At 49.5% G+C, this 70,763-nt stretch overlaps 3 protein-coding genes across 3 annotated transcripts; 1 reads left to right on the top strand and 2 right to left on the bottom strand.

The window, feature by feature from the left end:
- Positions 1-41,523: 41,523 nt before the first annotated feature.
- Positions 41,524-44,894, bottom strand: SOST (sclerostin; the record flags this gene model as incomplete). Its single annotated transcript, XM_081217968.1, has 2 exons — positions 44,663-44,894; positions 41,524-41,945 (listed from the first exon to the last, which is right to left on the bottom strand). Exons 1-2 carry the CDS (start codon positions 44,877-44,879, stop codon positions 41,524-41,526), a joined length of 639 nt encoding a protein of 212 aa, XP_081074094.1. The 5' UTR covers positions 44,880-44,894.
- A 7,410-nt stretch (positions 44,895-52,304) lies between these two features.
- DUSP3 (dual specificity phosphatase 3) lies at positions 52,305-66,021 on the bottom strand. The gene is made up of 4 exons (XM_081218283.1): positions 65,988-66,021; positions 64,782-64,944; positions 61,621-61,847; positions 52,305-56,026 (listed from the first exon to the last, which is right to left on the bottom strand). Exons 2-4 carry the CDS (start codon positions 64,904-64,906, stop codon positions 55,821-55,823), a joined length of 558 nt encoding a protein of 185 aa, XP_081074409.1. The 5' UTR covers positions 64,907-64,944; positions 65,988-66,021; the 3' UTR covers positions 52,305-55,820.
- A 457-nt stretch (positions 66,022-66,478) lies between these two features.
- Positions 66,479-69,136, top strand: CFAP97D1 (CFAP97 domain containing 1; the record flags this gene model as incomplete). Its single annotated transcript, XM_081219216.1, has 5 exons — positions 66,479-66,602; positions 67,090-67,160; positions 67,432-67,550; positions 68,475-68,598; positions 69,089-69,136. 5 exons carry the CDS (start codon positions 66,479-66,481, stop codon positions 69,134-69,136), a joined length of 486 nt encoding a protein of 161 aa, XP_081075342.1.
- Between the last annotated feature and the right edge of the window lie 1,627 nt (positions 69,137-70,763).

Here is a 70,763-nt window from a genome sequence, read left to right as displayed (position 1 = left end):
GTACCATGTTCTTGACATGGCTGATCCCATATAAACCCTTGCCAATGACCCTGTGACACAGTCTTGTTCTCAGTTTACAGGGGAGGGGATATTGCCTGGGAGAGGTGAAGCAGTTGTCTCAGGCTGCACAGCCAGTTGGTCCAGGGCCAGGATATGAAGCCAGGCCTCTTGAACTCCACTGCCTGAGCACTTTCTCCTCTGTGGTGACTTCCAGGTGATCCTGAGGACGCCTTCCAGCTGAGATTTCAGCACCTCGGGTTCTCGCGGCTTCTCCACCTTCTCTGTGGCCTTCGCTGCCTGACTACCTAGTTCCTTTCCACTGAGGGTGCTCCTCCCATCTCATCTTTCCCAAATTTGGGGGGGGGGGGATGTGCAAGCCACCCAAGGTTTCACCTTTGAGCCTCAGTTTCCTGATCTGTAAACTCAGCTTCCTAGGGAGGGTTGATAAACTCAGATGCCACCTCCTTAGCGAGGTCTTCCCTGACCACACTGCGTGAACCAAAGCCCATCATTCTTGCAGGGATCAGATTATTTTGCATCTTCATTTGCTAACCACCAGCTGTCTCCCCACTAGAATAGAAGTTACACAAAGGTGGGTGCTTGACCTGGTACTTTCACTGTTATATCCCCAGCACCTAAACCATGCGTGACACCTACAGGGCTCAGTATGTATTTGTCGAGTGGACAAATGAATGAATTGATAATAACAATACAGCTACCATGTCTGGAATGTTTACTATGTGACAGGCACCATGTCAATCTTCACAACAACCCCACGAGGAAGGTTAAGTATTATACCCATTTTACAGCTCAAGAGACTGAGTCATACACAGACTGAGTCATACACAGACTGAGTCATACAGAGGGTGAAGAACTTGCCCCACATCCTGTGGTCTGGCTTTAAACCTCTGCGTATGTGACTCTATTGCTCATCAGAATGCTTTGTCAACTCAAAAGTGCCCTAAAACTCAGTGGCTTATGTCAACAGAGCTTCTCTCAGCCTTGCTAAGACCTGGACCTTCGATATCAGTGGAGCCCTGTGTGCAGCTGGCCCTCTCCTAGGCCTCTTGCTCTTGCCAAAGGGAGAAGCACTGAGGCCCCACAGGAGCCCTGAGTACAGAGACCTGGATCCTTTCCCTCTCGTGGGCAATGGTCCGTAATTGAAAACAAATACTTTAAAATAAAAGCCATATTAAAAACCACCCCCAAATTTCTGCCTTAAAATATTGTGAGCCAGGGGCGCAATTAGCAATTATGCTGTATTTTATTATGAGAAGATGGAATTCTAATTGGACTGATTTGAATTCCACACACCTCCACAGATTGTTTTGGGAATTAAGGTATCAGCTGTATCGGTAATTATGGTTTACCATTAAATTACCCCTCCACAGAAAACTGTTAACTTGTCTGTGACAGTGCTTAAATTTAGCCCAGACCCATGTCCTATGAAGACTGCGCAAGTCAATACAAGCCACCCGGAAACCACTGGGTGCCCTGTGCCAGGCGGTAATTAGGCGTTGAGGTTTCCAAAGTTTTACCTGAGACACAGCAGGGACAAGCCCGGGGCTGCAGGACGCTCACGTGGAGGGCTTGGCCACCCCTCACGCGCCCCCAACGCAGAGCGATGTTCTAGGATCCTGCCCTGCTTTGAGAGGCCAATACCTGAGCTGCAGTAGGCATTCTGAAAGGCAATGTGGTTTCAGCTGATGGGTGACACTTCGGTGAGGTGTACCAGGGCAGAAGGAACCCCGGGGCAGTGGGGGACAGCGTATGGCCTAAGCCCTTGAATCATACAGCAGTAAAAACAGCTAATATTTCTCAAACACTTAGTAAATGCCAACCCTTATAGAGCACCCTGCACATTGATTATCTCCTTGAATCTTCACAATTGCCGTATAAGGCAAGCACTCGTTTTATCTTGAGGATTCAATGCCCTATGGACGTTGCAATCAGACGCTCTGGGATTGAGTCCCTGCTCTGCTCTGCCATTTAGGGAGGAAACTCGGGAGGGCCACTTCATCTCTTTGAGGCTCTGTTTCTTCATCTGTCAAATGGGTATACCCCCTGCTTCATGCATGGGTTATTGTGGGGATTAACTGAGAATATCATGGTGACAACAACGCTCCCTGATCCTCTTGTGATGCGCCAGCCATGTGCAGTCATCTTTTATCTCTATGACAAGCCTATGAGTTGGTTAGAAGTGCTGTACTGGAAGGGTCTTTGACTGCAAGCAATACACCTCAATTCCAGCGAACTTAAGCAAACTGGGAACTTATTGGAAGGGCAAGGGGGAGCTCAGAGAATGGAGAGGAAAGCTGGAAAAGAGGCTCCGAGCAGACAGGACCCAGTGAGTGCCGCAGGCCTCAGGAGCTGGAACTTCTCATCACATTTTCCTGGGTGACCCCGTGGAACCAGAAAGCTCCAGTCGCCTCTTGCATCCCAGGCTCCCACTCAAGACCCGGGCTGAGCTGTAGAGGCCCCTTGGCCCTACAAGGGGAGGCAGCAAGAAGAAGTTCCCAAAGGGCAGGCACCCGGGTTTCCTATTCCTCAAGAAGATACAAAGAGTAGTGAGGGCACATTAGGGTGCTGGGGAATTCTCACCATCCCCACTTTATAGACCAGGCAACCAAGGGCCAGAGCTGTTAAGCCACTTGCCTAAGTTCACACAAACGGTGAGTAACAGAGTTGGGACTTAGATCCATGGCTCTCCTAGAAAATAGCTTCCTTCCTTCAGCCCTCGATATGGACTTTTCCAGGTCAGGACCAGATGTCAGCATCCTTGTACTGTACTGTGAGGTCTCATGCAGATGTCTGGCTCTGGGGTGCCCAACCAGGGTGAAAAAGCCTCAGGATGGAGGGGCAGCTATGCTCGTCCAACTCACAGGACCAGCCTGTCAATGTGGGGAACTTCTCTCTGATCTTTCCATGCTCGAAACACATGGCTGTCAGGAAGCATCGAGAAGGAAGAGACTCAAGGTTGTCAGGTGTTCAGGGGTTGTTTTGATGAGTAAAAGGGCTCTGCTGTTTCCTCCACCAGGAATGATGTCTCCGCATCAAGGTTTTACAGTCTTACACGTTCTTGAAGTCTGGACCCAAATTCCACTTTATCAAAGAAGCTTTCCTGATTCCTCAACCAGGGCAGAGCTGTCCTTCCTCTGGCCCTTACAGGGTTTGCTCTCATGGCTCTGGCCATGCTCTGCACAGAGTTGGATCCAGGTGACAATCACTGGATGTGTGTTAAATGGTACAAAACTGCTTTTTTCCCCTTAATGAACTGCATTTTTTTTTAGTATTTACTACTAAAAATGCCAGATACTTTATAAACCATCTTCTCTAATCCTCCCAGCTCCTGTGAGGGGTTATTCTCTGTTTTATAAATGAGGAAACTGGGGCACAGAGGTTAGGTCCACTTGCCCACGGTCACACTACTATTAAATGAGGTGGCTGGGATTCAAACCCAAGCACGAAACCACCATGATAGATGCCCTCTGCATCTGTCCCTCTGTCTGGAAATGCCTTGAAAGGACCCAACCACAGCAGAAGGCTGTATTTTCTCATTTCAAGAATCCCCCCTCCCCACAAAAGATTCTGTGGGCAGTTCCTCTCCCCTGAATATAGAACCGAGAAATGGTAATAGGAAACTGGCTTTTTAATACCATGGTGCAAAGGAGCGAGTTCTGCTGGGGCCTCCTTGATGTGACCTGATAGAGCAAAGGGTAAGACAAGCCACACCCCATGAACTATGGAGGTCATTCTCCATGGCGGGAAGATGGAGGAGACAGGAAATCCCGCAAGAAGAAGCAATCCTTGGGGAGGATAAGGATCACAGGCAGGGCATGGCATGCTCCTTCTGGCACCACCTGTGGTTGACACATGAGCTTTGGTTCAAGTCCTGGCTCTACCAATTTACTAGCTGTGTGACCTTGAGCAAGTCACTTAACTTCTCTGATCCTCAGTTTCTTCATCCTCAAAATAAAGAGTACTTGCTTTATATGGCAATTGTGAGGATTCAAGGAGATAATAAATTTTCAGGGTGCCCTATAAGGGTTGGCATTTACTAAGTGTTTGAGAAATATTAGCTGTTTTTACTGTTGTATGATTCAAGGCTTCCTCACCTCTGACACAGACCTCCGCAATAGCTTCCAGCCCACCTGTGTGCCCTGTATTCCTACCATACCAAGCAGCCACGACAGCCTGAGCACCCTCTGACTTCGTCGTGCCTCCATGCTTTTACACATGCTGTTCCTTCCGCCTGGAATGCCTTTCCCTTTTTTCTACCCCCTTGAGTCCATCTACTGTCTTGCAGATCCAGCTACACGGTAGCTTCTCTGTGATGCTGTCCTAGCAACTTGGCCGGCTTGCTGCTCCCTTGACCCTTGGCGCCTTTAGTTCAGCTCTGAACACGGTGAGGATTAAGTGGGATGATGTCTGAGAAAGCCTGTGGACAGTGCCAGGCATGGACTGGGTGCCCATAAATGACAAACAGAACTGGGATCGCTGTCCCACCAGCCTCCCTGCCTGGCTGGTGCCTGCCTTCCTCACATCCATATTCTAGCACCAGGGTAACACCTGGCAAATTCTCAGTATAACTGTTAGACATTTGTCATTTGGGGGGCTGCTCAGCACCCCACATTGGAGTGTGGAATCTCCCATGGAGTAGGCCTGGTGGGGGGAAGTCAGGGATCCCACCAGAGAAGCTGGGGAGGCCACATCCTCCTACTTCTGCCTGGGGTTGGACATGTGACCCAGGCTTGGCCAATCCAATGCCCCCCCCACCCCCCGCCATCTTGCCCAGAATTCATACTTGGCAGTGATTTCCATAGTGGTGACAGGAGTGGCCAGTAGGGGTGGTACCTTGGCGGTATCTTCCTAACCCAAGTTCCTGAGGTGTGATGCTGGCTTGTTTCCTGACACCCGGCCTCCCTTGCCCCGTCCATCGTGGTGCTCAGCCTTCCTGTGGACTCCTGTGCTCACTAATATCCTCGCAATCCACTCCTTTGCTGCTTCTTAGCCTAGTGTCAGTTTCTATCCCTTGCAACCAAGAGGCTGGTCAGATGCAGAAGGAGTTGGATGCGCAACTGAAATTGATTGACATGCGTTTCTGTGCATGCTCTGAGTGGCAGGCCCTGGGCTGGGGACCACCATGTTCAAGTGATGCATAAGACATGGGCAGTGCCCCCAAGGGTCCTGACGTCCTGGGGAGACATTGAACAAGACAGTGTGTGAGACCACGAACAAGACAATGAAGTGAAGTTGGGTTTCAGTGGGCCTTGCGGACACTTGGAGGAGATGACGTTGAGTCCTCATTGGGTGGTGCCATCCCAAAGTACAAAATGAATTAGACCGTGAGAACTGGAGGCACTGGGACAATATTCCACATGAGGGACTTGAGCTGAAGGGGCTGAAAACGGCTGAGTCGGGTGGAAGGGAAGGGATGCGTGCGAGCAGGCAGTGCTTGTGGGAAAACACAGCCCAGAGCAGGAAAGGACCAACCTAAGAGTGAGCAGTCAGATCCTGCAATTTACACCCATTTTTGCCCAGCGGGGGTTAAGGTTTCGCCCATTACCAGTCTATGGAGTGCCCCTGTCTGTGGACTTCTGCTTTGCTGAGGATCGTCAGAGAAGGAGCTGCGGTAGGATCTCATGAGGTGCCAACACCCTGATCTCCAGACAGCTGGAGTGACAATGGCTTCCCTCTGTCCTCTCAGGCAGGGCAGCCAATGACCATAAACTTCACCTGAGGAGTTGGAGAGTCGGAGGCACAGCTGGATCCTGGCACCCTAGTTGAGAGCTGGGGTGAAGGAGTGATTCTGAATGTGACACCCTCCAGGATAGCATGGTGGCTTTCCAGAGGTCCCTCCTGAAGCAGGCTCTGAAGACAGGAGCTGTAGACCTGAGGGGTCAGAGCAAAGCACAGTGTTACCTGGGTCTGGGCTCTCCTTGGCAGGTAACAGCGTATCCCAGGAGTTTTCTGACTCTCTGTCCTGCCCTCTCCCTCCCCTGTCAGATGTTCAGATCTGTGTCACCCCCAAGCCTCCGCCTCACTGTGTACCTCTCAGAGTCCCTCCTGCCAGGGCCATCTTCTGTCCACTTTTCCATGGTGAACAGCCATGGGAGGAAGACATGGGAGCATGAACAATACTTTGCCAAGGGCTTTTGGGTCTTAGGGACAGCAATGATGTGGCCGACCCATCCAGAACTTGGTCTTGTCAGCAAAGTTGGGACCCACATTCTCTGAGTGGCTTATCCCGAGAACACATGGGTTACTACAGAGGAGAAGAAATCAAGTCTGATTTCCCTTTGCCCGATTGTCCCCTACAAGTGCTTTCTTCTTACAGTGTTGCCAGGAAAGTAACAAAACAGACCAGGATGTCAGCTGGGGTGATACCAAAAACGACTGTGGGAGAAATGACTTCAGCAAATCGGAAAGTTGGGGTGCAGACAGCAGATGCTTTGTCTTCATCTCCCAGTCTTGGTCTTTGTAAATACAGAAGATTCCACCATCACCAAACCTGGCAAGGACCTGGATGGACTGTGAGGTAGATGACTTCTCCAACTGGCAAACTCCAGCGCCCCTCCCTTGCCTGTCATTGAGGGGTTAGCTCTGCAGCACAGAAAACGAAAGATGACAAGAAGCCAAAGGTGTGAATAGCTCCTGTATCATAATAAAGCTGGCTCAGCCAATCGTGCTACTTCAGGGTCTAGGCTGGGCCAGTTCCCAGGTGGCCCTGGCAGGAGGAACCCTGAGCGTGGACACTGAGGTGGAGGCTTGGGAGTGACAGGTCTGAACATCTGACAGAGGGAACAGAAAGGCAGGAGAGGAGGTCCAAAATCCAGGAAGCCTGGCCTTCCAGAAATTACCAACACCGGGGTGAGGACTCTCCCAGCACCCACCCATCCGGGTCCCTTTTCACCTGTACGTCTACCCCACCCCCACCTGGAGCTGCCCCCAGGGACCTGCTCACTGACCCCCAACGTCATGCCCTTTGTGCGTGGATAGGAAAGCTCAGGGTACACATGTGGTGAGCTCCTCCTTTTGAGACTGTAAGTCATCAGACACAACCCTTTTGGAAATCAATTTGGCAATGATACCAAGTGACATAAAAACGTTCATAGCCTTTGGCCCAATCATCTTCCTCCTGGGAATTAAGCCTAAGGAAATAATTCATCCGGAAGAGAGAACAATTCTCTATCTATAGAGACATTTACTGCAATGTTATTTATGATAGAGAAAATTGGAGCCAACATAGGGGGATGGTCCTGTACGTGATGGCACATCCATCCAATGAAATACTCGGCTACTAGTAAGGATGGTAAATTGGAAAATTGTGTAACAACAAGAAACGGTATTTAGAAACTAAAAGCATGTGGGAAAAGGAACACAAACTTATATACATGCCATGATTATTACAACGCTGACGAGTGTATGTGTAGGGGTGAAGATTTACCCCAAGCTAGAGAAATTAAAATAGCTGTTGTGTTGCATACAGTGGATGGGGAAGGTAGGTGTAACGGTACCTCAGTTGTCCTCTTCCGTGGATGCAGAGTCCTACTGAGAAATCATTTTTGTAAAATCGTAATTTGTCACCGGGCTTGCTTTATTGCCTCGAGGGAGGTGGCCGAAGAAGCCCATCTCAGACCAAGTCTTGGTCCCCCGCCCTGCTTTCTTCACCCCCACCCCTACCCCTGCCCCCAAAGGAAAGTCCCCATCGCAGAGTCTCCCACTTTACTGTGAGCTTTCCATGGCAGACAGAGTCTCGGGCCACTTGTTCATGATCATAATTCAAATTACCTGTTTAAGTCGGTCAAATGAAAAAATAGCCGCTCCGCCTGCACGGGGGCCGGCGGGGGCGCGGGAGCGCCGGGGCGGCTGCAGCGCGCTCTCCGCGGCGGCCCGGCCCTGAGCTCATTTCCTGGGGCGCGCGCGCCGGGCTATTTCAGCCTGGCGCTGTGCAAACAGGACAATTTACTGCGGCCAAAAGGGGCCCAAATTACAATCGTATCACAGACAAATATCCGCCACGCCAGGCCTCCAGAGGGATGGGCTTCTCTCCCAGCGCGGGGGCTGGGATTGGGGGCGGCGCGGGGTCACGGGGGTCAGCGGGGCTCAGCCCGGCCGGGACCTCTGTCCCTGCTGCGCCCCTGTAGCATTTGCCAGCGAGGCTGTTCCCAATCTCTGGCAGCAGGAAAGGACACCCCGGGAGATGGTTCTTGTCTGGGCCCCAGTGCAGAAAACCTTGCCTCTTCGGGGAGGGGGGTGGGGGGGGGTTCTCCATAATTTAGGGCCGCCTTTTATTTGGCTGCTTCTCTGCACTTAGGATGAAAGCATCCCTCCATCCAGCCACCCCAGGGTTCAAAATCGTATCTCCTTGCTCAGTACCTCTCTATCAACCTTAGAGAAAAGTCCCGAATCCCTAGCCTGATGGTCAAAGGGCACCCCTGTCCTGGCCCAGTTCACCTGTGTAATAAACTCCCCGCCCCCCAACCACACCAGTCTTTTTCACAATTCCATGCCTTGTCATTTTGCCTTTTTCACTCTGCTTGTTTCCTGTTTTCTCTGTCTGGTGAATTCTTGCACATTCTTCAAGATCCAACTCATATGTCACCTCCTCCAGGAAGCTTTCCTTGCCCTCCAGGCAGAGTCAGCCCCTTTCCCTTGCTAGCACTCTACAGAAGTATATGCTACTTCTCCCAGCCTGTAATTATTTGCTTGCTGGCCTGGGCTCCACTGTCCGTTGTTCACAGGTATTCCGTCCTCCTCCCTGGAGAAGGAAACTACTTCCCTGACTCACTGGCCTCACTCAGGCTTGGCCACGTGACTTGCACTGGCCTGTTAAGTGGGACTCATGAGTCAGTGAGGACCAGAAGCTTCCAAAGCCAAGTATGGTTCACCGTGCTCTCTTTTCCCTCTGCTGCAAAGGATTGGCAATGCCCCAGCCAGAAACCATGCTGCCAGCCTGGCACTGGAGTAAAGTGTCCAGGAAGCCGGGAACTGACTCATGACACGCATGAAGTATGAGAGAGAAATGAACTTGACCGTGATGCTTGAGGCCTCTGGGACCTTGGAATCATGTGTGACTGCAGCATAAACCAGCTGATCTTGACCTCTCCAACCTCTGCCTCTCTTCCCCAGCTTTACCAGCGCAAAATCAAGAATCTCATCTTACTCATATTACAGGGCAGACCCTCAGCTCATGTTCTTTGAATGGCTAATAATATGAATAGGTAAGGTTTGCTGAGCACTGATCGTGTGCTCGCCACTGTGCTGTCCCCTTGCCAGGTGTCACCCCATTTCATCCTTTCAACAGCAATGTATGGTGGAAACTACTCTTATCAATATATAGAATTTGCAGAAGAGAAAAGGGGCACAGTGGAGTCTAGGGGCTTGCTGGAAAACTTAAAGTCGAGAGAGGTAGAGCTGGTTCTTGAGCTCAAATCCCTCTGACGCCAGAGACCTTGAACTTTCTGCCATTCCTCCAAATCTTCCTGAGGAGGACCGTGGAGTTTGGAAAACAATGCGCAGGTTATAACTATTGTTTCCTCCTGTCTCTTCCACTGGGCTATGTCTGCTTGACGACAGGGGAGATCATAATCATCTCTGAGAATTCATTCGACAGGGGTTTATTGAGTGCCTACTATGTGCCAGCCACCATCTTATGTGCTAGGGACACGGAAATAAACAAAACAGATTAAAAATCTCTGCTATTAAGCTAACCTCTAGTGACAAAAGGCAGATCAGTGGTTTCCTGGGGCAGCAGTGGGGTGGGAAATGGGGGGATGATTGGAACTTTTGAGGGAGATAAAAAATATTTAGTGTCTCGGTAGTGATGGTGGTTTCACAAGTATAGACATCCAACAAGGCTCAGAATTGTACACTTGAAATGGACGCCATTTATTACATGTAAATGATACCTCAATTAAGTTGATTTTTAAAAAATCCTTGCTCTTATGGAGAAACACTCTACTAGGGGAAGTAGACAATAAACACAAAGATAAAACATAGGTCAGAAGGAGGTAAGTGGTGCTGAGAAAAATAAGGCAGGGCAGGGGGATCAGGAATGCTGGGGGTCGCAATTTAAAATAAGGGGTCCAGGACTTCCCCGGCGGCACAGTGGTTAAGAATCCACCTGCCAATGCAGGGGACACTGGTTCGATCCCTGGTCCGGGAAGATCCCACATGCCACGGAGCAACTAAGCCCGTGCACCACAACTACTGAGCCTGCACTACAGAGCCCACGAGCCACAACTACTGAGCCCACGTGCCACAACTACTGAAGCCCGCACACCTAGAGTCCGTGCTCCGCAACAAGAGAAGCCACCACAATGAGAGGCACGTGTACCGCAACGAAGAGTAGCTCCCACTTGCCGCAACTAGAGAAAGCCCGTGCGCAGCAACAAAGACCCAACATGGCCAAAAATAAAATAAATAAATAAATAAATAAATAAAATAAAATAAAATAAGGGGTCCAGGGAGGCCACCCTGAGAAGGACGTGTAAGCTATGGCCTGCCACGGTGTTCTCCCACACACAGCAGACTACACCCCCAGCTTAAAGCCTTTCTGAGACCACCTTTAGGGAAAAGACATGGAGAGATTCTTTCCCAGATCCTAGAAGTTTCTAGAAAAAGATGGTGTCCTTCCTTAATTACCCCAAAGCAAGCAGCTTTGAGCCCAAGATGCTGCACATTAAAGCATTGTTGACAGACTTCCAGAAATCTGGTGCGGGGCTCTGATGAAGCTTTGTAACAAGTCTCTGTACTGGGCCTGGCGCCGCTCCCTGCACACAGTGAGTCCACAGCAAATGTGTGTGGGATCAAACACTCCTCTTTATCACCCGCTTTCTCACTCAGGCCACGGACCACACATCTACACACCCAATTTATCTGTTTCTGATGCCCCTAGTGGGTATTGCCTACTCTTGCTATTTGAAATTGCAACTCAGAGGTCCCAAGGTCAGCTCCAGGTGGACGGGCCCTGATGCTCCTTTATCTCAATACAACTCAGACACCCGCCCCCACCCCCAAGCCCCCAGACTACAGGTGAAATCCTGAGCCAACTTTGGTTTTTTTTTATAACTCAAGACTTTCCTTTCTGTGCCTCTTTCCTCCTCATGGAGCTCCCTTCCAGCATCTGGTTCTCTCTTCTAGCTCTTTTAACCTTCTCACCAAACCAGCATTTAGGAAAGACTCTTCTATCAGTCATTTACACCCTAGTGGGAAAAAATTTACATCACTGTGTCTCCTCTCTCAGAGCAGTTAACACCTTCAGCCCTCTCTCTGATTCCTCTCTTTGATTATTAGGAGGAAGTTTCACCTTTTGTTCTTAAAGACATTTCAGGCTGCAGCTAGTCTGGAGAGGGGATGTATTTTCAGTGATTTCAGGGCCCTGAAATTGCTCTGCAGACAGAGGCAGCCATCGCTCTCCCCTGCAGGCTCTGTTGGCCACATCATCTCTGCTGCTGCTTCACAGGTGGTCTTAGCAGAGGCTGGCTGGGCTCTTACCAGCTCCTTTCAACAGAATAAGCAAAATGAGGGCTTCCCTGGTGGCGCAGTGGTTGAGAGCCTGCCTGCCGATGCAGGGGACACGGGTTCGTGCCCCGGTCAGGGAAGATCCTAGAGAGCCCGCCTGCCGATGCAGGGGACACGGGTTCCTGCCCCGGTCGGGGAAGATCCTACATGCCGCGGAGCAGCTGGGCCTGTGAGCCATGGCTGCCGAGCCTGCACGTCCGGAGCCTGTGCTCCACAAGGGGAGAGGCCGCAACAGTGAGAGGCCCGCGCACTGCAAAAAAAAAAAAAAAAAAAAAACGAATAAGCAAAATGTGAAAAATCCCAGACACTCAGCTTTTTAGTCAGAGGAACACCCCCTGCCCCAAATCAGCATGGCTCAAGATTTAAAGTGCTCTTCCAAAAGACAAGAGATAACAAGTGTTGGTGAGGAGGTGGAGAGAAGGGTTTCCTCGTGAACTGTTGGTGGGAATGTAAATTGGCAAAGCTGTGATAGAAAACAGTATGGAAGTTCCTCAAAATTTAAACATAGAGCTACCATATGATCCAGGAATCCTACTTCTGGGTATATATCTGAAGGAAATGAAGTCACTATCTTGAAGAGATATCTGTACCACCATGTTCATTGCAGAGTTATTCACAAGACATGGAAACAACCTAAGTGTCCATTGCCGGGTGAATGGATAAAGAAAATGTGGTACATATATACACAATGGAATACTATTCAGCAATAAAAAGAAAGAAATCCTGCCATTTGCAACAACATGGATGGACCTTGAAAGCACTATGCTAAGTGAAGTAAGTCAGAAAAAAAATACTGTATGATCTCCTATAGGCGGAATCTAAAAAAGTCGAACTCATAGAAACAGAGAATAGAATGGTGGTTGTTAAGGGCTGGGGGTTGGGGGAAATGGGGAGATGATGGTCAAAGGGTACAAACTTCCAATTATAAGATGAATAAGTTCTGGAGGTCTAAAGTAAAGCATGGTGACTACAGTTAACAATGCTGTATTTTATATATATATATATATGTATATATATATATATGTATGTATGTATATATATGATAGATAGATAGATATACTTGAAAGTTGCTAAGAGAGTAATTTTTTTTTTTGCGGTACGCGGGCCTCTCACTGCTGTGGCCTCTCCCGTTGCGGAGCACAGGCTCCGGACGCGCAGGCCCAGCGGCCATGGCTCACGGGCCCAGCCGCTCCGCGGCATGTGGGATCCTCCCAGACCGGGGCACAAACCCGTGTCCCCTGCATCGGCAGGCGGACTCTCAACCACTGCGTCACCAGGGAAGCCCTAAGAGAGTAGTCTTAAATGTTCTCACCACACACACACACACACACACACACACACACATACACACACACACACACAAAATGGTAATTATGTGGGGTGATATAGGTGTTAACTAATCTTGTGTGGTGAACTTTTTGCAATATGTCTGTGTATCAAATCATCATGTTGTTATATGTCAATGTTATCTCAAAAATGCTGAGAAAAAAAGATTGAATACATATATGTATATGTATTTTTTTAAGATTTCAAATGCCCTATAGAGAATCCAAGAGAGGGAATTAGGAGTCCAAGGTCATTTCAAAACCCCAAAGCTAAAATCTTTTACCTCTTCCTGACCTTCATGGCTTGGGAATTTGGGCAGCCTCTTGGGGGCCTCCCTTGCCTGATACAAATTTGGCCACAAGTCATCCACAAAGCCCTCACCAATTAAGTTCTATGCCCCAGGCAGAGAGAAAGCAGAAATGAGTAGGGTCTGTCTTCAAGAGGCTCAAAGTCTATGGTGAACAAAGACCTGTTAACAAATTAGAGCACAGTGCTGTGCTGAGTGCTGTAACAGCCACGTCCACAGGCTGTTGAGAAAATACAGAGGAGGGAACCACCAGTACTCATGGGAAGTCCAGGAAGGTACCTGGAAGAAGTTAGAGTTGAATTGGGCCTTGAAGGATGAAGACGAGTTCCTCCCAGAGAGAAGACAGAACAGCGTCCTGAATATGCTGAGAATCAAAACTTCTAGTGCTGGGCTTCCCTGGTGGTGCAGTGGTTGGGAGTCCACCTGCCGATGCAGGGGATGCGAGTTCGTGCCCTGGTCCGGGAAGATCCCACATGCCGCGGAGCAGCTGGGCCCGTGAGCCATGGCTGCTGAGCCTGTGCGTCCGGAGCCTCTGCTCCGTGACGGGAAGGGCCACGGCGGTGGGGGGCCCGCCTACCGCAAACAAAACAAAACAAAACCATCTAGTGCTTACCAAGCTCAGGAGCAGGGCAGGTGAGAGTAAGGCAGCAGGGGTTGTTGGAGGTGGTGAGCTGGAAGGCCCACATCCTGCCTACACGGCCTCTGCTGGGCGGACAGCCTAGGCTGCATTCAGCCTCCATTTACCCCATCGGCTAGGTGCCTTTGTGCAGTTCACAACCCTCACAACCTCACATGGCTGCCCTAAACTGGCCATTAGCTGCATCTTGCCCTGCTGGGAAAGAGAGTTTGATTTTGTCACATCTTGCTTTTTCAAGACAAGTCAGAAACCCAGATTTTCATGTGAAATTTTCCAATTTTTCAAACCCTATTGAGGCCAAACAATATCCAACATCAGACTAGATCCACTCTAGGGTTCCAGTTTGCAGCCCCAATGGGAACCAATCCCCAGGACACATCTACTCTCTCTCCTTCCCATGGGTATCACACAACACAGTCCTTCACTGAGATTTGACAGAGAAAAACACAATCATTGATGCAACCCCCCTACGAGCTGCTGCAAAGATGAGATTGGCCTCAGAACAAGGGGAGAACCACGTGGGGCTGCCCAGCAGCGGCCACCCCCTGAGATTGATGGTTATAACTTTAATTTATTGATGCACCTTCTTTTGAGAGAGCCTCCCCTGCCCTCGTGGCTGCCCCCACCCTCAACCCCTCCTGTTTGGCTAATGATAAATGACAAGCAGTGGACGTTATTAATTAAACTGCCCCCAGTAGCCAGTGGTCAAACCCAAGGCTGCATGCAGAGGAGGCATTCAAAGTATTTCTGCTGCCCTGGCTCAGGGTGCAGGCTTGTTCCTGTCCTGGCTAGAGCCGGCCCAGCAGACGCAGCCTCTCACAATGGGCCTTTCTAGGAACTCTCTGGGCTCCCCTCTGTCAAATGGAAATCAGCGACACAGGCCACACAGTAATTAAACTCCTGACATTCTTTTGACAAAAAAAATGTTTCTCTTGGGATATTCCCACAGGCCACTGAAGGACTGTTTGGGGCCTGCGAGCTCCCAGCTGATCGCCAAGAGATTTTTGAAGTTGGCCTTGACTGGGGATCAAAAGGGGATGGGAGTTCAGGGCATAAATATTGGGGGCGGGGAATACCTTATAATTAAATGTATCATTTGATCGTTCAGCTCGAAGCACCGATACCTGCTTCCCCAGGACCAAGATGGGCAGAGAGATAAAAAGAGACCTCCAAGACCCGTTTATTTATATTTCTATTGTTTGTTCAGTGATGTATCCCCAGCACCTAAACAGAGCCTGGCATGTAGTAGGTGTTCAATAAATACTTGTTGACTGATCAGCCAGAGATGTGCTGATGCCAATTCTTCACAAATCAATGATCAGGAGCAGATCCTAATGAAGGTCCTAGAGCCAGTGGCTTCTAATTGTTTGATGCCACAAGACTGTAAACATGTTGAAGATGAGGCCAGTGTCTTATTCAACTGGCTATCCCCAGAACCAGGCATGATGCCCTGCCCGGGGCTGCACGCGGTGGTTTCTCAACAGTATCTGTTGACTGAAGGACTCGGGGGCAAACCACATTCCAGGGCTGGTCCGGCAGAGCCCCAGTGGACATGCCCTGTGTCTCCTTCGGCAATTCCTTGACCTGCAGCAGCAGCAGTGGCAGCGACAAAGTCAAAAAGCCCAGGGATCAGACCCACAGAAAATGTCACAGCTGGAAAGGCCTGAGATCTCAGCCATCTCCTGATTGAACAGAAAGAGGAAATGAACTAGCTACAATTGGGGGTTTCTTAAAAAATGTAACTTAATTTTCCCATATCTCTCTTTGAGAATCCCATTCCTCCCAGTAGCAGCAAACTTAATCTAATCAATTTCAGCTGAACTCAGAAACTTCAGATTTAAATTCAACCTATCCAAGATTTTCTCATCTCCCACCCTGGGGCAGCTCCTTAGTTCCAAGGGTTTCTGTGGCATAGTAGGGGGAGCTGGAGGACAGTGGGCATGGAGCCATGGTCATTGGTGTCTGTCTTTGTGAGCCTCTGGGGCATGGTCACTCTGCTTTACTGGTATCTGCTAAATCCATGTCCTTTTTCCAGTGACCATCAGCCCACACACTCTGCCTCTTCCTCATCCTGCAAACAAGGCCCTCCAGGACCACCACCCTTGCCCAGCACCTTCCATGGCCTCCTTGAGAGCTTGAGAGCTTGGCAAAGCCTTTCTTACCCTGGGGGCCCAGGGAGGCCCTCATGGCCTCTGGATACCCTGATAAAGCAGGGTTCCCGATGCACAGTTGGGGCACAGTCCCCTCTGCTCTGGTATTTCCCAAACTGGTTGGGGCGGGTTCTGTTGGTGCCCCAACTCCATTTGGACCATTGTCTCTGTTGTGAGCTATGGATGCACATGAAGGGGAGGGTCACCAGCAACAAGGAAATGCAGCGAGGGGACAAGGTTGATCTTGCAGCATTTTATCCCTTGAATGTCACATGAGGAAAAGGAGGTTAAGAAAGAGGGAAAGACTCACTCAATTCCATATAACATGAGTGAGTAGCAGCATCAGGCCAAGAATTTGGGACTTGTTAAACCATTCCTGAGCCCTCCTCCTGAACCAGGCTGTCCCAGGTTCTATCACAAGTAACCACAGCCAACAGGGTATTCACAATAGTCTTTTTTTTTTTTTAAGTCTTTATTGAATTTGTTACAATATTGCTTCTATTTTATGTTTTGGTTTTTTGACCACAAGGCATGTAGGATCTTATCTCCCCGACCAGGGATCGAACCCACACCCCCTGCATTGGAAAGTGAAGTCTAAACCACTGGACAGCCAGGGAAGTCCCAACAACAGTCTTAAAATATGGCCACAAATTCTTTGACACTCTTCCTCTTGAGATGCAGGGTCTACGTCTCTTTTCCTTGAATATTGGCAAGTTTGTGATTGCCTCAATCAATAGAGTATAGAGAAGTGATGCTACTTGACTCCCAAGTCTAGGTCATCACAGACCATCAGCTTCTGCCTTGTTAGCTGGAACACTTGTCTTTGGAGCCCTGAGCCTTTGTGTAATTTCAGTTATCCTGAGGCTGCCATGCTGTGTGGAAGCACAAACCACGTACAGAGGCCATGTGTAGAAGACACCCTGGTTGACAGTCACCACTGAGTCATCCCAACCCAGGCACCAGACATGTGAGAGAAGAAGCCCTCAGATGACTTCAGACCTCAGCCTTTCAAGCCACCTCCAGCCATTGAGTCTTCCCAACTAAGGCCATGGACATTGTAGAGCCAAGACAAGCCACCCCTTTGGCCCCTGTTCAGTTCCTAACCCTCTGAATCTGTGAGCCTAATAAAAGGCTTATTGTTTTATGCTACCAAGTGTGGGTGTTTTTTTATGTAGCTGTAGATAACTTGAACAGTGTGCCATCTTGGTCTGCTAGGATCCTCCAGTCTCTGTTATCCATGCTTCTGCCACCCATTAAGCCATGCCTGCTCCCACCAGGAGGCCACCAAGAAGGCCGGTGAGTATGTGGTGGTGACCCTTGTTCTAGGGAACTTGGGTGAATGAAGTTGTTACTGGGTATGGCTGGTAACAAAGGAATGTGTATTCTAGAGGGAATATATATTCTGGAGAAGTGGCCCTGGCAGTATCTTAGGGAAGTAAAGTGAGGGAATAATGACTCACTGACAACAAATTCCATTCCTGGCCCTGCCCATCCTCATTTCATTTATTCAACAAGGGGTCTTGGGACAACTACTAAGTGCCAGGCCCCGTTCAGCTCCTGGACAGGGACACAGGCCTGGAGCCTCACAGTTCTCATAGTCCAGCAAGAGACAGACATTAAACAACTATTTAATGCACACACTTTGAATGAAAAGTGTAGGGTGTCCTGAGAGTGGGTGGGGGCTTGTTTCATCCTCATAACATCTTTCTGAGGTGGCTATTATCGTTTCTTTTTTGCAAGGTGAGGCTAAGGCTCAGAGAGATTAACTGACCTTCCCAAGGCTACTCAGCAAAGGAGACATCAGACTGAAGAGAAGCCTGGGCAGGGTCCTCAAGGGCAACCGGAAAAGCAAGGCACAAATGACCAATGCAGCTGGCTAAGAGGGAGAGAGCTGGGCCAGTGCCCTCAGACTGGCGACCTCTGAAGGACCAGCATTAACCCTGGGAAGGCAGGGGTGCCTGTTAATCCAACAGGGCCACCCCCATCTGGTTTTCTACAGGGAAGCGCTGACAGGGCTCCTAAGTCACCTCCAAGTCCCTGGGCAGCCACACTCATCAGTTGTTAAATGGGGGCAGGAATAGCCAGCTGAGGTATAACCAACCTAGAGGCAACACTTGGGACCCCTAACCCATGCTTGGATTCCAAGACCCAAAAGCCAAGGGAGAAGAGGTGAGATGGGACACCCAGAGTCCCCTGGAGATACCACAGAGGAGTGGATTCCATTCCTTGGGGTGTAGAAGAAGCATCTGGAGAACAGGTCAAAGGCTTGGCTCCCACCCTGAGAGATTTGGGGTCAGTTGGTCTAAAGTGAAGCCCAGGAATCTAGATTTAAGTTTCCCCTGGTGTTCTGATGCACAGCACCCATACCCCAGTGTTTGGGGACCACTGTCTTAGAGCATCCTCTCCCGTGCCCTCAGCAGACAGAAGAGAAAATGGAAGCCAGAGAAGGGGTCGTCAGCACAGGCTCAAGGCTTGCCTCCCCTGGAGGAAGCAGATGGGAGGTCCGGTGTGGACATCCAGCCTCTGCTTCTGCCCCCAAACTCCAGCTTTGTCAGATTTCAGGGGCAATCCTGTCTTCCTCCTCTCACTGAAGGGGGAACTCAAAGTCATGGGCAGGGGACTCAGATTGGCTGGGTGTGAATCCCAGCTTTGCTACTCACTAGCAGCAGGACACAGCAGCTTTGAAAAATAATCGGCAGCGTTTTTTTGGTTTTTTTGTTTTGGCCACGCTGTGCTGCGAGGCATGCAGGGATCTTAGTTCCCTGACCAGGGATTGAACTCATGCCCCCTGCAGTGGAAGGATGGAGTCATAACCACTAGATGGCCAGGGAAGTCCCTCAGCAGACTATTTTAAAAAAGATACCCCTAGACGAACTTTTTGTGAACTTTTTAGAACACTCAAAAGAACAGGGAAAACTAGGACACTAAAAGGTGCAAACAGGTGATTAGGCGGATAAATCATTAGACAAATTGGTTTTCAGGCTAATGGTCCCCCTCCATCCATGATATTGGGCAAGTTACTTGTCTATTCCAAACCTCAGTTCCCCACCTGTAAAATGAGGTGAATAAAACCGATTTCACAGTGTTGTTGTAAGGACATTGTAAGACAGAGGGAGCCAGGAGCCGAGCCGGGTAGATGGTAAACATTCAATAAATTCAACTTCCCTCCCTTCCTGACCATTCGGACCACACAGAAGCCTCCCCTGCTTTTGGCTTTGGCTTTAAGGAGCCTGTGGTCACAGAGAGGATTTCACACTGGAAGTACATGCATTCCAAATCGACAACTAACTGTATATTTTCTGGTGTAAACTATATGTCGACTCTAACTTTAGCCTGGGGGCGCGTTATTATTTGTTTCCCTTCCATGAAAGCTGTAATAGAGGCAGAGAAAACCCTGCCTCATACATTCCAATTCCTAAATACACAATTTTCTGGGATATTATTTAAGTTTATTTTAGTTCTGGAGTCTCGCCATCCTGGTAGGACGCTTATTTAAGTTCCGGGTGGGCTCTGGAAAGGCCTGGAATGTCTCAAAGGTGGGAAGGAGAATCTTCCCGTTCATTAAATAGCATGGTGTGTGTGTGTGTGTGTGTGTGTGTGTGTGTGTGTGTGTGCAGGTTCTAGAAGGTTCTGGAAGCTTCCCTGACATCAGATGAGGGATCCCAGCCGTGGGGCTGAGCTCACACCAAGCCCTACTTCTCATGGCCTGAACCTTTGACATGACCTGGGCTTCTTCCTGGTTTTACCATCCTCTGCTTTGGCTGGAAGCTCTAGCTTCCTCCCTTTCTGGAGATGGTCATAGGACCCAGCTGGGCCCCCACGTGTGAGAAAAGACCTGTGACGCTTATCAGGTTCTCAGAGGGGCCCAGCCTCCAGAAGGATAAATGTCATCAGCCAAATGGTCAGTGTCTACCTCCCTCTACATACTTCCTGCCCTCAAGTGCTGTTCTTGGGACAAGGCCATCCCTCACACTCAATGGCGGGTCCCCGAGAAGGTCTCGGACTTGGGGACCATCCTCCCCAGAAGACTTTTGCTCCTGGCCCTGTAGCTGGTGCTGTCCTTAGCAGTGGAGGGTGGAATGGGGCAGCATGCTGGGGTTCTCCCTGCTTGTTCTGATTACAAGTTGTAAACTCCTGTTCTGGAGTTCCACACTAGGGTTCTCCAACTTCAGAAGAATCAAGAATACAGAAGAATCAAGTGTGTTTTTCTTTCCTTCTTCCTTCCTTCCTTCCTTTCTTTTTTCTTTCTTTCTTTCTTTCTTTCTTTCTTTCTTTCTCTCTCTCTCTCTCTCTCTCTCTCTCTCTCTCTCTCTCTCTCTCTCTTTCTTTCTTTCTTGGCTGTGCCATGTGGCTTGTGGGATCTTAGTTCCCCGACTAAGGGGATTGAACCCAGACCATGGCAGTGAAAATGCTGAGTCCTAACCACTGGACCGCCAGCGGAAGTGTGTTTTTCAAAGCACCCCAGGGGATCCTGATGCAAGAAGACATTTGGAGAAACACTGGTTGATAAAGTTGCTAGAAAGCTGTTCCAGGTTGCTGGGTGTCTTTGAACTATTTAAAGTAAAAAACAAGTAAGCATCCTTTAAGAAGGCAGACTGTGAGGTAGAGGACCCGTTCCCAAGGAGGACAGGCCTCTGAGCATATTAAGAGCAGTAGCAGCTAACTCAGAACAGCACTGAGTGCTGGGCACTGTTCTACATGTTTATGAACCACAGCCCCATGAGGGAGGTGCTCTTCATGCCCTCATTTTACATATGAGGAAACAGGCACAGAGAGGTTGAGTGGTATATACAAAGGCCCACAGTTACCCTGGGGGCTGGACACCAGCAATCTGGCCCCAGAATCCCTGTTCTTTCCTATGTTCCAAAACAGACTCAGGAGTCAGTGCCTCTATTTCAGGAAAGGCCATTCGGACCCTGCAGGAGGGTGAGAGGGTGAGGGCTAACGGATTCCAGGTAAGTGAAGAGGAGGACTGTGAGGCTGGAGAGAAATTAGGAGCATCTCAAGATCAAGAGGTGTGATCGGCAGAATAATGCCCCCCCTCCAGATGTCCACATCCTTATCCCTGGAACCTGTGAATATGTTACCTTACATAGCCAAAGGGACTTTGCACATGTGAGGAAGGATCTTGAAACAGGGAGGGTATCCTGGGTTATCCAGGTGGGCCCAGTGTGATCACAAGGGCCCTTAAATGTGGAAGAGGGAAGCAGAAAGGGTAAGAGTCAAAGGGGTGTGATGTGAGAAATCTCAGACAGTCGCTCCTGGCTTTGAAGAGGGAAGGAGCTACAAGTCAAGGAATGCAGGCTGCCTCTAGGAGCTGCAAGAGGCAAGAAAATGTATTCTCCTGCAGATAGGAACACAGCCCTGCTGGCATCTTGATATTAGCCCAGGGAGACCCATTTTGGACTTCTGACCTCCAGAACCCTAAGGTTTGTGTTGGTTTACACCACTAACTTTGTTATAGCAGCTGTGGGAAACTAATAACAGAAAGAAAAGGAGCTGTTAAGAGAGATATTGCACTTTGCTTTGAACAGTGGGTGAAAATAGATGAGAAAACAGGGAGAAGATGCCCCAGAGTAGAAAGAGGACGAGACAGTCTCCTCCAGGACTGAAAAAGAGCAGGGCTTCCAAACAGTTCTCAGGAGTTCATGTTATAATGCCTTTCAAGGGAGAGTAGAAATAAATCAATCTCTGTGCTGTGTCTTCATATAGAATATTTGTTGGGAAGATTTATGATAAGTCATTTGTATTTTTTATTAATACTTGCTTCTCCTAGTCTTCCAAATATTTGTTAGAAGCCTGGAGTTCAAATCTCATTTAAAAATTGACATGGGGCTTCCCTGGTGGCGCAGTGGTTGGGAGTCCGCCTGCCGATGCAGGGGACACGGGTTCGTGCCCCGGTCTGGGAGGATCCCACATGCCGCGGAGCAGCTGGGCCCGTGAGCCACGGCCGCTGAGCCTGCGTGTCCGGAGCCTGTGCTCCGCAACTGGAGAGGCCACAGCAGTGAGAGGTCCGCGTACCGCAAAAAAAAAAATAAATAAATACATAAAAACTGACATGATTTACCTGGCACATTCTCTAAAATGCACACAAAATTTCTAAGAAGACTTCATCATGACAGTTAATAGCAATCAATTGCTAACATGCAGTGAATGCTTGCTCTTTGCCAGACGCTGTACTAGGCACATCACATGTTTTGTTTCATTTCAGTTTTGTTTTTTTTTTTGGCCACACCTCAAGACTCGTGGGACCCTAGTTCCCCATGCAGGGATCAAACCCGGGCCCTTGGCAGTGTAAGTTCAGAGTCCAAACCACTGGACCACCAGGGAATGCCCTCATTTCAGTTTCAAAGTGAGGGCAGCCTTGCGGGGGATGGTGCCCTTCACTTGTGGAGGCTGCACTGACTCCAGGTAGAGCGCTAGATTCATGAATGCCTGATTCAGGATTTAGACTTTATTTGGTTGGTGGCTGGAAGTCATAGAAGGTTTATGAGAAGATGAATGACAGCATTACTAGTTGGGATTCTGGAAGAATAATCCAGCAGAGATGGAGGCTGGCCAGAGTTCTCCCTGAGTCCAAGGGCCCTGGCGTCGTGCGGTTTCAAGCTTGACCTGTAGTGCTAGGCACCAAAGATGAGATAGAGCAGCCGTAAAGCATCCCTTATATACTGGTAGGATTGGAGCCATCCGAAAGTAAGCAGCGAAGGAGCTGCAGAAAATATTCACTCCCAGGAAAAAAAGTCAATTTGTTCTTCCCGGCTCACCCTCTGCAGACACTGGGGGACCTGGAGCCTGATTTCTTAAACTCCTGTGCTCGGACTTGCCTGGTGGCGCAGTGGTTAAGAATCCGCCTGCCAATGCAGGGAACACGAGTTCTAGCCCTGGTCTGGGAAGAGCCCACGTGCCACGGAGCAACTAAGCCCATGTGCCACAACTACTGAGCCCGCACTCTAGAACCCACGAGCCACAACTACTGAGCCCATATACCACAATTACTGAAGCCCGCATGCCTAGACCCCGTGCTCTGCAACAGGAGAAGCTACTGCAATGAGCAGCCTGCGCACCGCAAGGAAGAGTAACCCCCGCTCAACGCAACTAGAGAAAGCCCGTGCACAACAACGAAGACCCAACGCAGCCTAAATAAATAAATAAATAAATAAATAAATGAAGTACAAAAAAAAAAAAAAAAACCCAACAACTTCCTGTGCTCTCCAGCTTGCTTCTTTCCATCAATAGTTAAACACTGAGAAAGTGTATTTTGACATTTCTTGAACATCCCCGGCAGGCTCGGCACTGTGCTGCTGCTCTCTGTCTCTGGATCTGATTTAGCCTTCACCAAACCCCTACCCGGGATGATGACTTAATCCCTGGGCCGAGTGACTGGAGCCACGAAGTTCAGATGGATTTTGCAAGACAAAGACCTAAATCTATTTTGTGGCTGCCGATACACATTCTGACTTCACCACATCCGCGGTCATTCCAACCACAAACACAAGAAGTGCTATAAATTCTTTTCCATGCGGTATTTGATTGTTTCTGGCATTATTCACTTCTTGATAAGTCAGCCAGTCAAAACAGCCAGTCCAGGTCTGTCACTGATCCCGAGAGCTCCAACGTGGTGTCCTTGACGGTGTCCTGATGGGTTTAGGTCTTTCTTAATTGTTAGCAGCAGTTTGTTTTTTTTTTCATAAACTCTGTTTTCTCATTGACTTTGATGAGAAAAAAATTTGAGAGAGATACTAATGAAAAAGTTTAATTGCACTCCACTCAGAGAAGCAGCAGTCTTTCTTTTTTTATTTAATATTTTTATTAAATAATGGGCATTAGAGAAAAGAACACAAAGTACCTTAATTTCATAACATTTTGGTGTGTTTTCTCCCAGTCTTTTTACTCCGCACCCACACATGCTTGAACTTAACTGGAATTATCTATCATATGGTTTCACCCTTGGTAACAGCAAGTAGCAGAGGCAACACCTGGAGCTTGTCAAAATTTGTAGATATTCTTTTTTTTTTCTTTTACATAATTGAAATTTAATAGAATATTGATACAAGGGCAGAAATTAACTAAAAGGTAAAGTACAGAAGCTTAGGAAGCTTTACAAACACTTCCACAGAAACACAAGGCTCACCTCACTGCTTGTCTAGTCACTAACTACACCGTTGTCATATCCAATTGGTTGGGTTATCATATTGGACAATCCATTATCATATCCAATGCATAATGGAGATTCTACATCAAGTCAATATCATCTTCTGAGAACTAGTTCTAGATTATGTCAGATGTCATGTGTTATGTATTTCATTTATTTATTTTACTGAGATGTAATTCATATACCATAAAAATTTTAAATGTACAATTCAGTGTTTTGTTTTGTTTTGTTTTTTGCGGTACGCGGGCCTCTCACTGTTGTGGCCTCTCCCGTTGCGGAGCACAGGCTCCGGACACGCAGGCTCAGTGGCCATGGCTCACGGGCCCAGCTGCTCCATGGCACGTGGGATCCTCCCGGACTGGGGCACGAAGCCGTGTTCCCTGCATCGGCAGGCGGACTCTCAACCACTGCACCACCAGGGAAGCCCTATTTGTCTTTTTATTGTTGAATTTTAAGAGTCTCTTATCTATTCTTGACACGAACCCTTATCAAATATATGACCTGCAAATATTTTTTGTGGTTTGTCTCTTCACTTTCTTGATTGTATTCTTTGATGCACAGAAGCTTTTAATTTTGGTGAAGTACAATTTATCTATTTTTAAATTTTGTTGCTTGTGCTTTTGGTGTCATATCTAAGAAACTATTATTTAATCCAAGATCACGGAGATATACGCCCATGTTTTCTTCTAAGAATTTTATACTTTTAGCTCTTACGTTTAGGTCTTTGATCCATTTTTTAGGTTAATTTTGTATATGGTATGGGGTGCAGGTCCAAATTTATTCTTTTGCATGTGGCTATCTAGTTGTCCCAGCACGGTTTGTTGAAAAGACTATTTTCCCCCCATTAAATGGTCTTGACACCCTTCTCAATCAGTTAATGCAATAACATTGAAAAGAATAAAATACTTAGGAATAAACTTAACCAAGGAGGTGAAAGACTTGTACACTGAAAACTACAAAACGTTGCTGAAAGAAATTAAGGAAGACACCAATAAATAAAAAAAAGATCTCATGTTCATAGATGGCAAAGCTTAGTATTATTAAGATGTCAACACTACTGAAAACAATCTACAGATTGAATGCAATCTCTATCAAAATTCCTATGGCTCTTTTTTCAGAAATGGAAATATCCATCCTAAAATTCATATGGAATCTCAGTGGGCCCTGAATAGCCAAAATAATTTTGAAAAAGAAGAACAAAGTTGGAGGTCTCACACTTCCAGATTTCAAAAGTTACTACAAAGCTACAGAAATCCAACAGTGCCATAAAGACATATAGCCTAGACATCTAGACCGATGGAATAGAATAGAGAGCCCAGAAATAAATTCTTATGTATATATGGTCAAATGATTTTTAACAAGGGAGCCAGGACCATTCAGTGGTGAAGAACAGTCTTTTCAACAAATGGTATTGGGAAAGTTGGATATCCATATGCAAAAGAATGAAGTTGGACCCTTACATTACACAATATACAAAAATGAACTCAGATCAAAGACTTAAATGTAAGAATTACAACTATAAAACTCTTAGAAGAAAATACAGGGGAAAAGCTTCATTACGTTGGATTTGGCAATGATTTTTTTTTTTTTGGATATGACACCAAAAGTACAGACAACAAAGAAAAATAGATAAATTGGACTACATCAAAATTCAAAACTTAAGTGAATCAAAGGACACAATCAGAGTAAAAAGACAACACAGAATGGGCCAAAAAAAAAAAAAAAAGGATGATCAAAATGAATAACAGATGAATGGATAAACAAAATGCAGAATACAATGGAACATTATTCAGCCTTAAGAAGGAAGGAAATTCTCACACATGCTACAACATGAATGAACCTTAAGGATATTACGTTAAGTGAGATAAACTAGTCACAGAAGAACAAATACTGTACGATTCCACTTATATGAGGTACCTAGAGTAGTCTACTAGAGTAGTCAAATTCATAGAGACAGAAAGTAGAAAGATGGATACTAGGGGCTCAGGGGAGGCGGGAAATGGGAAGTTATTGTTTAATGGGTATAGAGTTTCAGTTTTGCAAGATGAAAAGTGTTCTGGAGATGGATGGTGATTATGGTTGCACAACGATGTGGATGTACTTAATGCCATGGAACTGTACATTTAAAAATGGTTAAGATGGTAAAGTTTATGTTATAGGTATTTTACTACAATTAAAACATTAAAAAAATCAAGTGGCCATACTTGTATGGGTTTATAGATGCTTTCAAAAAATACTTTTAAGTACATCTTTCAGATGCACAAAAGAAAATGCTATCCTTAATTCAAAATGAGTCACAAGAACACATCTGAAGTGAAGGTCTGGAACTGTGGTGGTACTTTCTAGAACTTCACTTTCAGGATTGCATTCTTGCCTCCTTCCCAAGGTGTGCCTGTTGGAGCCTCATTGCTTAAAGTGCCGTTTCTGGACTGGCAGTGTCAGCCTTACCTGGGAGTTTGTTAGAAAACCTTGGCCCCAATCCTGACCCACTGAATCAGAATCTCTGGGGCTGGGGTCCAGGAACCTATTTCACCAACTCTCCAGGTGATTCTATGATCGCCAGAATTTGAGAAGAACTGCCCTAGAGCAAGGAGCAGTAAACTTTTCCTGTAAAGAGTCAGAATGATCATTGATTGAGTCAGAGTAAATATTTTGGGCTTTGTGGGCCAAGAAGCAAAATCGAGAATGCTATGTATGCACTTTTGTAACAAGAGAGTAAACAGATTTCCACCAATTTTTACTGACAAAATTTTAAATATGATCCTAATATTCAGGGAAATTTTTTTGTAATACAGGTTTACTGATGAGAAGAATGGATTTTTATTGGATAACGTCTCACTGAATTGGAATTCATCAAATTGATTCCAAATGTTCATCTGGAAAAACCATTCTTAGCTCGCAGGCTGTTAAAAAAAAAAAAAAAAAAAAGCAAAACAAAAATCAGGCAAAGGCTCAGATCTGGCCTGTGACCATACTTTGCCAATCCATCCTAGCACATGGCAACCTCCAATGTTTTAGTAGCTTGGCTAGTGGCAAGCTATTGCTTTTGCTTTCATCTTCTTTTAATTTGATCAGTTACCTCTCTCCTGTTCCATGTAATCCTGATGTGACTTCAGGGGCACTGCTGCCCCAGCTAGAGCAATCAGACTTGTCCCCCAGGAATTTGAATCTGGAGGGAGTCATCAGTGGACTCCCACGGAAGACTTCTGATGCCAGGGCCCTGAATTAATCCCTGTCACGAGGATCACACTGCAATGTCAAGGCCTTGTGGGATTTCTGAGAATTACACCCCATCTGCCCCTGCTCCAAGACCTGCAGAGAGTGCGCCATATCCATTTATCGATTTAGTTTAGCAACATCTACTAATGACCCTTAAATCCTGTGCAAATGTATTTGAAGCAGCCCCAGGGGTTACAGATCTGGATGTTCTCTCTCCAGCAACAGCACCACTGCCCCACCACCTGCAGGATTTTCCATTCTGCATGCTATTAAACATTTATTTATTGCATAGTAATATGTGCCAGAAAGGGGACCTTTTCTCCGCCTGTTTGGGTCATGAGATTGTAAACTGGTACCTATCGACTGGAAAGCAATCAGGCAATATATGTCAGGAGCCACAGAAATGTCCCTTTTCTGGAAAAATAAATAATCCTAAATAGAGAAAAATCCATCTGGGCAAAGATGTTCGATGTCCAAGGTGGACACAACCACCTGCCTTGCATCCCCTCTGTCCTCTGAGTGGAGGACCCTCAACATAATCAGCCTCTCTGGTTACGGTGGATTCTCAAGGTATCGCTCTAATGATTTATCATTTTAAAAGACTCCCTCTCCAGTAGGGATGAGGACAGAGAGGGGAAAGAGGCTGACAAGGCCAGAGAACCCCATCCATCATATCTACAACAATAAAAAGATTATAAATCATTAGTTGTTTCAAATGCCTGCTTGCACAGCCAAAGGCATGACCCAGGGGCTGGGCCTGGTGGAGGAGGTACTCCAAGCAAAAAGGCATCAGATCTGAGGATGGGTGCCATACTCAGCCTGAGGAGGTAGGGCAAAGGCCAGTTCTAGAGAAGCATTTTGAATTACCTTGTTTTTTTTTTTCTTTTAACTGGGTGTGAGCATGGAGGCCGTCTGGAGAACCACTGTTGCGGGTCTAATATTCTCAGTGGGTCTCAAACTTAGACTTCGACTGTTACTTTAAAATGAAGTTGCATGCTTAGTCCCAGAGAGCAACTGTGACAAGACCAGTCTCAGCATGGGTTCCCAAGAAGGCAAGGAGATTTTCTTGGGACCAAGGCATTGCTGGGCCTCTGTGCCCAGGGTGGGCCCCTGCCAGGGCTCCACACGTATACTCTACACTTGTCCCCATTGCCTTCTCCTTGGCGCCCCGCCCCCCAAACCCTTTAGGAAATGTGGGAAGTTTTACTTTTATTTATTTAATAAATTAATTTAATTAATTTATTTTTGGCTGCGTTGGTCTTCATTGCTGTGCGCAGGCTTTCTCTAGTGACGAGAGGGGGCTACTCTTCGTTGCAGTGCGTGGGCTCGCATTGCAGTGGCTTCCCTTGTTGTGGAGCACGGGCTCTAGGCACGTGGGCTTCAGTAGTTGTGGCATGTGGGCTTCACTAGTTGCGGCTGTCGGGCTCTATAGTGCAGGCTCAGTAGTTGTGGCGCGTGGGCTTAGTTGCTCTGCGGCATGTGGGATTTTCCCAGACCAGGGCTCGAACCCGTGTCCCCTGCATCGACAGGCAGATTCTTAACCACTGCGCCACCAGGGAAGTCCTGTGGGAACTTTTAAATCCCATAGTCTGGGCTTCAGGGATTTCAATGAAAGCAGAATATGACCTATAGGGACTTAGAAATATTTTGACAGTAAGTATTGTTAATAAACTATGTAAAAGTCATTTGTTTTTTTGTTAAAAGAGGCAGAACTTTCCTCTATAAAAGAATCAGACTTAAACTTAAAAAAAAAAAAAATGCTCAGCCCAGTCAGAGTCAACCTCACATGGTGGGTCTGCCTGCATCAGAATCACTCAACGTGTTTGCTACAAAATGCAGGGTCCTGGGCCCAGCTCCAGAGCTACCCAGCCAGAACTCAAGGAGGTGAATACGGGGAACCTGAATTTTGAACAAGCTCCCCGGGTCACTCTGAAGCACAGCAAGCCAAACCAGTGGTTGAGTGGCTTCCATGCTGGGGAGACTGGCTCCCCCCAGGAGCCCCCCATCCCGTGCTGGGCACTGGCTGGCACTGCAGGCTGCTTGTTCTTTAGATACTCCGTGACCTGGGGATGAGGAAGACATGGCAGGTGACGGCAGCTGCAAAGTAGGTTTGTACCAAGTCCTCTGGGAGCCCCAAGGGGAGCAGGGCTCTCAGAGAGGAAAGACTTCTCAGGGGACTTCAGATCCTGAAGTCGAAGTAGAGTTGACCGGCTAAAGAAGGGAGCAAGGGCATTGCAGATAAAGGGCAGAGCATGGGCAGGGCACAATGGGGAAGTGTAAATAGGGGCCAGAGCCCGGGAGGAGGTGGAGGAGAGGGAGGCTGGGGAGATGAGGGACAGGTCCTCGTGCTGGTTTTGTATTATGCCAACTTGGTTAGTCTGGGAATGACACTTCCCAGAATCCCTTTCTCCACATGGGTCTGGGGTAGAGTTGGTCAAAAGAGGAACTCCCGCGAGATTTGGAACAGTAAAGTGAAGCCGCGCTGACTCCCAGCACCGTGACTGTCAGATACCACGAGGTGTCTTGCCTGCCCCAGCTTGTCCTCCCATCCTCTGCTCCCTGTCCTGCCTGCTGGCCTTGCGGAACAACGGCTCCTACAGATGTTTCCACAAGCTCCCTTCACGGCCCCCCTTGGGCAGCTGGACATGCTTGGTTTCTCAAATTTCCTTGCAAGCTCGAACTTGTCACCCGGGGCAAGGCTGGTGAGTGATACTTTCTCTGATGGTCTAAATCCCCTTTCAGGACGTCACTTCCCCAGCTCCTCCCACTGTGGGGTAAAGTCTAAGGCCTATAATAAATCCTTTATTCCCATATACGCTGCTTCCCTGGCTGGATCCTGATCAATACCGTTTTTTTTTTTTTTTTTTTTTTTTTTTTATCATGAGTCCCTTTTTAAGAGCAAAAAAAAAAAAAACTCCATAAGCCTCCCCCCACCCCGCCTCCCCCCACTACACACACAGTGCATCTGGTAGACCCCTTAATCTCCAGGGCTGGAGAGGAGCAGGCACTCTCACACTCAGATGTTAGGAGAGCTGTGCCCTCTTTCAGGCCACCTGCCAGGAGAAGGAGGTGTGTCCAGACTTCCGTCTAGAAGTCTCAGAGGGCTGCCCCATGGTTTGTCATTCTGGAACGCAGTTATGCCTTCTTGAAGACAAGATCAGACCACAGGATGCCTGGGGCTCCTCCTTTCCCACGGGTCTCCAAACTCCAATCCTGGGAGATCAGATCCTCCTGGCTGGGCTCCTTTGCTGAGGCAAAGTTAGGTCAATTTATATCCTTCAAGTTTGGCTGCTCCTGCACATCCATGTTACAGAATTTTCAAACCAGGGTCTTCTCTGCAGCCCTGAGCAGGACAGCCAGCCCCTGTCCTGATGGAGCTTTCAGTCTAACAGAGAAAATAGACTGTAAATTGATGATGAAACGGCACCATGCCAAGAGCAAAAGAAGGGAAGGTATGATCTGCCATGAGAATACAGGGGAGGGTCCTAGCCCAGGCCGGGAAGCTCAGTGGGAGAAGTGATGTGAGCTGAGACAAGAGTAGCAGGTGATGCAGGAAAGGCTTTTAAGTGAGGGACCAGCTACATAAAGGCTGGAGGTGTGAGAGAGCGTGGGTCTTGGGGGAAGCGAGAGATGCCCAGCGAGGCACCTGGGAGTTTGCCAGGCACTGGGAAGAGAAGGAGCTGGAACTGGGAGGTCTGATCAGGTCTGGCCCAGGGCCCGGTCGAGGTGAGGGCTCACCATCCTGAGGCCACAGTGCTAAGCAGAGGAGGGGCAGGATCCGATTCCACTCCTTTGGGAAGGCTGGCTTGGAGGAGGTTAAGTCCAGAGGCCCGGAGAACCTTGGAGGCAGGGACAGGGGAGCGGGTGGCTGAACCAGCGGGTGGCACTGGAGAGAAATGAATGGATTCAAGGGACATTGGGCAGATAGAAGAAGGTAGAAATCACATACATGGTGGTCAGTGGGTTGGATGTAGGGAATGAGGGGGTGGGGGAGTCATCGGGAATCCCAGGTGTCTGGCTGCAGCCCCCGAGGGGCTGGAGGCACCCAGCTGGTCAGCCAAACAGAAGCTTCAGAGTGGATGAGCCCCACTCTGACTTCAGAGGTGCGCCTGGGTCTCCCCAGACAGCACGACAGGACCAGGAGAACATGAAATGGATTCTACAAACGGTATTGTTAGCAAAATGAAGTCTCTGATGAAGGTGTGAGTACTGGGGAGGGGCAGGGTGGGGGGTGACAGGGCAAAACAGTGATTAAGGGAAGGAAAGCTTCTTGTGCTAAAGAAACAAAGGATGAGAAATAGAAAAGCTCAAAACATTTTTCCAGGTCTGGAGTCTCTTATCCCCTCTCCAGGAGGAGGGCTGTGTGAGCTGACCGAAGCTCGGCTGTGTTTGTGATCCAGTATTTAAATGACACCTGCAATGGTCCTATTAACATCAATAGTAGAGGGTGTGGGCTGGTGGCCCCCTTGCTCCTTCCCAGTTCAGTCATTTACAAGCATTTCCTGAGCCCTGCTGTGTGCCAGGCTCCTGGGTCTCAGCACAGGGCACGGGGTGGAGAGGAGGCCAGCTCAGCCCCTGCCTAATAGAACTTACGATTAGGCAGCAGAAGCAGACACGACGTGACCCTAATGCAAAATGACAAATTGTGACAAGGGTTGGGAAAGAGAACCGTGGAGTCCTGTTTCAGATGGGGAGGTCAGGGAAGGCCTTGGAGCAGGTGACGTTTGAGCTGAGATTGGAGGGCAGAGAATTCAGGAAGAGCGTTCCAGGTGGAGGGAACAGCATTGCCATAAGCTACAAACCGGTGCTTTCGAGGAACTCAGAGAGCAGCGTGGGTGGAGGGGGGAGCCAGGACCGGTTAGGGGTGAGGGACACCAACAGCAGACAGGGCTGGAGAGGAGGTGGGGACTGGCTGTGCAGTAATTGGAATACTTCCGCTAAGTCCAGACCAAATGACTTCTCAGGGCCTTTGTTACCCCAGGTTTCAGTGACATTTTAAAGAGCCATCCTGACCCTGTTGGTCATAAAAGCCTTGGGAGTCTGTTTCCATCTTCAACGCTCCTTTTAAGATAAGGGCACCCAGGCTCTCATGGTAAAGGTGATCCAGAAGACGCCCTTGGTGCCCTACAAACTGTCCAGCAACATTTTTAGAAAATGCTCCCTTTTAGATCCAACTTCTCTTAGCCAAATTGACCAGGGAAAAATAAGTACCTACAAATAGCAATCACCAGCCAGCAAAAGAGAGTTATTATCTTAAATTGAGGCTGGTTTCTAAGAAAAAAGAGAAGGGGGGGTGGGGAACCCAAATGCCACTAGGCTAAAACCTCACCCGCACCCACCCCCAGAGCATACGTGAGAACGGTGGCTCCAGTAGCCTCCTTGCAAGGACGGGGCTCAACACCGACCTCTGTGTGAAGGGAAGGAAACAGGCAAAGGAAGGAAGGCCAGAGATTAGAGAAGCTGACAGATGTAAATAGCCTCAGAGGAGCCACGCTGTCCCGGCGCTTCTCCCCAGGGAGCCTTTTGTACCAAGGAATCTGGTTGCCTGAACGAAAAATGATATCATTTATTTCTTTAGTCAGAGCTGAGCTGTTTTCTTCAGACATAGAAATAACCTCACACCACAACACCAAATTGTTGGCCAAGTGATAGAGGTATCTGTAATTTGCACGCGTGATAATGTCCTGGGTAAACAACCACAGACTTGGTTTTCTTGGGAGGGGCCCCACTGCCCCCAACAACACTGCAAAGCTATAGAAGGACTTGAATGAAAGAAATGCATTTGGAAAGTTAGTCCCAGAGTCTTGCCTGCTGCTGAGCTAGAAGGAAGATGGAGTTTTCATTGCTGCTCAAATCACGCCCTACTGTCCAAACATCCATTAATTCAATAAACAATTATTAAGCACTGACTCTGACCAAGCCTGTGCAAAGGCACTGGGGTTACAAATGTGCAAAGGCTGGGACTCTGCCCTCCGTAGGCTCACAATTGGTAGGGGAGGTAGCCAAGTTCAGCCCATGTGATGCCCTGTGATGCAGTATGTACATGATGGCACAGTGGTCTGCCCCCACAGAGGAGGCAGCATTTGAGACTTGAAGATGAAGAAAACTTTCCAGATCAGAGAAGTAGAAGGAGCGTATCCTAGGCAGACTTAACAGCATGTGTGAAAGCACAGAGGTTTAAAACTATCTGGACTTTTTGGAAATTAAAAGAAATATAATATTGCAGGGAATAAAGTGTTAAGGAGGCCAGTGATCTAATGTCTGACTGGAGAGGTAGGCAGAAACCAGAGGCTAAGGAGTTTAGAGTTTATCCTTTAGGTAATAGGGAGCCATGGAGGAATTTTGAGCAAGGAAGCAACATGATTAAATTTTTATATTAGAACACTCACTTCTTTCTGTCTTGAACAAACTCTGTTATATAGGAAAACAATGCAGGCAACTTCCTTATAACATTGCTTGTGAAAACTCTGGAAACAAAATAAAGGTCCACTATTTGCTTATCCATAGGAAAATGTAGATAAGCAAATAGTGACATAGTGACAAAGTGTTATAGAGTTCAGTAGTTAAAAATGATCCAACACGGCTAGATCTTAAAAACATAATTTTGAGTAAAAAAAAAATGTGAGTTTCAGAACATGTATAGTATGAAAAAATGCATGTAAAATTTAAAACAACACATTTGTATATGGTTACATATAATATATGTAGAAAAGCACAGAAACATGGATTGTTGCTTCTGGAGAGTGAGAGAAAGGCATGGGGAAGGGGAGAAATACAGAGAACTTTGTCTATAATGTTCTATTTGTTTTTATATATAAAAGAAATAATGGAGCAAAGTTGTTTTTTTTTTTTTTAATTTGAACTTTGTCTTTTAAAAAACAGAGAAAGGTCCATCTGGTAGTGGTGTAGAAGATGGAAGGAGGGAGATTGAGAGAAGGGACCCCAAGCTGGCCTCTTTGTCTCCACACAGCTTCTCCTGGATGGAGGAGGCAGATCTTGGGGGGCCCCCGAGGGCAACACATACAGAAAACACCCCACCTTCTTGGGTGGCTTTTGTCCTCTGGGCAGAGCTGTGGTGCAATCCTGGCCTCTTGTCTGGTGTCCCTGGAAGACAAGGGGCTCTGTCCTGTCCATAACTGGCCACGATTGTGATCTCATGTGACTTCTGGATCTCAGCATCGTTCTCAGTCCCCAGATGCCAGTACTGTCCTTGGACACCTGCTAACAAAGGGGCAGAAACAGGAGGTTTGTAGAATACCTGGGAACGTTTGACATTATATGTTCAGAGTAACGATGGTGTGTGTGCACACGTGCACGCATGCACCCACGTGTGACCACATGTGCAAAAACCAAAGAGCAGAAAGCAGAAAGCCAGTCTTCTAGGAGGGGGTTTTCAGTGGATGCTGCTACATGAGTGTTCTCCTTGATGGGAACGTTCTTATCCAGTTCCGAGAAGTAAGAATGAATCTTTCCAGGAGAAATTCATTTCTAGACTCCTGCTTACCCTTCAGATCTCCATCCCTTGATCCAGGGTCTCATAATAAACATGTATACTTCTACATATATGTATATGTCCAGGCTAGAGCCACGGCAGGAAAAAACAATCAACACATCCATGTTTGCATTTTCCCAAGCCGAGCTAATCCTTGCTTCCGTCCCAGGCTGGATTTTGTGGGCATCCACTAAAGGAAAACTGCAGACTTTTCTGCTATTATATATGAATTTCATAACATATGTGTGTCCTAGAAAGAAGACACCTGCCCGATGCCCATGACCTTATTTAAGCAAACCTATCCTGTGCTTTAAGAATAAAGGCATGCGTTATATGCGGCATCTAGAAAAATGGTACGGATGAACCAGTTTGCGAGGCAGAAATAGAGACACAAGTGCAGAGATCAAACGTATGGAGTCCAAGGGGGGAAAGGGCGGAGGGGGGCGGTGATGGTGGGGTGAATTGGGAGATTGGGATTGACATATATAGACTAATATGTAAAAAATAGAGAATTAATAAGAACCTGCTGTATAATAAAATAAAACTTAAAAAAAAGAATAAAGGCAAGTGTAGCTACATAATTAATAATATGCAAATTATTATTTCCCGGGGACCACTTGGTCTTTAACATACAGAGACAGAAGAACAAAGAGAGACTCTCTTTTGCACACACACGCGCGCGCGTGCACACCTCTCCCCACTATAATTACAATTACCACGCTGGCTTCCAGATCAGGGATTAGCAGCCTCGGCACAGAGACGCCTGAAAGCCACCCAAGGCAATTAGTGGTGTCGCTTCTCCACCCCCTCCTTACCTTCAGGGCCTTTGCACTTGCCGTTCCCCCTCCAGGCACACACATCCCCTGTCCTTGTGTGGCTCACGCCCTCCCTGCATTTAGGTTTCATCTCAAATACCACCTCCTCAGAGAGGCCTGGCGTAGCCACCTCCATGGCTCTCTATCTGCTCACCTGCTTTATTTTTCCTTACAGAACTTTTCACTCCTGTGCATTATACTATGCATTTCCTTGTTATCCAACAGCCATCCCCCTGCCAGCACTAGACCGTGAGCTTCGAGAGGCTCCGTGAGGGCGACCACATGCCTGGAGCCTAGGGCGGTGCCTGGCCTGCAGCCGGCTCTCGGTCAGTTTCAGTGGAATGCATGAATGATTTTCCTCTTCTCCTTTCCATGTCCGTCTTCTCCTTTCTCCTACTTCTTCTCCTGCCTCCGCCTTCAAACTGCTGGCAGGATGAGACCTCAGGAAGTTGTCAAGCAAGTGAGGTTTGTGGTCTGGGTTCTTCTTTGTCCATCTCCCTTTCCCACTCTCCTTCATGGGTACCCATCTCCTACCTGCAGCTGCCCACTGCCAGCTCTGGTCTTCTTGATGGGCAGGACCCAAGCTCAGACAGCCCAGGTGATTGGGGGGAAACTGGGAACTAGGGCCGAAGGAGGTTGTAAGAAAGACAGGACTTAGTCTCCCAAGCAGCCCTGCAAGGCTGGTGGAGAACAGAACATCGTTTGGGGCGCCCTTCGGCACCTGCGACCCAGCTCCTTGTCTTCCTCACGGGAGTCAATGCCACCCTTACAGGGACTCAGCCCTTCCCTCCTTGCCAGCTGATGCCCCCTCTCTCCTGCCGTGATTGACAGTATCTACCCCCACCCCACCCTTCTCTCCTTCCTGGCTTCTGCTTCCTTCTGTAATAATCATAGAGAGAGCCGCTGCATGCCAGGTCCCATGCTGGCATCACCCCACCCCACCCGATATGGGTCCCCCTTGCTCCCTTTCTTTCTGTGGCCTCTCCTCTCTGCCCCTCTGAGTCCTGGCAGCCTTCAAAGCTCAGGCGGACCCCACTGCTGCCTTGTTCCCTCAAGCTCCCACCCTCCCCTGACTCTATCACTCTGGTGACAAATGGTCACATACTCCACTGTTATACCTAGTGCCCTCATTTTCCATTTGACCCTCAGCAAGATTATAAATGGCTTGAGGGTAGAAGCTGTGTCTTATCCTCAGAAACCTAATGAGAAAAACGATCCGGGGAAACAGCTTCTTTGCACAGAAGTCAGATCTTCCCCTCGCCCCCTCACCATCATCCGTACATCCCAGTCTATTCCACCCACCTGATCTCACGAGGGAAGAAATCCTAAATAAACTGAACAACAACTATGTGACCACAATGCATATAAGTCGCCTACTGCATGCTGGGAACTTGGGGTGCCCTGGGGAGCAGCAACAGACAAGAGTTCCTGCACGCAAGGAGCATCCCAGGCAGAGGACCAGCATTTGGAAATGGGTAACTGGGCTCCAGCCAGTCCAAAGAAAGTTGCATCTTTTAACAGCAAGGGAACCATATAGTTTATTGCCCAAACCAGGACATTTTTTTTTTTTTTTTTTTTTTTTTTTTTTGCGGTACGTGGGCCTCTCACTGTTGCAGCCTCTCCCGTTGTGGAGCACAGGCTCCGGACGCGCAGGCTCAGGGGCCACGGCTCACGGGCCCAGCTGCTCCGTGGCATGTGGGATCTTCCCGGACCGGGGCATGAACCCGTGTCCCCTACATCGGCAGGCAGACTCTCAACCCCTGCGCCACCAGGGAAGCCCTTACCAGGACATTTTTGAGAGTAAAAGTGGGAGTTGTTAATAATTACGCTGCGCCAATAGATGTCCTGGACAAACCAGGTGCGTGATTGCATTAATTAAGGGTGACAGTCCCCCTGCCTCCTGCCCCTCTGGCCACAAAAGGAACTTCAGCTATTGGTCAAAGCTGCCAGATCTGAGCCTCTGCCTGCCCTTGCACAAGGGAGAAGACAGAGGATGCACTCCAGGAATGGGTGGGGGAGGGGAGGGCAGGAATGACTGCAGGACCCAGAGCTAGAATCAGTGATCAGGAATTAGGGCAGGCCTGCGTCTGGGATCAGGTACGAGGGGTGTGGGATACGGCACCAGCCTCCAGCTGCTGTGTTTCCGAGCTCGGCTCACAGGCAGGTAGCTTTTGCAGGCTCTCCGCCCTCCCCAATTGCCCAAGTCCTGCCTGCTTCAAGGAAAATGGGGACGTTTGGTTGCCGTTTGGCTTCTCTGAGTTTCTTTCACTCTACCTCCTTGGGCAAAGGTGGTCTGGTTTGTACTTGCAATCTAGGTGGAGCCCCTTGGAGTGTGTGTGTGTGTGCGTGTGTGTGTGTGTGAGAAAGAGAGAGAGAGAGAGGCAGAGACAGAGACAGAGACAGAGAGACCTATTTCCTTCTGTCCCTCTGTCTGTCTGACTCTCAGACTATTAATACAAGTCTCACGTCTGGCTGCACCCCCAGAGCATATGCTCCTGCAGCACAACCCTGCCCCTCCCAGCTGAGCCTGTTGTCTGTTCCGTTTCAGATCGGCGCCAGGCTCAGAGACCCCATGTAGGTAGAATATAACTTTCCATAAATAACTCCCAGCCCGACCTACAATTTAGATTTGGGTTTTTTTCCCCTCGTGGTAATGGGAGTGTAGCCTGGGCTCATCCCCCCTGGATCTCCGGGTCCCGGAAGCAGACCCTAGGTGTATCTCGGGGTTGGGGCATTGGTTTGAATCCCCGGTTCCCCCACGCTGCCTTACACACGACGAGGACTCGGTACACGTCAAGGAATTGAGTCTCCTCTGCCCACGAACCTTCAGCCTCGGTGCCTTGGCTTGGGCCGTGCCCTCTACCTAGAATGTCCCTGCTCCCTTCTCCACCTGGCGAACCGCTAAGCAGCACCCACCTCCGTGAAACCCTCCCTAAGCTTTATCCCTCATCCCCACCCACCACAGAGTAAAATTACTGCCATCCTTGGTCCTTGTAACACTTTGTACAGACAATGTGACCTGATTATTTGCCCATGTGTCCACCAACCAGGCTCTGAGCAGCTCTAGTGAGTGTCAGGGAGGGGAACTGAGCCCACGGCTCAGATTCAAACACAAACCTGGCTCCAGAGCCCGTGTCCCACCCACCTGTGCCACTCTGCCTCTGGGGGCTGGACGATGTATCCATTTCCTACCTGCTCTCGTGTTCTGGGCCCTGGGACACTCCTGACGATGCTTGGATTCCTTGTAGGGTCTCACTGAGGTCTCCCTGGGGCCTGGAAGCGGCAACACCCACTGACACCCATCAAAGACTTGATGATGATCATGAATTTAGGAGGGCTCATTGGGAGTTAAAGGGAAAAGTTAGGGGGAGGACCTCAGCTTACTTTGGGGGTGGGGTTACCCCAAGATGGGCTGGACTTAATTCAAAGTTTTGCAATTGAGCATCCCACCTTATGGCAATGGAAGAATATTTCCTGATTCGCAGCTAGCCTCCAGAACTGTTAGGTGAGGCAAGAGGTTTGAGAGAAGCACAAGACATTGTCCCTGCTTGTGAAGGGTTTACATGCTCCTTGGGGAGGCATAAAATTCACATTTGGGAAAAAGCTTGACTGAGCTCCTGTGAGCAGGTCCTAACATGTACTTGGCTTTGTGTCTATCCCAGTACTAAGCACAGCTCCGCCAGGTGAAACAGGTGGCCCATGAGTGAATGTCCAATGGAAGACACAGAATCAGAAACCAAAGGAGTGGCACAGACAAAGGGGCTGGACATCTGAGGAGAGAGGGATCATCGGGGATTGGATTATCTCTGGGAGGTTCACGGTTAGAGGTGACAAAGAACATGCACCCCAGAGAAAGAGCAGGAGTTGTTGGGGGTGGTAAGCAAGGGCGGTAAGCCGGGCGGGCAAGGAGCAGGACAGTCTGTGGCCACTTGGGAGTAATTAAGGGAGCTTGGGAGAATGGGGGATGGGAATCAAGCCGACTTCCATGTCAGAGTGAGAAGCCTGAACTTGATCCTGGGCAAGGAGGAGCTATTGAGGAATTTTTGAGCAGGGGTAGGACGCGATGACAACAGTGTTTTTGGAAGACAGTGTGAAGGGCAAGCTGCTAAAGGGAGACCAGGCTGAGGTCAATACAATGGCCGAGGTGAAGGGATGAGGTCTCGGTTTGGAAAGGAAGGGATGAACATGACCTTTCAAAGGAAGGACATAATTGCCAGAAGGGCCACCGTAACACAATCAAAGGTGCCTCCCAGGTTTAAGCTCTAGTGACCAAGAGAAGGATGTTAACGTTGACAGAAATGACCACGTGTGGTTGACAAAACAAGACCACATCCTTTCCGTAACAATTCATTGTCTTTATTAACAATGCTTCTGGATTCTGAAAGAACAGACTGATATTTCATAAAGCAATATTAACGTTGTCATTCTCTACAAGAAAAACTTTTGCATAAATAACTTAAGTGAGAAAATAAATATGTAACTTAATTTTTTTTTAAACTGCTACTTTCATTCTTGCGGACAAATTCCACATGAAAAGATTGCAGAAACGATCAGCTGGGCAGGCTTTCACATGGCTTGTGCTTCTGTTTAAAAAAAAATTTTTTTTTTTTTAGCAATTAAAAACTGCACAGAAAGTGAGTGGTGTCTGGAAATGATTTTCCAAAAGATTTTTGGATGGCAGCATTAAGCTTTGCGGCTTCTCAGCATATATACAGCACTTGTAATTTTTTTCCCCAATAATATTATTTTAATGTAAGCTATGCCATCACACATAACAGCAGTAAGAAGCTCTTTTCCCGACAGAAATGTGTCCATGAGTGGTAGGCAGGAGGAAGTGCCTTGGAAGGGACCCGCTGGCCTTTGAATGGGTGGTGGCTGCTCTCTTGGGCCCGGAAGCCCAGGGTGCTGGGACCTTGAGCTCCTCTGCAGAGGGTGATGTTAAAATATGGCCATGGTGGCGGGGGGTTGTTGCTCTTTGGGAATAGGGGGTGATTTCTGTGCCTCCCACCACCCTTGGGACCTTCCTCTCTACCCCAGTTGATGGTGTTGTTTCTGCGTCTTTTGAGATGGAGGGGTGGAGGTAGCCAAACATCTGGAAGGCCAGGCTGGGACACACCACAGCTTCTTCCACGAGCTTGTCGGCCATAAATAGACTCTTTTCTTTTTCCTGCTTGCTTTCCATCTTTGCCTGTCAGATCAGAGGATTACAACTCCGAATTCTGGAAGCGACCACGTCAGTGATTCAATCCAAACGCTCTCTCCTCAGCCCATTCAAAGGGCACCCGAGTCCTTGCAATTATATGACAGTAGATTCCTCCAGATGTTAATCCCACCCCCACTTCCATTTTACAAAGGGGAAATCAAGGTCCAGAAAGAGAAGAGTGTAATAATCCGAGGTCACCCGGCACGTTAGTGGCAGAGCCAGGACTAGAAACCCTATCTACGGACCCCAGTCATGTGTTCTGGGCACAACTTGCCAGGTAGAGAGGTGGGGGGAAGGGGAATCTTATCGAACTTTCTTAACCAGTCCCTGGACTTTTCTCCACTGCTCCCTTAAAACTCCAGGGCAGTGAAATGCTTCCTTTTCTGCCTCCTCTGAAGTGGGACCAGCAAAGGTAGGCGGCCCGGAGGGCGGGGTTGCGTGGCTCAGTGTCTGTGACTCTCAGCTCCCTCCCCTGCCCCTGGGGACCCCCTCGGCAGGCTGTGGGGGGGAGCGGGGGGGGGCTTTGCTGACACCCGGATCCCCAGGGCCTGCAGCCGGGAAGGTTTCAGCCCCCGGCCCTGGGTTGCAGGTATTTAAAGTGAAACACAAACAATCAAACCGCGCGCGCAAGGGGCGGAAACCTGGGGCGCCTGGGTCGGGGGCGCCCGCTGGGGGGCGCGGCGCGGAGGGCGGGCTCTAATAGGCGTTCTCCAGCTCCGCCCGGTTGGCTTTGGCGCCCCGGGCGCGGGGCCGCGGCTTCCGGCCCTTCTGTGGCCGGGCGGCCTCGGGCCCGAAGTCCTTGAGCTCAGACTGGTTGTGGAAGCGGGTGAGGCGCTTGCATTTGCACGAGGCCACCAGGCGCACCTTGCGCGCGCGCGGTGCCGCGCCGCCGGGACACAGCAGCTGCACCCGCTGCGCGCGGTAGCGGTCGGGGATGCAGCGGAAGTCGGGCCCGCTCGGGCGCCACCACTTGCCGCGGCCGATGGCGTTGGGCAGCAGGCGCGCCGGGCCGCACTGGCCCGAGCACACTAGCTCGGTGACCGGCTTGGCGCTGCGGCACTGCCCGTCCGTCACGTAGCGGGTGAAGTGCAGCTCGCGGCAGCTGTACTCGGAAGCGTCTGCGGAGAGAAGCGCGCGTGAGGGCGACCATCCGTCCCGCCTCCCTCCAAACCACTCCGCCTCTTCCAAACCTGCCTCTCCCCCGACGCTTTTGCCTCTGGGGATCTATTACGGGAAGGGCCCAGGTACTCTGGAGTTGGGGGAAAGATCCCCGATCCGCCCTCTCCCCCTAAAACTTTGGAGCCAAGTGATTGCTTCAGTTCAAATATCAGCTCCGTGACTGTGTGACCTTGGACTAGTTACTTAACCTCTCTGTGCTTCCTATCTGTAAAATGGGTTGTCCTGAAGATTCAGTGAGCTAATCCATTACATCTATAATGCAGAGGACACTGCCTGGAACATACTAAGAGCTGGAAGTGTTGACTGTTATTATGTTATTATTATTCCTCTCCAAGGGGGCCCTCTTTGCCAGACTTAAGTTACATCTGTGCCACAGGGCCCCTGGCCTCAGTAGGGTAGGTATTAGCCACATTCTCTGAATGGCTCTGGCTTCTCCCAAATTCCTTTTCCAGCCGGTTGGGAGGGGAGACTGGGGGTCGGGGGATGGAAAAAGGAGTAGGGGTTAATTGAAGATAATAAATCAGGGCAGCTACTGAGAAGAAGGATGGAAGGGGAGGTGGAGAGGAGACTGAAGTCGTTAGACTTGAAAGGAGCCAATGGCAGCCTGTCCAGCCCCCTCATTATCACTGTGGACACTGAGGTCCAGAGAGGGAAAAGCTCTTTCCAGATAAGCAGAGCCGGTCTCCTGACTGCTCCTCTGGGGTCCCAGAGCTTCTCAGCTCCCACAAGGGTGGGAGCTGTGTGCCCGAGCACCGAGGGATGCTGGGTGGGGGACAAAGGCCTGCTTTTTACTATTTTTACTATGGTTACTTCCCTACCAGAGGGAGACCAAGCTCTGACTGAAAATCTACAGCTTTGGCTACCACAAACATTTATTAAGCACGTGCTGTGTACCAGGCACCGTGCTGGGCGAGTCTCTTCTGTGACATTTGATGGACACCCAGTGGTGGCACAGGCTTGCTCCCTGGGCAGAGAAAATTTGGGCTCTAAGGCCTGGCTTTGTCCCCGAAGACACCTTGATCATGTCTCCTAGTGTGGGCTTAGACGGGTGGGAGCTTTTTTAAACAGCTTGTCCTCATGTGAGCACTTGTCCATCCCCAAGGGTCTCATAGGGACAGTTCCAATGTGACACCAAGGGATGGAAAATAGTCCTAAGTCCAAAACCAGAGAGGAGGCAAAGAAGGCCAACCCCCCGCCCCCGCCCCCCCCCACCCGTGAGAACAAGCACAGCAGGGGAGATGTCAGGGTTCCCTCTCTCCCATGGCTGCCTCCTGGCTTCTGGGTTGGTTTGGCATCCTCACCTCTGCTCCCAGGCCCTAGGGGTGGTGTGTGGGCGTGGCCTGTTTGCCCAGGGAAGGAGGCTTTGGGGCTTTCCAAGAATAGTACCCCTAGGTTAGGCACTTCCTCTGCAAAGGGCGACTTTGTTTTGAGCACGTGGCTTCCTCCGGGCCTGTAGCTCTCATGGGAGCCCAGGGAGGACGTCTTGTGCTTGGGTCCCCTACAGTCCACTGCTTGAGCTTAGTTGGCCGTCCCTGGGCAGGAGCAGGGGAGAGGCCTCCTCGGGGGGTGCCCTTTGCAGACCCCCATTCCCAGCTGGTTGTGCGGCAGGGAAGGATGGGATGCAGGGGCCTGGGCAGTGGACTCCTCTCCCACCTGGACCATAGCCAGAGGGCCTCACTCTGAAGCGTCACTCCAGGCCCCGCCCCCAGCCTTTCCTGCCAGCTGCAGAGCCAGCTGTGCACACCGCCCCCCAGGCTTCTATGTGCAGACCTGACCAGGAAGCCAGGTGTGCCCTCCACTGGGGCCACTGCCTTTCCGCTAGGGTCAGGGTCCCTCCCAGGAAGGAGGCAGGTCAGGGTCTGGGGTGGGGATTCAGGACAGCTGGTGCCACCTGTGTCCACGCCCCGCACAGAGGATGCTGCCCCCCCTCCAGGGCCTGGACCCAGTTACCACCCAGGTCAGAAGCTAAACCTGTGCCTGCAGCTCCCATTCCCTCAAGTGCCAGCTCACTGGGTAGACCATGGGTGGTGGGAGCTGAAGGGGTGCCTCTTTGGTGTCCCTTGCCCACTGCTTTGCAGGGATGGGCTCTGGCTTTCGGCCTCCGATGCACCCCCCCACACACACAGTCCCCCACCAGGGCTGTCTTGTAATTGGATCAAACTGGCTTCAAATCTCAGGTCTCTACTCACTAACAAGCTACTTGTTCTCTGAAGCCTCCGTTTCTTCACCTTCCACTTGGGAGCTCCCCAGGGTATGGTTCAGGCACAGCCCATGTAGTATCTGCATCCAGCAGGTGCTCATAGATGTGAGGCCCCCTTGCCTTATTTCCTCCCCAGTGGTGTCAGCAGCTGGACCCCGCTCCTCTCTTCTCAGGAGGGGATTCTTTGAAATCTCCTTTCTGAGCCCCTGAGGCTGTCCCTCTCCACCTCAGCCTCCTTCCTGCTCTGGGCTCTCGCTGCCAGCCCCCTACCAGCCCCATGCCCTTGCACTTGAATTCCAGGGCTACGCTGGCATGCCATCCTTACCCTGCCTACAGGCAAGATGGTTCCTCCACTGGTGCTGGCAGTGGCCGACAGTCTACCCCAGTCTTCAAAACCTCCCCAAAGAGAACCCTCCCAGGACCCTTATGCTAAAAAGGCTCTCCTCCATCCCGTACCTTTGGTCTCAAAGGGGTGGTGGGGAGGCCTCCCTCCGTTTTCTGCCCGGTTCATGGTCTTGTTGTTCAGCTCTGGCGGAGGCTCGGGGTACTCGCCCAGCTCGGGGATAATTTCCGTGGCATCATTCTTGAAGGCCTGCCACCCCTGGCCCTCCACCACGCGGAAGGCTGTGTGTACCAGCAGGCAGACGAGACACAGGGCAAGAGAGAGCTGCATGGTGCCAGCTGGAGGGGGTGCACCCGACCTTCCAGCAGCACAGGCTCCGGTCCCCAGCTCAGACACGTTTGCCTTTTTAAAGCCCCCTCTGCCTCATGCCAGCCAATGAGGACAGGCTGGGGCAGGGCTGGTCCCATGCTTCCCTCGGCCCAGGGGGAGGGAAGGGGGTGTGCTCCGAGCAAGCCCTCCCCAAAGACTCCTCCTTGAGCTCAGAAATCTCCCAAATTGCTGCTGGTGCTCCCAGGTGACCCACAGTGAGGGGGCGTGTGAGGCAAGCCTGCTCTCAGAGCCTGCCACGTGCAGGCGGCTGCGTTTTCAGATATCAAGATGAGCTCCAGCTCCTCATCTCTACCTCCCTGGGTCGCTCGGGCTTCCTCCAAACAAACTTTGGACCAACTTAACAAAGAAAACAGCAGCTCTGAGTCCTCCACAGGTCTTAGCCCAGCCGATCCCATTTCTCAGGCTAAGTTCATTTGTCACCCCAGCAAAATAAAACGGCCCTAGGGGTGTCTCTTTGGCCCTCACAGACCCAGCCAGGGGCAGAAGGCTACTTTTTTTTTTTTGCCGTACGCGGGCCTCTCACTGCTGTGGCCTCTCCCGTTGCAGAGCACAGGCTCCGGACGCGCAGGCTCCGCGGCCATGGCTCACGGGCCCAGCCGCTCCGCGGCATGTGGGATCTTCCCGGACCGGGGCACGAACCCGTGTCCCCTGCATCGGCAGGCGGACTCTCAACCACTGCACCACCAGCGAAGCCCAAAAGGCTACTTTTTAAGAAATCTCATTGGTCCCAACCCCATGCAGCTCAGCATCAATTATCCTGACCAAGAAAGCCCCACTTGTCATCCCTCTGGAAGGCAAGAGGGAAAACTGGAGGATCACAGCTAGGGCTTCCACTTGGCTGAGGGGGCAGGGATTCCGGTTTCAAGGCCAGGATGAGAAGTCAGCAGGCTCTGGTGATGGAGACGAGGAGGAAACCTCAGCTCATGCTCCTCGGGGATCCTGTGCTTGGTGACAGGCACTTCTTGGCAGGCTGATGGGCCAAAGGCGGTTATTTCCTGGGCCAGGCTGTGGGTAGGAGTGGAGAGCACCAAACCCCTTTTCTTGGCAAAAGTGAGAGCCAGCATTTGTAGCGCTGATTTTTTTTTTTTTTTCTTGTCTCCCAGCCCATTACATTTTCAACACCAGCTCTGAGTCCTAGATGGGAAACCTTATCGGTGCATAGCACGGGTGCATTCTGTGAAGCCATCCCAGGTCCAGCTAGCCACAGAGAACCCAAAAGGAATTGCTACCTTGGCCCCAGAGAAGAAGGAGGGGCTCGGGGGAGGAACGTTCACACCTGAGATGCAGGACAAGGAAAGAGGGCCAGCGGAAGCTTTCACTGCAGACAGATTGTTTGAGGAGGTGCACGCACTCCTGGCCCTGAAGGAGGCTGGGAAGCGGGCTGTGGCCCAGGTCCCTTGGTATTTTCAGTGGGCAATGAATCAGTGCGCCCCACCTGCAGAGCCTCTGCAAAGCCTCTGCCACCTGCCTCGACTTGTAAGTCGCCGTGTCCATCTGCAGCTTTCTGCCCCTCCTTTCCATCATCCATCTCTCGACACATGAATGCAGCTGCTCTGACAGGTTTACAAGCCAGACAGAAGCCCCTGCAGGAAGGACCCTCTCTGATACCTGCTTCCTAAGTCAGTTTCCTTCAGGGCAGACGAAAACAGCTGTGGCCATTGTTGCGGGTGATCTATCTCTCCCTACAGAGCTGGTGATGTTGTGAGAAGGGGGCCCTCGGAACCCTCTCCCTTTGTCTGTGACCCTCCAGCCTCCTTTTCCCTTGCCCTGGAATGCGGACCGTTAACCCTACTGTGGCCGGACAACTGCCTTTTTGCCCTGGATTTCGGAGAGGGCACTTCTGATGTCTGGATTCCTTGAGCTGGCGGGACTGATGCTGGAGCCCCACCTGCTGTTGGGATCTGCCGCTCAGCCACAGGAAACGGAGACCGTGGGGACCGTCCTTGGAATACTTCCGCCACCTGCTGGAGCCGGAAGGAGAAGCCAACGATCAGAGGATGGCAAAGCTCAGGATTTCATTTCATTTTATTGTTGTCATTTTATTTGAAACTGAAGTAATGTTTAAAGAGAGAGCGAGAGGTAGAGAGAAGAAAGAGGAGAAGGAGGAGGAGAACGAAAAGAAGGATCCAGTGGACTTGAACTTCTAAATTATCTCCATCCTTTTGAATTAACTCTCTGCCAAGGTATAGCCACGCTTTTCACAAAATCGCTCAGAGAGAACCTGCTGCGATGCCATCTGCTTTTTCACTTAACGCTGATTCAGTTTTATATTGATTCAGTCCACAAACTTGTCATTGTTCAGAGCTAGACAACACTCCCCAGAGTTAAACCCTCAGGGCTTTAGCTGACTTCTGTTGTGGGTAGTTTAGGTTATTTCCGATGCTCCTCTATCCTCGGTAGGGATGCGATGCTATGAACATCCTTGGACAAAGTCATTTTTTTGAATTAAGCTTTATATTTTGGGGTCATTGTAAATTCACATGCACTTGTAAGAATTAATACAGAGAAAATTCCCTGTTCCCTTTGCCCAGTGTCTCTCAATGGTAACGTCTTGCAAGAACCAGGATACTAACACTGATACAATCCACCAGTCTTGTTCAGATTTCCCCAGTGTTATTTGTACATGTGTGTGTGTGTGTGTTTCTATGCAACTTCATCACGTGTTGGTTCAAGTAAACACCATCACAGTCAAGACAAAAACAACCCTGACGGGCTTCCCTGGTGGCGCAGTGGTTGAGAGTCCGCCTGCCGATGTAGGGGACACGGGTTCGTGCCCCGGTCCGGGAGGGTCCCACATGCCGCGGAGCGGCTGGGCCCGTGAGCCGTGGGCGCTGAGCCTGCGCGTCCGGAGCCTGTGCTCCGCAACGGGAGGGGCCACAACAGTGAGAGGCCCGTGTACTGCCAAAAAAAAAAAAAAAAAAAAAAACAACCCTGACTACAAAGATCCCCCCCATTGCCCTTTTATAAGCGTACCCTTCCCCTTCGCTCCTAACCTATGGTACCACTAATCTGGTCTCTATTTCTACAATTCTGTCACTTCAAATAAATATGTTATATAAATGGAATCAGTCATGATGTAACCTTTTAGGACTGGCTTTTTTCACTCAGCATCATTCCCTGGAGATTCATCTGAGTTGTTGCACGTGTCAGCAATTTTTTCCTTTTTATTGCTGAGTAGTATTCCACAAAGTATTTTATTTTAACTGTAGGGTTCTTTCAGAAGTGAATTCTGCGTCTGAGAGGATAAACAGTCCCCAGGCCCAGGAGCCACATACAAGTGGGCGTGTGCCTTAGTTTGCTAGGGCTGCTGAAACAAAGTACCACAGATTGGGTAGCTTAAACAACAACAAAATGTATTGTCTCGTAGTTTCTGGAGGCTGAAGTCTGAGATCAACGTGTTGGCAGGGTTGGTTCCTTCTGAGGGCTGCGAGGAAGAGTCTGTTCCATGCCGCTCCCCTAGCTTCTAGGGGCTTGCTGGCAATCTTTGGCATTCCTTGGTTTGCAGAAGCTTTGCCCCGATCTCTACCTTCATCTTCACATGGCATCCTCCCTGTGTGCACATCTGTGTCCTAATTCCGCCTTCCTTTTTTTCTTCTTTTTTTGCGGCACGCGGGCCTCTCCCTGTTGTGGCCTCTCCCGTTGCGGAGCACAGGCTCCGGACGCGCAGGCTCAGCGGCCATGGCTCACGGGCCCAGCCGCTCCGCAGCATGTGGGATCTTCCCGGACCGGGGCACGAACCCGTGTCCCCTGCATCGGCGGGCGGACTCGCAACCACTGTGCCACCAGGGAAGCCCTAATTCCGCATTCTTATGAGGACATCAGTCGTATTGGATTAGCGCCCACACTCATGACCTCATCTCAACTAATTACATCTGCAACGACCCTACTTCCAAATAAGGTCACATTCTGAAGTCCTTGGATTCAACATATGAACTTTGGAGGAACACTGTTCAATCCATAACAGCATGTTTCTCCACAAGGCTGCCAACCCTGGGTTTGGGCTGTTAATTTTTTTTTAATTGAATTTATTTATATATTTGGCCATACCACGTGACATGCAGGATCTTAGTTCCCCGACCAGGGATCAAACCCAGGCACTCTGCAGTGGAAGTGTGGAGTCTTAACCACTGGACCGCCAGGGAAGTCCCTTAAACTGAATTTATTTATTTATTTATTTTAAAAAAACATTTATTTATTTGGTTGCACCGGGTCTTAGTTGCTGCAGGCAGGCTCCTTAGTTGTGGCTCCAGGGCTCCTTAGTTGCAGCTCGCCAGCTCCTTAGTTATGGCATGCGAACTCTTAGTTGCAGCCTGCATGTGGGATCCAGTTCCCCGACCAGTGATCGAACCCGGGCCCCCTGCACTGGGAGCATGGAGTCCTATCCACTGTGGCACCAGGGAAGTCCCCCTATTGATTTTTTTAAAAAATAAATTTATTTATTTATTTACTTATGGCTGCGTTGGGTGTTCGTTGCTGCGCACGGTCTTTCTCTAGTTGTGGTGAGCAGGGGCTACTCTTCGTTGTGGTGTGCGGGCTTCTCATTGCGGTGGCTTCTCTTATTGTGGAGCACGGGCTCTAGGCACGCAGGCTTCAGTAGTTGTGGCACGTGGGCTCAGTAGTTGTGGCTCACGGGCTCTAGAGCGCAGGCTCAGTAGTTGTGGCACACAGGCTTAGTTGCTCAGAGGCATGTGGGATCTTCCTGGACCAGGGCCCGAACCCGTGTCCCCTGCATTGGCCAGCAGATTCTTAACCACTGCGCCACCAGGGAAGTTCCCCCCCGACCATACTGAATTTAATACTTCAGTAGTTGCACCTAAATTTCTAGCAAGGCTGTTTTTCTATGTGATGACTTACTGGGTTTTGTTTCTACCAAGCTGCCTGTTTATAAGTCCACTTGTCAAACATTTAATGAAGCAAGGCCTCCTATCAGGCACGATGAATTCATACACGCTCCCCACCAAGGAGCTCTGGTACCAGGGAAGGAATAAATTCTTCACCCAAATAACTCTAATGCCAGGTAGAAAGTGATTGGTGCCACTAGGAAATCTTCAGATACATTCTTTAAACAGGATAAAGTGTTATGGGCCTTTAGAGAAGAGAACAGTCTCTTCCCCCTGGGGTGGTTCTGGGAAGATGTGGCATTTGGACCAGACTCTGAAGGACAGGCCAGATTTGGAAGGTAAGTTCTTAATGCTCGTCTGACTCCTCGGGATTGTAGAATGTTTGATCTGAAAGGGACCTCAAAGGTAAGTTAGTTTCACGCTCTACTTGGTTCCCAAGCTCCTGGTCTCTAATTCATGGAAACTGAGGACTCTTACTAGCTGCAGTTTTTGTTTGTTTGTTTGTTTTTGCGGTACGCGGGCCTCTCACTGTTGTGGCCTCTCCCGTTGCGGAGCACAGGCTCCGGATGCGCAGGCTCAGTGGCCATCGCTCACGGGCCCAGCCGCTCCGCGGCATGTGGGATCTTCCCGGACCGGGGCACAAACCCGTGTCCCCTGCATTGGCAGGTGGACTCTCAACCACTGCGCCACCAGGGAAGCCCTAGGCATCTGCTTTGAATGAACTGGAGATGACCCACTCATGTTGTTTCCTCCAAATTAACTCATTTTGGTGTAGACTTCAGAAATGGATTTTCCATGCATCTGAACTTCTTATAAATGGGTCATCAATTCAGAAGGCCATAGCTCAGAGACTGTCATTTTAAAAATTAGGCTTGGGCATGTCCACGCCCATGAAATTACACAAGGGAGCACAGGACATCCCTCCTTAGTTAGCTCTGAGTATCAGAATGTGCTTGACACTGTACCACCCCAGCAGATGACAGAAATTAACTGCATGCAAAGCAGATCAAATACTGTGATTACCATTCATGAGTCTCATTGTATATTTGATGCTCATTAAAGCAGACTGCACCCTTAAAATAAGAGTATACAGAAATCACAGTACGTCCATACACAACGGATGCTAGGTAGCTGGCAAAATGAATGGGACTATAAGAAACAAGAGGGTACAAAATATTGTTAAGCAAAAAGAGCGAAGTGCCAAACATTCTCCACTTATGGGGAAAAGGCTATCTCTACATACACACAAGTATCCATATGTGTGCACTTGCACATGCACAGCACTTTTCTAGAGGGACATACTTAGTAGTGGCTTCCTCTGGGGTAGAGGCATTGAAGGTTTGGGGTGGGAGACACACTTTTTGTTCTAAGCCTTTGTATTGTTTGAATTTATTACTGTGTATATATACAGTATTGCCTTTTTAATTAAAATGTTTTTTAAGTGTAACTTACACTTAAAAAAACATGTTACCAGTTTTATATATCAGTGCCCTGCCTTAAGATTTTGTGTGAAAATATAAAGATTATGTTGCCAAAGCAGCTTGACAAATGCTGAGCTAGTCTAATTGCCTCCTGCTGCAGATGGGGAGCTGGAGACCAGAGAGGCTCTTTTTCTGCCCAGGCTCTTTCTGTCTGGAGAAAAGGCACTCAATTTTCTCTAAGTTTTTTATTCAGAGGAAAAAAAGGCAATGCTTATCATAAACATAAAGGAGCTTACTGCTACGGGAGGAATTTATAAGACATCTGGAGGGAGGGGATGTTGGGGACTGCCTGCTTGCAGGATGACTCAAATCCTAAAATGCCACCCAGTCATCTTCACGTGAGGCCACCTTGAGACTGTCACCCCTGTCCCCTGCTTTCTTAGGAACATAAACCTTACCTCCCTCATTTGCAGTGGACTACTCTAATCAAGAAGATTCCAATCAGGACTTCCCTGGTAGCGCAGTGGTTAAGAATCTGCCTGCCAATGCAGGGGACATGGATTCGAGCCCTGGTCCAGGAAGATCCCACATGCCGTGGTGCAACTAAGCCCGTACGCCACAACTACCGAGTCCATGTGCCTCAACTACTGAAGCCCGCTTGCTTAGAGCCCGTGCTCCACAACAAGAGAAACCACTGCAGTGAGAAGCCCTCACACTGCAACGAAGAGTAGCCCCCGCTCACCACAACTAGAGAAAGCCGGCGCGCAGCAACGAAGACCCAACGCAGCCAAAAATAAATAAATAAATTAATTAATTAATTAATTAATTTTAAAAAAAGAATATTCCAGTCAATTACACCACAATAAAGCTGAAATTTTTTTAATTAAATTATTTTTTAAAGATTATTCCTAACAGGAAATTTCTGGTACTGGAGAGATGTTCAATAAATATTTACTGAATGAATGTAATCATCATGGAACCTGTAACTAATCAGGAGGGCTAATTTTTAGATGATTACTTTAAAACGTTAGAAAAAGCAAACAAAAGCTAAGCATAAAAGTATAAAAGACAATCAACTATGATAAGAAAGACAAAAAAGACCATTTCTTTGTAATGTAAGACATTTATTTTGGTTACAGTTTTAGTGTTTTAACACTGATTTGTGATAGAACAGACATTAAAGTTACTTGTTTTTAAACCAATTTAATACCTTCCCCTTTTCTGTCCAGAAAATTCACACTTTCACAATCAAATTGCCCTAAAAGCTGACAGGAGGTAAGTAAAGTTTCCAAACAATCTGCTCTCCCAACCGGAGATGGCCTCTCTTTCCAATCAGGATAAAATCTTGACTTGGAAGGACCATCATTGTTGGCTCTTCAGTGATTTTTGTGCAGGTTTTATGACAGAAAATTTCCTGCGAGAAAAGCTAATATATTCACATTTTAAGATCAGTGCTTATTTCGATTAAAACATTAGCATCTTATCATTAACTTGTGACACAAAAGGCACCAACATTCCTTTTCCAAGCGTCCATCACCACAGGTGGAAACACAACGCCACCTGCTGGTCATCATATGGTTACACACCCTATAATTTCCAGATGGCGGTCAATATCAATGCGGATTCTTAAAGAACCCTAGGGTGTCAGAGCCAAAAGGGACCTTAGAGGTCTTCAAGTTGAGTCCCCTTGCTTGACAGATGGTGATCTCTGCTCTCCAGCTCACTCAGAGTGGCAGGGAAACAGACCAGCCTGCGAAAGGTGTACTGCTTTAGAATCTAGAAGAAAACTGTTTGGTGCTCTCATCTGGCCTGGATGGGGGTTTGCTAGTCAAAGACAGAGATCAGGTCAGAGGAGGGTGTAAGAGGCGCCCTGAGTTCCTATCCCATCACTTCCCAGGGCAGAAAGCTACCCAGAAACAGCTTTCCACTCACAGCTGGGCATGTGTTGGCTCAAACAATAGAATTTGATTTTGAGGAGCTACATCTCGCGAAGTCAATACAGCGTTGCTGGGACCAAAGACTATCAAGAAAACCCAAGTTATCAGCCAAAAAGTAGCCCCAAAGTGAAGGCATTAATTCTCCCCATGGCCTATTCTCCAACATACCCCTAACAAAGGGTCCTTCAAGAGATCCTGGTCAGCTGGCCTAAGTAGCTGTGGCTGTCCTGTGCAGGGACCACTGCCTGGGCGTGGGAGGGGGACCCCCGCCCCAGCTCCTGGGCCTCTTCCGGAAGTGGAGCAGAAAGCTCTGACTTAGGGATGCTACATGTTTCCTAGAAGAAGAGCCACACATTCTAACCCGGTTGGGGACCCACGCTTTTTACTTCCTTGTCCTAGAGCAGAGTCCCGCCGCCCCCAGCACCACAGCTCGAACAGCTGTCCTCTGGCCACAAAGCTAACTGGCTCTTGTGCACACAAGCTGGGTCACGGACATGCCCAGGGGCTCATTTCTTGAGGAGTGTAGTATGAGAGAAAGAATTCAGCTTCAGAGAGCAGCCAACCTGAAATCTCGCCTCAGCTCTGCCTTAGAGCTGGGCAGCCCTGAGCACTACACCCCTAACTCACTCTGAACCCCAGTTCCTTTCCTGAAAGGTAACAATACATGAATAAGCCCTACCAAGTTAATAGGTTATTGTGAGGATCAAGACAGATTAAGTGCGAGAGTTATCTGAGCACTGTGAGGGACATAGGGGAGAGGGTGGCCGTTTCACTTAGGTGGGTCTATTGGGGCAGCCTCGTAGCTGAAAAAGAAGACAGATTCTAGTTTGTTCGGGGCTGCTGAGGTCACAAAGCAAAGGGGACATCCAGGCTGCGGAGGTGCTGCTTCTGCCAAGACAGAGACCATTACACCTGGGTGTGAAGCCCGAGCCACACCTGCTTCTCCTCAACCTAGCTGGAAGCTTCTGGTCAACTCTGGAAAAGGCACATTCCCCACCTCCATACAGTAATAACGCTGCCTGAATTGAAACTTAAAACTGAATTTTAAATATTCAACAAAAGTCCCTGATATTTCCTTTCAGGTAAGACTCCTTTGCAGATCCTTGCAAGTGATCCTACCACCAAGTCAGGCTTCTGGGAGCTTGATACACCCACCAGAACAACACCCTGCATATATTTGGTGCTCAAAAAAAAAAAAAGTTTAATTCCACAGACTTTTATCAGACATCTATGTGCTAAGCGCCGGGGGCAGAGCTGAGGACCACCTCTCTGCCATTAGGGAACCTGAAGACGACAGCAGTGCATCGCTCGCCCTGATGACAATCAGGTCAAGTGCTAACAAGACTGGGTTCAAAACAAAACTCCCATATTCTGACAAATGTGCGCACACGCACATGTGTGTGAGTGCTTGTGCGTTCCGACGTCATCCTAAAAAAGTCCTTACAAAGGCTGTTCCTTTTTGTTTGTTCTACCACCAGTAAAGGCTCCGTTTGGACGTTCCGCCATGCTTCCTTTCTGCCTGGTTGAGTCACTTTTGCTGCCGAGGCTCCTGGACCTTTTCTGGCAACAGAGAGCTGTAAGAACTACCTGTGAGTGGGCAGGATGTGAGCCTGGGCCCGTTCATCCCCTTGCTTGTCCAGCCACTGGCTGTGTTGCGCTCTCTCTCTCTCTCACACACACACACACACACACACAGATACGCACACGTGTGCACGTGCACGCACGTGCTATAATTGGCCAACTTCCTCCTCCTGTTCTTGGAATAGTAACCGAGACAAAAAGCAGTGAGCACGAGTGGCTTGGGCTCGCCAACACTATAATTCAGGACAAAACCCTTGTAATTCTCCCAATGGTGGGGTTTTTAAATAGGCTGGACTTCAACACCCTGTTTTCTAAAAAAGAAAAATAAAACCCTGCCCAAGACAGCGCTCTTCTAACCGACCAAGTGACCTCTGAGAGCCGGGTACCCCAAACAGGTGGATTCTGAACTCAAGCCTTCCAAGGAGTCACATTTTTTAAACAATTAATTTAGGAGAGTCCTCCAGGGGCATGTATTTGCCCACTCAAAGGCTTCTTTGTTTCGGTATCTTTAATCCTAAGGAAATCATTAAAATGCGGTCTCTTCATGGGAATTTCCACCCACGGACAACTGACACTGAGCCAACTTCAGACCTCACAACGTGCCTCTGCCTACGAGCAGGGTGTGGGGACAGGGGAGACAGACACGGTGGGGGGAGAGGGGCCCACGTTTGCATAGTTCCTTTACAGGGCTGGGGTCCCCACTCAGGAGAGGGCCCAGGGGTGAAGGGTGGGGAGGCGGGGAGGGGCCCCTGTGAGCATCGCAGGCCTTATACTTCCACACACCTCTTGCCCTGGGTCATCCAGGAGAAGCACGCCCGTCACAGGCCTGCGCCCCATCTGCGCCCCCTCTGCGCCCCTTCCTCAGGGTGAGGACATCATAAATTGTAGGCACCAGGGAGCAGGAATGCCCTCCTCAACAAGCTTCTTTATATGCTCCCCGGGGGAAAGTGGCCCAGGGCTGCGTTGGGACAGACTTGTGGGCAAGTGCCTGGTGATGCTGGGAGCAGGGTACACTGTGTTTCCTAAACATGGCAGCTTGGGACGCCACAACCAGGGCGCCTCCCTCCATCCGACCTCTAGAGAAGAGGCAGTGAGGGCGCCCTAGAGTTTCAATTTCCCCTCCTTGACTAGTCTGTCATTGAGCTGGCAGAGCTGGGCCAGGAAACCATCGTTGGGGCCGATCTCACGGTTCTGCCGGACGATGCTCAGGGCAGACTTGACATCCATCTTCTGACGCATCATGAGATACGCGATGACGAGAGTCGGGGAGCGGCTGTAGCCCTCACGGCAGTGGACGAGCACTTGGCCTGTGAAAGATGGGGACACAGTGAGCTGGGGCCGTCCCGTCACACCTCGACCCCGGTCAAAACCCATCCAGGAAATACAAATGAAAATTATAACGCGAGGCCGCTGTGTGCCCACGAGAATGACTACGATAAAAAAGATAAATACAAAACACACAGCATTAGTGAGGATGTGGAGCAGCTACGACTTTGATCTGTGGCTCGGGGACGGGGTGTAAACGGGCGCACAGCTTCGGAAAGCCATGTGGCAGGATCTACTCAAGCTGAACACGTGCGTTCCCCAGGGCCTGGCAGTTCCATCCCAGACCCATGGCTGGCAGGAATGCACGCACACATCTGCTAAAAGACTGCAGGCAGCACTGTTCACAGTAGCCCCAAGCTGGAAACTCCCAAAGGCCCGTCAACGGCAGAGTAGAGAAATACTAAGTATGAGCAATCTCCAACTTCCCAGATACAACATGCAGGAAACACACAAACAGGATGTGTATGATCCCATAGGGTAGAAGAGCCAGGGGACTCCCCTGGTGGTCCAGTGGTTAGGACTCCGCGCTGCCACTGCAGGGGAACTAAGATCCCGCGTGCCACAAAGTGTGGCCAAGAACAAAAACAGAACTTTAACAACAACACAAAAGAGCCAGCAAAACTGAACTATGCTGTTAGAAGTCTGGATACTGGTATGCGAGGTGGGAGATGTGACGCTGGGAGGGAATACCTAGGGGGGTTTCTGGGGTGCTGGTCATGCTTTGTTTCTTGATCTGGGGGCTGGTACATGGGTGTGTCCAGAGCACTGATACACTGATATGGGTACTTCTCTACGTGAATCTTCTATTTCAAGCAAAAGCAAAATATGACGACCACCCAAGTGTCCATCAACAGGTAAATGGATAAACAAACTGTGGTATGTCCATCCAACAGAAGACTACTCAGCGTTAAAAGGGCATTCCTGATACGTGCAACAGTGCGGAAGAAACTCAAAATAACTCTGCTGAGTGAAAGAGGCCAGACCAAAAATGCGGACATACCGTGCAACTTCATTTATATGAAAGTCTACAAAATGTACACTAATGTCTAATGATAGAAAGCAGATCAGTGGTTGCTTAGGAACAGAGGGAAGAGAGGGGTGGAAGGGAGAGGTCACAAAGGGACATGAGGGAAATCTGCGGGGTGATGGATAAGCTCATGAGCTTGGTTGTGGTCATGGCTTCACAGAGGTATACATATGTCAAAACTTACCAAACTCAACTATGTGTAATTTACTGAATGTCAATTATGCCACAACAAAGCCATTTAAAAAATAAAAGGTACGTGCGTGTCAAATAAAAACACAAGAAATCAAAACAAGCACACAAACAGGGCTTCCCTGGTGGTGCAGTGGTTGAGAGTCCGCCTGCCGATGCAGGGGACACGGGTTCGTGCCCCGGTCCAGGAGGATCCCACCTGCTGCGGAGCGGCTGGGCCCGTGAGCCATGGCCGCTGAGCCTGCGCGTCCAGAGCCTGTGCTCCGCAACGGGAGAGGCCGCAACGGGAGAGGCCACAACACTGAGAGGCCCGCGTACCGCAAAACAAACAAACAAACAAAAACACCCTCTCGTGGTCCCCCAAATGTCCCACGAGGCTCTACTAAATCTGCCCCTCCCCCCACCACTGACGTAATCCCCTCCTCCCTCCCCTCCCTCCCTCCAGCCGGCCGGCAACACAAGCCCACTCCCCATACTCCTTCATCCCCTCTCCCTGCTTTGGTCCCCCCACCCCCTGACGGGCCACATATCTTTTTCACTTGTTTGCTGTCATCTTCCCCCAAAACATAAGCTCCACGAGGGCAGGGATGTCCATCTGTTTTGCTCCCTGCTGCACCCCCAGCATTGGGTGAAGGAAGGAAGGGATGGTCAGGAGAGGTCAGAGGCGTGGTCAACAAGGTTCTTGTAGCCTGAACTACAGAGAAGCCTCGACTTCTCTTATCCCCACCCCCTCCTCACACAGTGCTCAGTTCAGGTCCTTGTCACCCCCCACCTCTGCCCCCTCACCTCCACACTGAGCTCTCGCTCTATCTTCACCACCACCACCCCACACTCCAGCTGGAGGGAGCTTTCTAAAATATAAACGTGAGCTGCCACCATTAGCCGGGGAGTCTAGTCCCCAAGGTGTGACTTACCAGGCTAACCGCCCACGGCCCCGACACCTTTCCAGGCTTTTTCTCACCTCTGTGCCTTTGCACATGTTGTTCCGTCTACCTGGAACATCCTCTCCCTCTTGGCTACTTGGCAAACTCCTGCTCATACCTTAAGACCCCAGCTCAAGTATTTCCTTTGTCAGCATCGGGACTTAGAACCCAAATCTTTGAAGTCATGTGAATCGGGGTTTAAATTTTAACTTGCTGGTGGTGATGGTTAACCTTGTCAACTTGGCTTGTCTATGATGCCCACTTGCTTGGTGAAACACTAGTCTCGAAGAGATTTTGTAGATGTAATGAATATCTCCCATCGGTTGACTTTAAATAAAGGAGATCACCCTTGATAAGGTGGGTGGGCCTCATCCAATCAGTTAAAGATCTTAAGAACAAAAAACTGAGGCTTCCTGGAGAAGGAATTCTACCTCCAGAAGTCCTGCCCGAGCTTCCAGCTGCTGGTCGGCCTGACAGATTTCAGATTTGCCAGCCCCTATGATTACGTGAACCAATTCTCTGAAATAAATAATAGCTATATTCTATTGGTTCTGTTTTTCTGGAGAACCCTGGTCAATACACTGGTTATTACTCTATGACCCACCTAAGCCCACTGTGCCTCAGTTTCCTTGTCTGTGCTAATAGTACTCATGGCACAAGGTGGTTGGAAGATTAAAGGAAGCAACACATAAAACCCGTAGGCTAGGGACTTACCTGGGAGCGCAGTGGTTAAGAATCTGCCTGCCAATGCAGGGGATACGGGTTCGATCCCTGGTCCGGGAAGATCCCACATGCCGCGGAGCAAATAAGCCCGTGCGCCACAACTACTGATCCTGCGCTCTACAGCCCACGAGCCACAACTACTGAGTCCACGTGCCACAGCTACTGAAGCCTGCGCACCTAGAGCCCATGCTCCACAATGAGAAGCCACCGCAATGAGAAGCTCACGCACCGCAACGAAGAGTAGCCCCCGCTCGCCACAACTAGAGAAAGCCCGTGCACAGCAATGAAGACCCACTGCAGCGAAATAAATTAATTAAAAAAAAAAAGACTTAGGCTTGTGCCTGGCAGATGGGAACATTCAATAATAAATATTAGCCAACACTACGAGTCCTCTGCTGGCACCTGGTACATCCTCTTCTACAGCAGCCTGGCTCTGTGTTAGTGTCGGCCACACAAAGACCGACCCTCCTCTGCCAGAGTGTGAGTTCCTTAAGGGTAAGGACTGTGGGGTGCTGATTTTAGATGCCCTACAATCTCCAGCATACAGTAGGTGCTCAATAAATATTTGCTGACCAGTTGAGTGAATGAATACCCACCAACACCTCTACACGGGCATTATTCTGAAGGAAATCTGCTGGCCCAGAATCAAACAGAGTGTCTTCCGTTCCCATTACCCTATCCCCCAAACATAACCCTATTTTCCCAATGCTGATGAGCAGGAACGGGGAGTCCTCCACTTTCCTGTCCATTCACTCTCTGGCCAGTGGACCCAAAGTATTCAGAGTGGGGCTTTCCCTGCCTCCGCCCTGGCAACGGGACCCTCTGCAGAGCAGCTGCCTCACCACCTGGAACCAGGAACGGACTCAGCATGCCCAGGGCTCATAGAGCCAGTGCGGAAGGGGAGGGTTCAAAGCCCATCCTCCCAGGCCCCGCCCAGATGCCACCTCCTCCACGAAGCCTCCCTTGATCTTCCCAGATGGAAGTGACTGCTTCCTTCTCTGAGTGCCCCTGGCCTCTCCCCTCCTCTCCCCTCTCCAAAGTGACGGGACCCCAGCTCCCCCGAGCCCGGCACAGTGTTGGGGGCCAGGGCATTTCTGTTGACTCACTTGGCCAGTCAATCCTGGAAGCATTTACACTGGGCATTAGAACCCTTGGAATTCCTTTTTGTCACTGGTTCAGTAATCCAGTGTGCCTGCTGTGTGCCTGATCTACGTCAGGTGCTAGGGAGAGCAGACAAGGGACACAGCAGACCCAGCCTGAGGGCAGGCTTCATGGAAGAGAGGACACTATGCCCAGTACTCAAGCACGAGGTGGAGTCTGCCAGAGGACAGGGCAGGGAGAGGCAGAGAGAGCCTTCCAGACTAATGACCCAACCCACGCGGGCTAAGGCAGGAGGTCACACAAAGTCAGGGTATGTTCCTAGTTGTATGGAAAGAGGAAACCATCAGAGGGCTCTAAGTTCTCTGAATGGATGACCAGTCAATACACAGGAAGAGCGAAATCCATCCCCTTAACTGGGCCCCTCGTTCTCGTCTATACAGGAGCTCAGAGCAGCCGCAGAGGAGGTGGGTAAGGTGTACGAGGCAGTGGAGGACCACGAAGGGCCTGATGATAAAGTCTGCAGATTCCCCAGACGATAAAACTTCTCTTCTGGGCCCCAAACGTGTGCTAACCAGCGGCTAGTAAACTCTGTTCCCTGGAAGTCATTCCAGTGGGGAGGCTGCTGGGACAAGAAGCATCAGGGTAGCAGAGACAGGCTAGAATCAGGAGAACAGGGCTGATGACGCCTCAGTGGGGGTCACTCCCCCTGGGAAGGTTTGGGGTGGGGAGGAAGAGGCTGGAGGAAGCGGCGAGAAGGTAAAGGCAGTTGCTGAGAGAAACAAGCTAAAAGCAGAAAGGGCAAGCGGCCCAGCCTGCTCAGCTGCTGTCTACCCTCTGGCCTTCTAGGATTTCTCTCTGGCACGCCTCGCCCGACCGCCAGCACCTCAGCAGTTCTGCTTCAGTCTTACCTTATATTTGGGAGTTGCAGGAAGCATTTAAAAACTGGGCCAAAGTTTGCTGACTTTGGGCCTAAGCCGATCATGACTGCCCCCCCTCCCCCTGCCAGGTATTCATGTGACCCAGCTGTAGCCAGTGAGATGTGAGGGGGGCTCCACTGGGGGGTTTCTAGGGAATGTTTCACTTTCTCTTAAGAAAAGAGAGAAACATGAGGAAGAGAGGGCTGCCTCATCTTTTGCTGCACTTTGTCCTGTTGGGAGGCGGTAACCAGATCTGCCTCAGCCATCTTGGGACCATCAGGGGAGTCCCCAACACTAAGGGTGGCAGAAGAGTCCTGAAGCCACCACAGAGCTGCTGAATCAACAAGCCCTGGAGCCCCTTCGCCTCAGGATTTCTTATCACGGAAAATAATAGATCTTCATTATTGCAGCTATCTGAATGGGGGGAGGGGCTGGCAACTGACTCTCAGCCAAGGTCAGATGAAACACAAGGACCCCGGGGCTGCCGCTGTGTGATGGGTTTGTACATCTTGTGTAATGTGAAGCCACCTGATGGGCAGCCAGGTGAGCAGAGAGAGACCCGAAGCTCTCAGTCATTCAACACAAGAGACAGGAAACCACAGATTTTCCAAGAAGAGCCCTGTCGTGGGCCTGTTTTCTAGAGAAAGTCCAGTCCAAGGTGCCTCCCATAGTTTCCTGGGTGGCAGGTCCCTTACCGTTCTTCTGAGCCAGGGCCTGGTCGATGAAGTCTGCCGCCTTTTCAAAGTAGGCGCTGAGGTTGAACTCCTGTGTGTCATTGGCCCTGATGCCCAGGTAGGTGATGCCAGAGTCCTTGTAGAAGTTGGCACTGGTATTGACGTGCATGAAGGACCTGCCCTCAGCCGCATTCAGGACATGGGTGATGCCCAGTTTCTGCAGCTTGGGGATGTCTTGAGCCACAGACCTGGACAGGAGACAGAAGCAGGGGGGTGATCAACTGACCACCTGGCAGCCCTCGGGGGAGAAAGATGGAGAAGATCCTAAGCCTCTTGGTCCAGCAAGGACCCTCCATGCTCCGGCCCCTGACTACTTCTCCAGCCCCAGCTTATGACCCTCTGCCCTCACTCCAGCCAGATCTAATGACCCGCCCCAAATAGTCTGGGCATTTTCATGCCCGTGCTGTTCCCTCTGCCTGGAATGCCCTTCTCCACCATCTTCATGGAAATGTACCCTCTCATTTCTCACCACCCTTGGCAGTATTTCCAATCTCCCCTCCATTCAGCATTGTGCTCCCTATACTGTGGTGGTGGTATCACCACGGGGCTAAAAATGGGCTCTGGAGCCAGACTGCCCGAGTCTGATTCCAGCCCGGCCACTTACCAGCCAGACAACCTTGAACAAGCCACTAAACCTTTCTGTGCCTCAGTTTCCCTATCTGTAAAATGAGGGTGATAACAGTACCTACTGTTAGGTACTGTTAGGAGTTGTTTTGAGTGTCAAATGAGCTGTTCTATAGACAGAACCTGACACCATGGTCATTGCCACTATCCTAATGCTTGATTGTGCTTATTTGTTTAGATGTCCAGGCTGTGAGCTCCTTGAGGGAGGAACCACGCCTACTTCATGTCTGTATGCCCAGCACGTGCTATGGAACCTGGCACACAGTAGGTGCTGAATATGTGGTGAATCAGTGAAGAATGAAATCAGCACATCCCAGGCAGCCTTCTTCCTTGGATTCTAAAGTGCAGCAGCCCCCTCCCATCCCCCAGAGGGATCTTTTCTACCATAGTCCACTAGCCACGTCTCTGAAGCTCTCTTGGGTGAGTAAGCACTTGGGGAGCAAGTGGCCTCAACAGAACTCTGGGGGTTACAAAACATTCGATCTGAATAGTCAAAGGGCTCCTTTATTTCATCTCACAACAACGTCCCAATTCAAACAGCAGTTTATACTTCACAGAACGCCTTCTCCTGCATGATCTTGTTTTCCTGTCACAGCAGCCCGGGGAGGAAGGACAGAGCTTAAGCTCTGGCCCGACATGACAGCGGAAGGATGTGCATATGCCCACATGGGCTGCTGCGCAGAAGGGCTGGGAGAAGGCCTCCTTTCTCCTGACGCCAGCCCTGCTGTCTTCCTCCTCACCCTGCCTCTCATGCCCATATCAACTGCAAATCTCAAGAGGCAGAAAACGTGGCTCATCCAGGCTCCTCTCTGCCCTGTGAGCCCTGATCAGGAGCCCTGATTTTCTTAAGGCGCTCCCAACTGCGGGGGTTGGGGGGGGATCGGTACTCAGTCCATCCTCCCTGCCGAGAGCCCCCCACACCCCTGGCTATGTCAAGGGCAGATTTACTTGAGGGCAGATTTACTTGTTCACAACCTTAGTTTTCACTTGGGAAGTAGTGACAGCCCAATGTGCCAAGCCACCCAAGAGAGCAGGTTTCCGAGAAGGCCAAGGCCACTTGCTGCTTGGGTGGCTGGAGAGGGGCTTATCCTCAGAACTTGGCAATTACCGAGGCCTTTGGCTGAGATCCTGGGACCCTGTTTTAGCTATCACGACACTGCACACAATTGTAAAGCAGTGGCTCATTAAAAAGGCACTAAAATAAAAACTAACTTTGAAGAGTCACTACCATTCATCTTCCTTCTCTAAGTCAACATTCAACAACTTGACCATTATCATTGTCATCAACACTGTGAATACTTGTTCAACATCTGTCACACAGTGATGCTCCAAGTGGTGAATGAGTGATGGATGGATGAGACCAGCCCCCATGAGGCCCAGCCTGCCTTCCAGACCCCCTAGCTCCGTGGTGACCCCCATTTCTGTGGCAGTCCTTGGCAGACTAAGCATCAGGTCCTAGGCCAGGACCTGGGATACAGACATGAGCAAGACATTGACCCTAACCTCACAATCCCTAAAGTGCTCGGCCATCATTTCCTCCTGTGTAAAAGGAGAGAACCGGATTAGACATGCAGTCCCTGGGCCCATGGAGCTTAGGGCCTTGGTAACTGGGTCTCAAAAAATCCAACCTGCACCCTCCCACGGCTGTACAGGCGTGGGAATCTATTTTTTTGCTTTTGGCTGGTATTTCAGCACCTCTCTGAATGGTTAACACTGGTTTTCTCCTGCTGCTGAGAAATTCTTACTGGTAGTTTGACCATAAGAAAATCAATCAGTGATAAATAATAAATGCATTTCCTGGTGGTGAGAAGGTCGGCAGCCTTTTCTAAGTGATGGCTCAGGTCCTTGGGGGGCGGTTATCATTGGATCGTTCTAGAATTCTAGATAAATCAAACCCTAACTGGAAGGCAGGGGGAGGCGCGAGAAAGTCCGGGCCCATGTCTCTGGACCCCTAGTTTGCTATATTTCAATTCCCACATCTGGGCCTGCCCGGCCGGGAAAGTTCCACGCCCGAATTGTGACGTCATCCCGTTGCCATGGCAGCGAAGGCAGACATTCCGCGGTGACCTCACTGCAGAACCAGGCAGCTGTCACATGACGAGCGGGCCGGAGACCGGCCGGGGGACAGAGGGCCACCTGTTAAGTGAACCTGGTAGCCCCGACACCGCCCAAGGCCGAGCCCCTAGAGGGCTGTGGCTTCGGGCCTGACTCCGGGCGGCCCGAGCTGCGCCCGGGTCTCCGCCACCCAGCGAAGGGAAGAACAGAGCTGGGGCGGGGCGGGGTTCAGCCTCTCCGCCCTAAGCGCGAGGGTGGGCGGTGACTCCAGCCCCCGCCCAGCCCCCGCCCAGCCCCCGCCAGCCCCCGCCTTGGCTTCCGGAGGAACGACCCCGCCCTGGCTCCCCCCACCCGCGCCCGCCGACGCCCACCGCCCTCGGGTGGGCGGGGCACCCCGGGGAGGGGCCGTTGGGGTGTCTCGGGGCTCGGGAGCGGCGACTCACGCGTTGCCCACGTAGATCCTGGGGGTGACCTCGTTGCAGGGCTGGCTCGGGAGGCTGTAGCAGCCGCTGCCGTCCGACAGCAGGTCGTTGAGATCCTGCACCGAGAGCTCAAACGGGCCCGACATGGCGGCGGCCGGGCCCTGCACGCCGGGGTAGCAGCAAGCTAAGGGAGAGCGGCCGGGTCAGCTGGGCGGGGGCTCCGGAGCCGGGACCCGCCCCGTCCCGCCCCGGAGGCGGGCCCGCCGGGCACGGGAAGCGGCGGAGCGCGGGCGGCGAGGCGCGCTCCGCTCCCGGGAAGTCTGCGCGCCGCCCGGCGCCAGGCGGACGCGGGGGCAGACCTCTGGGCCTGAGTTTGGGGGCTGAGATGCCGCTACTCCGGAGCTTTGGGGGATCCTCTTTCCAACCCCCGTTAAGGCGTGGAAGTGCAGTAACTTCACTGGACTAAATGCAGGGCGCAATAAAAGTTTCTCTTGACCGGGGTACACCCTAGTGTCGCTGAATTTTCTCAGGATTACAGGGACACCCGGGTTCCGTTTGTGAGCTCTGCCTGCTGCGGACCAGCAGCGTTGGCATCACCCGGGAGCTGGTCAGAAATGCAGAATCTCCGCCCCAGCGCAGACCTCCTGAGTGAGAATGTGCATTTTATACGCCCCGCTGGGGATCCCTACGGAGGTTAAAGTTTGAGAAGCCCAACTCGGGGACACATTTCTTCCAGCCTTCAGTGAGAGTTGGCATCGTGCTTAAAGCTTGGGCTCTATGCAAGCAAGCATGGCATTCTGGCCCTGGGCAATGACAACCTCTCTGAGCCCGTTTACTGAAAAAATGAGGGTAATAACAGCACCTAACTCCTAGGGTTGTTTGAAAGATTAACATGCCAGGAAAGCGCCCAGCTCTACATAGTGAGCACTGGATAGGCGTTCTCCCTCTCTTGATCAGCAAACGTGTAGCGCACCCACTAGGCGCTACACCCTGTGCTAGTGTGGACATGAATCCCGCTCCTTTGCAGCCCTTCCTGGAGCAGCTGCCAGCCCACTATGAGCCACACGATGTCAGCAACTCATCATTTACTGAGGTCCAACTGCCAGCAAAAGACCGTCTCTGTTCTCCATTGCCATGAAAATGGCAGATCCCCCCACCTCTCCAAAAAGCACCTGTGGTCCTGGGAATTCAGGAAACCCACATCCTGAGCCCAGTTCTGCCACTAACTTGTTCTACAGCAGTTTGGCTGTTGCTCTGGACTTCAGTTTCCTCATCTGCAAAATGAAGAAATTGGATCAAATTACCATTAAGGTCTTTTACTTCTGCAAACAGCTGTAGTCTCACACCTTCAGGGAAACCATTGCAATGGAGACTAAACTTATAGCCCAAGGTGTGTAACCAAGGCTGGACTTCTCCCCACTCCCACCCCGTGCCTTCCCACCCCTCCCAGACACCACCCCTTTTCCTGATGCTGTTGGTGGCACCTGCATTCCAGACAGCTGGGAAAGCTTCTGAGCCTCCGCCCTCATCTTGACTGGGTTAGCTCTCAAAAGAGAAGCCCAGGGACGGCCAGGCATGCTCTGGGGCTCCTCCTTCTTCCGGGGGACCGGTCCCTGATGTCATAACTGGGTAACTATGGTAACCCGTCATGGGGACAGCTAAGTACCTCACAGAGGAGGCTGGGTGCCTCATTTCTGGAGTGAGACTAGGAAGAGAAGATGAACAAATCCCTGGATTATCTAGCCTACCCTGTAATCGTCTCTAATCATAGTCAGAGCACATCATTCAGGAGGAAACTGGACTTTGACCACTATGTATTTCATAAGAATAGAATACAAACAGGTACGTGGGGCAATTTGAACTGGACACTGCGATTAGGGTTCTGAAAGGGCCCACCTTAGAGATATTGACAGTAAACCAGACCAGTACATGGCTTTGCAAATTTATCTTCCACCAGGGAGTTCATTTGATGAATATGCTCATTTAAACTCTTTAAAGCCAAAGTAAGGTAGACAGAGGATAGGACTTCAGCATCCAGTAGCCAGGCTAGTCGTACTGGGAGAGGGTGGGAGAGAGGTTTCTTTGATTAAATTCAAAGGATATTTATGTCTGTAAATTTTATTTTTCACAGCCCTCACCATTCTCTCATGTCTGCTCAAAACTCTCCAAAAGATGTCAGTTTGGGAAAGTCAACTAAACCAAAATTCCTGAACTGGATTAGTTCAGAATTCAAACTTGTAATGTCTTAATCAGGGCCATTGTCTAGAATGTCTAAGGCTACTAAGAGGACACCTGTGATGTAACATTGCTCTCTTTCCCCCCTCTCTAGTGAAGCCTACTGTTGATACCAAGCCTCCAGTGGTGCACACACCACACATTTTAAAACTGAGCAAACTACAGGTACTTGTTCCTGCCATTATTGATTTTATCTATGTCCTAAAGAGGGCCAGTTTCCCAGAGCCTTCTAAATATCCACCTCACCAAAGATTCCTTCATCCTTCTCCTCCCCATACACACCACCCCTGGATTCCTCAGCTTCTCTCCCAGTCTCCACTGTGGCCCCCAATATGCCCCTTTGGCACAATCCCAGAGGAGGGGGATGCTCAGCCGTTGTGTGATGGAGCATCATGTAGCAATGACGTCACCATGATGGGGTGGGGTTTCTCACCAGGGTGAACAAAAGAAATTCGACAAAATCGAATATGAAAACAAGCAACTGTGTCAGAAAATTGCCAACGCCCACCGTGGCCCCGCCAAGGTGGATTGCTGGAACGAATATTTCTCTAAGAGGTAGTGTTCTTTCTCTTCATTTCATTTTCCAAAAGTCAAAATTGACTTCACCCTTGTTGGGTTTTAGTGCCAGAGGAATACTTAAGGGAAGTTATCTTGAGGGATAACCAAAGAGACCAAGTTAAGGAGAAAGTAAACCACCCCAAACAGGGACCTTTCTCTAGCGTTAAAGGGACTCTTCAGAGTCCTATTCAGAGTTTGTCACAAGAAAGCACTTTTGTAAAATGGTGACCATAGCTGGGACTCCAGCACTCTTAAAATTGCTTCTGCAAATATTTCCTGAACTACCATGTGCTAAGCACCAGGACTATAGAGGTGGAATGAGAAGTATATTTCCTAACTCCAAAGAACCCAGTGTCAGGTAAGGGGGACATTTATGTAACTAGTTACGCAGTGTGATCAGGGCTCCAAAGGAGTGTATGCAGGGAAAGAGGAGTGTTGTGTGTGTCTGTGTGTGTGTGTTGGGGGGGGGGAGTGTCAAGAAGTCTTTCCTAATCCTTGTATTCTGAAATTGAGTTGAAAGCTGAGGGGAGTGAGGTGAACCAAAACTTGTCATCAGCCATTTGTGATTTATCTGTAGGCAAGACCTTCATTCTCTAAACCAGAGATTCTCAATCCTGGTTTCACATAATAATGCCTGGAAAACTTTTGCAAAATGCCAATGCCCAAGCTCCATGCCAGACCCATAAAGTAGAATTTTCTAGTAGGCAGCAGGGCTGAGAACCACTTAATCTGAGAAGGCTTTGCACGTGTCTCAGAGTGTGGTCTGGTTCAACAGGCGTACAGGGCCTCAGGGCTCGGCGGGACAGCTGGTTCCCTGCACTTTGGCAGCCTGGATTTATGACATCACAACTTCATCTCCCCCACTCCCATCCAGGAGGAGAACTTTATTCTTCACACGTCTTGGGATTTTGTATTTTTCAGCTTAAACAGAGAAAAAAGGAACCGGGAGCTAATGAGAATCACCGTGGAAAACCAGGGCATTCTGAAGAGGCTTGGTGATTGCAAACCCCACTATGACCGCAGGTCGTTGGAGTTAGACTGGCAGGCACGTGGGTACTCTGTGATATTCCTGTGCACGCACAGAGTTTGCGTTCAGAGTAGAGCCAATCTCAGGAGAGACCCCTAAGCGGCTGAGGGTGAAATCATGAGAAATGCAACAATCGTTGAGAGAAAAACTACCCAGAGCCTACAAAGCTAACAACAGGAGCAAACCATCCACCAGCTTGGTAGCAAGGTCATTATGTGTCAGCTTCAGAGAATATCTGGTAGCATCTTCCCTCATCCCTTAATTCATTTAGGCTGAGTGGACAAGCAAAGGGGATGAGGGTATACAATTCAGTATGTGGTTGGTTTGCTTCATTTAAGAATGGCTCTTCAAGAAGGAAAAAAAAAGCCATCTGCAGTGCTTTTATAAACTTCCACTCCCTGGCTTTGGTCTGGAAGCCTTTTCTAAGCCATCCATAGGATTTAGTACTTCAACTTTTGCATCAGCACCCTGGCATTGACATAAATCTTTCTGATTCTTTTCCTTCAAGAATTCAAGGCGCTATATCAGAAATACAACCAAGTGTCTTCTCTCCTGAGATGAATAGGTATGTCTTCACAATGGCTGCTCTTTATTAGAGAACACGGTGATCACAGTTGATGCCAAAGTCTTAAAAACCGTGTAGATGGAGAACGAGGGGCCCAAATAAGGGGTGGATTTTGCTCTTCTGTAATATTGATTGGATATCCAGTCAGGGACTAGAGCTCTGTCTTTGTTTCCTCTCTGCATACAAGTAGGAAATGACTGCCTTTTGGCATCAGCTTTGAGTCTTTACATGAGTCTAAGGGGAAGTGATTTGTTTCAATAAGACATAAACAGGAGGTCTTGTGGCTTTAATATTATGCTAAACTTATATTACAGATCTCTGTCACTGTTCAAAAGTAATATTGTGTTGGCATTTTGTATTATTTCATATTATTAGTAATGACTAAGTTTCCCTGCTCTGCTGCTGCCCCTGGGGAGAAGGATAGATGGACACTCAAGCTTTCCAAAGAACAGTGCTGTATAACTGATGGCTCTCCATTTCTCTCCCTGTCCTCTCCCTGAATACAAGGTTACGCACCATGGAAAAGACAAGAGAAGGCCCTAGGATTTCTTGGCTGCTTAGGATTTCAAGACACTCCTAAGTGGCTGAATGCTCGGTCTTAGGATGCTACAATAAAGTTGGGAATATAAAATGAGTAAGTTACCTTTAAAGTACCCAAAGGCTTTAAGTCCCATCCCCAAATGGAGACAGAATGGGGCAGGCAGAAGGAAAGATGCAACAAGCATTTTTATGGGGGGCTATGAAAAGTTTTAATGAGAGAGAGAAAGAGACAACTTTTTAAAACATACACCATCACCACCACCCCGGGGGAAAGAATAGGTGGGGTGTGATGATCCAGCCACAAGTTCAGCTCTGTCAAAATGGAAAACAAAAGCATATGAACACATGACAAGACAGTGCTGCATGTCTTCTGTAATTGGTCTAATTATTTTGAAAGAGAGTAGATCTTATATGCTCTTATCACAAATAAATGTTTTATTTTAAAATAATTAGATTTACAGGCAGTTGCAAATAAATGTACGGTGGGGCCTCCTGCACCCTTCACGCAGCTTCCCCCAATGTTAACATCTTATGTAAATACAGTACAGTATCAATCTAGGAAGTTGGCATTACTATAATCTATAGAGCATATATAAATTCACAATTATACATGCACTCATTTGTATGTAGGTGTATAGCTAGTTTTCTGTAGCTAGCATGTCTAGTTTTGTATAAGTACAACCACATTCGAGACAGTTAACTGTACCATTATGGAAATACTCTACTGTACTACCCCTTTTGGCCACAGCCTCTCTCTTCCTCCAGCCCTAACCCCTGGCAATCACTAATCTGTTTTCCATCTCTGTAATTATGCTGTTTCATGAGTGTTACATAAATGGGGTCATGCAGTATGTATCCATTCTTTTCAGATTGGCTTTCTTCACTCCATATAATTTCCTTGAGGTTCATCCAGGTTGTGTATACCAATAATTCATTCCTTTTTATTGCTGAGTAGTATTCCATGGTAGGAATGTACCACAGTTTATGAATGTACCACTCACCTACTGCAGGACATTTGGGTAGTTTCTAGTTTTTTGACCATTTTGAATAAAGCTGCTGTGAACTTTTGTGCACAAGT

This window comes from Mesoplodon bidens (assembly GCF_964165515.1).
Source record: "Mesoplodon bidens genome assembly, chromosome: 19".
NCBI lineage: Eukaryota > Metazoa > Chordata > Mammalia > Artiodactyla > Ziphiidae > Mesoplodon > Mesoplodon bidens.
Note: the sequence above shows the minus strand (reverse complement) of the source record. Positions and strands in the feature narration are given on the sequence as shown.

Excerpts from the sequence above, each read along its gene's own strand:
- DUSP3 (XM_081218283.1), bottom strand. The coding sequence starts at position 64,906 with ATGTCGGGCCCGTTTGAGCTCTCGGTGCAGGATCTCAACGACCTGCTG. Across the intron at positions 61,848-64,781 it reads AGGATCTACGTGGGCAACGC|GTCTGTGGCTCAAGACATCC; the intron begins GTGAGTCGCCGC and ends TCTCCTGTCCAG. Across the intron at positions 56,027-61,620 it reads GGCCCTGGCTCAGAAGAACG|GCCAAGTGCTCGTCCACTGC; the intron begins GTAAGGGACCTG and ends CATCTTTCACAG.